The 70,245-nt window shown below is 35.0% G+C and overlaps 6 protein-coding genes and 2 long non-coding RNA genes across 22 annotated transcripts in view; 6 read left to right on the plus strand and 2 right to left on the minus strand.

Moving 5' to 3' along the window:
* The first annotated feature begins 3,163 nt into the window (after window positions 1-3,163).
* LOC110812567 (putative leucine-rich repeat receptor-like serine/threonine-protein kinase At3g14840) lies at window positions 3,164-27,317 on the plus strand. Of its 10 annotated transcripts, none has more exons than XM_088218489.1 (25): window positions 3,166-3,477; window positions 3,684-3,858; window positions 10,419-10,490; window positions 10,600-10,668; window positions 10,871-10,942; window positions 11,057-11,128; window positions 11,256-11,327; window positions 11,437-11,508; window positions 11,595-11,666; window positions 12,143-12,214; window positions 12,313-12,384; window positions 12,620-12,691; window positions 12,923-12,988; window positions 16,807-16,860; window positions 23,706-23,774; window positions 23,894-23,929; window positions 24,027-24,067; window positions 24,225-24,601; window positions 24,750-24,945; window positions 25,120-25,275; window positions 25,468-25,586; window positions 25,709-25,919; window positions 26,035-26,272; window positions 26,546-26,696; window positions 26,789-27,317. In XM_088218489.1, exons 1-25 carry the CDS (start codon window positions 3,369-3,371, stop codon window positions 27,062-27,064), a joined length of 2,991 nt encoding a protein of 996 aa, XP_088074615.1. In that variant the 5' UTR covers window positions 3,166-3,368; the 3' UTR covers window positions 27,065-27,317. The 10 variants fall into 10 exon arrangements, with proteins under 10 accessions (XP_088074620.1, XP_088074617.1, XP_088074615.1 ...); XM_088218490.1 differs by having other exon boundaries at window positions 25,120-25,272; XM_022039377.2 differs by lacking the exon at window positions 16,807-16,860.
* Window positions 27,318-28,282: 965 nt separating this feature from the next.
* Window positions 28,283-31,045, plus strand: TBL41 (TRICHOME BIREFRINGENCE-LIKE 41). Its single transcript, XM_088218497.1, has 5 exons — window positions 28,283-28,731; window positions 29,690-29,861; window positions 29,950-30,125; window positions 30,230-30,388; window positions 30,666-31,045. The coding sequence occupies exons 1-5, from the start codon at window positions 28,448-28,450 to the stop codon at window positions 30,976-30,978; spliced, it is 1,104 nt and encodes a 367-aa protein (XP_088074623.1). The 5' UTR covers window positions 28,283-28,447; the 3' UTR covers window positions 30,979-31,045.
* Window positions 31,046-31,578: 533 nt separating this feature from the next.
* On the plus strand, window positions 31,579-33,360 carry LOC110812517 (protein trichome birefringence-like 38). 2 transcript variants are annotated; one of them, XM_022039309.2, is made up of 5 exons: window positions 31,579-31,928; window positions 32,109-32,220; window positions 32,378-32,553; window positions 32,663-32,821; window positions 32,952-33,360. In XM_022039309.2, the coding sequence occupies exons 1-5, from the start codon at window positions 31,660-31,662 to the stop codon at window positions 33,265-33,267; spliced, it is 1,032 nt and encodes a 343-aa protein (XP_021895001.1). In that variant the 5' UTR covers window positions 31,579-31,659; the 3' UTR covers window positions 33,268-33,360. The 2 variants fall into 2 exon arrangements, with proteins under 2 accessions (XP_021895001.1, XP_021895000.1); XM_022039308.2 differs by having other exon boundaries at window positions 31,580-31,928; window positions 32,109-32,280.
* A 6-nt stretch (window positions 33,361-33,366) lies between these two features.
* Window positions 33,367-39,259, minus strand: LOC110812518 (uncharacterized). The gene is made up of 4 exons (XM_088218498.1): window positions 38,920-39,259; window positions 36,311-36,433; window positions 34,015-34,134; window positions 33,367-33,739 (listed from the first exon to the last, which is right to left on the minus strand). The coding sequence occupies exons 1-4, from the start codon at window positions 38,954-38,956 to the stop codon at window positions 33,675-33,677; spliced, it is 345 nt and encodes a 114-aa protein (XP_088074624.1). The 5' UTR covers window positions 38,957-39,259; the 3' UTR covers window positions 33,367-33,674.
* A 1,803-nt stretch (window positions 39,260-41,062) lies between these two features.
* Window positions 41,063-45,406, minus strand: LOC110812560 (NHL domain-containing protein). Of its 3 annotated transcripts, XM_088218500.1 has the most exons (8): window positions 45,033-45,406; window positions 44,655-44,726; window positions 44,385-44,552; window positions 43,965-44,135; window positions 43,495-43,704; window positions 42,241-42,329; window positions 41,479-42,101; window positions 41,063-41,396 (listed from the first exon to the last, which is right to left on the minus strand). In XM_088218500.1, the coding sequence occupies exons 1-8, from the start codon at window positions 45,115-45,117 to the stop codon at window positions 41,393-41,395; spliced, it is 1,422 nt and encodes a 473-aa protein (XP_088074626.1). In that variant the 5' UTR covers window positions 45,118-45,406; the 3' UTR covers window positions 41,063-41,392. The 3 variants fall into 3 exon arrangements, with proteins under 3 accessions (XP_088074626.1, XP_021895060.2, XP_088074625.1); XM_022039368.2 differs by having other exon boundaries at window positions 41,063-42,098; XM_088218499.1 differs by having other exon boundaries at window positions 41,063-42,101.
* Window positions 45,407-49,155: 3,749 nt separating this feature from the next.
* On the plus strand, window positions 49,156-54,945 carry LOC110825048 (SecY protein transport family protein). Of its 2 annotated transcripts, none has more exons than XM_088218502.1 (7): window positions 49,156-49,339; window positions 52,091-52,464; window positions 52,768-52,995; window positions 53,107-53,461; window positions 53,570-53,697; window positions 53,839-53,974; window positions 54,488-54,945. In XM_088218502.1, exons 2-7 carry the CDS (start codon window positions 52,121-52,123, stop codon window positions 54,725-54,727), a joined length of 1,431 nt encoding a protein of 476 aa, XP_088074628.1. In that variant the 5' UTR covers window positions 49,156-49,339; window positions 52,091-52,120; the 3' UTR covers window positions 54,728-54,945. The 2 variants fall into 2 exon arrangements, with proteins under 2 accessions (XP_088074628.1, XP_088074627.1); XM_088218501.1 differs by lacking the exon at window positions 49,156-49,339 and adding an exon at window positions 49,843-50,000.
* Window positions 54,946-57,871: 2,926 nt separating this feature from the next.
* On the plus strand, window positions 57,872-60,158 carry LOC148266496 (uncharacterized). 2 transcript variants are annotated; one of them, XR_015818607.1, is made up of 2 exons: window positions 57,872-58,281; window positions 58,356-60,158. It is a non-coding gene; the product is annotated as an uncharacterized LOC148266496 (long non-coding RNA). The 2 variants fall into 2 exon arrangements; XR_015818608.1 differs by having other exon boundaries at window positions 57,872-58,275.
* A 6,661-nt stretch (window positions 60,159-66,819) lies between these two features.
* LOC148266497 (uncharacterized) overlaps window positions 66,820-70,245 on the plus strand; it is a 6,876-nt gene continuing 3,450 nt past the window's right edge. Inside the window, exon 1 of the long non-coding RNA XR_015818609.1 lies at window positions 66,820-66,895. This is a non-coding gene — a long non-coding RNA (uncharacterized LOC148266497). The remainder of the gene's footprint in view (window positions 66,896-70,245) is intronic.

The raw sequence follows: 70,245 nt of genomic DNA on the forward strand, positions 1-70,245 counted from the left end.
TTAAATAAGGAGTGAGCTACACTAGCCCAGTAAGAACATCACGATATCTCACCGTCACGGAGGTAAAGGTGGGTAGAAAAACACAAAAAGACCAATGGAGCATAATTTACAATAAACTCGTTTATTAACATGAAAACCTTTACCATCCACTTACCTCGGTGGAATTTATGAAAACAATATAAGAAAAATAATAACATTATCACAATCATGGAATAATATAAGCTGTAAAACATAGCACTTATCACGCCTTTTGTAATTCAATCATTATACAACATATCCTTTTCTCATTTACCAGCCTACTAGTATCTATGGGGGTCCCTAGGGGTCCCGCTACCCGTTAACCTTTAACATTCATAATCAGTTTCCAGGGCCGTCCCCATACCCCGTCCGGTATGGACGCCAAAACCATAAACCTCAATACCCCGTCCGGTATGAGGGTGAAACGGGCCGTCCCCATACCCCGTCCGGTATGGGCGCCAAAACCATAAGATTTCCATACCCCGTCCGGCATGTGAGACCACAATCCCGGTAGGGTTCCCTACGGACCCGGTCCGTCCACCATCTCCCAGGATATCTAGTCAGGCTGACCCCATCATACAATTATCAGTCTATACAATGTTTCATTTTCCTTTTCCTCAATAAGCATCATCAATTCACATTTAAACAAGCAAGTCGTAATTCATGCCGAACAGACAACATACAGTATCAGTTCTTCAGTCATTCAACCCATAATTAATAAAACAGTAATATATGCATTCGAAACTATAAAATGAACACATCAAACCCCATAATGCATTTAAAGCTGTAAAACAGTGTAAAACAGGCCAAATAACAGTAAATCATCAATCACACTAGACTCGGTCTCCATTAGCAACCTTAAGCAATTTCACACATGCGTTAATTCAAGAAATACCGTTTTATCATTTTGAACTTTAATACCGTGATAGGAAATAGGGTGAGGGGTCCTTACTTGTTTTCGGGATCCGAATACAATTCACAGTGCGCCTGCAGGCCGTCCCTAATTTTCCCTAAATTTTTCCCGGGGAACTGAAACACACTAACAGTACCTGCACGTGTTCCAAAAAAAATCCAAATTAGGCCCAGGGCCCTTTTCGGACCAAATCGCAACTCCGGCACGGCGGCTCCGCCGTGCTCCGGCGACGGCACCGCCGCTGGCGGCGGCGAGTCGCCTCGGGTTGGCTGTTTTCGGCCGAATTCGGCCACACTCGCATTGGTCCTTGTCAGAAAACAACCCTAGGGCCCTCGGGGGGGCCAAAAATCACGGAAAAGCGGAGCTTACCGGCGGCGGCGCTCTCGGGTACGGCGGCTCTCCGGCGAGGTTCGTGTTTTGGTGATTCGGCTTCGGTCAACCTGTAGAGAAAAGAATGGTGATCACGGTGATATAAAAATTGCATCGAACGGAGGCCGGGAAGGACCTCGTCGGAGGCAAAAACCGAGAGGGGCGCGGCGGCGCCGCTGGGTTTCGGCCGCGTATTCCGGCCGTTTAGCCGGGATTTCGGCCTCAATTTGGCCATAGGAGGAATCAGCGGAGAAAAACAAGTCGGGGGTATGAAATTTACCTCGATCGGCGGTCGGAAATTTCCCCGGTGCGGCGGCGGGTGGCGGCGGTCGGCCTCTGGTTCGTCTTCTCCGGCGAGCGGCGGGCGGCTAGGGTTTGTGGTCTGGTGTGGGGGTTCTATTTATAACCCCTTGCCTTTTGATCACAGCCGTTCATTTCGTTTTAATCTGGGCCGTTCATTTTTGATTGAATCTGGGCCGTCCGTGCGATTGAATCTGGGCCGTCCGATCGCGCGATTGATCTGGGCCGTCGGATCGCACCCACGCGGATCGCCAACGTGGCTCCTTTCGGAGTGACGCGGTCTTGCCATGTGGCAGGCCCCGGTTGGCCGGGACTACTGACCGGGCCTGCTGACGTGGCTGCTGACGTGGCCCCTTTTTTTTTTTTTTTTTTTTTTTTTCCTCCTTTCCGGGTGCTACATTCATGGTTTTGGTGCCCATACCGGACGGGGTATGGGGACGGCTCTGGAATCAGGTTATAAATGTTAAGGGTTCACGGGTAGCGGGACCCCTATGGATCCCCATGGATACTAGTAGACTGATAAATGAGGAAAATGTATTGTTTAATGATTGAGATGCAAAGACGTGGTAAGTATTTTGTTATACATTTCATATGATTTCATGATGATGATAATGTTATTGCTTTCATGTGTTGTTTTATGAACCTCACCGAGGTAAGTAGATAGTAAAAGTTTTTATGTTAATAAACGAGTTTACTATAAATTATGCTCAATTGGTCTTTTGAGTTTTCTACTCACCTTTACTTCCGTGCCGGTGAGATAGTGTGATGTTTTTACTGTGCTGATGTAGCTCACTCCTTATTTAACCATTTCAGATCAGGAAGACGTTGTTCCCGAGCTTGTTCCGCAGAAAGACGGCGAAAAGGACGCCTAAGGACTCCGTAGTTATATTTACAGTTCTTATTTTCGATTATCTCTTTTAGTTAGTTTGTTCTTTTATACTTTAAACACGTTTTTAGTTTTACTGTAAAGGATGTTAATCAAAATTTTTATTACGTTTTCGCATTTGACATTTTTAATACACATATTTCATTCTAAATTTTCGGAACTGTTACAATGACCGTATTATTTTTAAATAATATGTAACTATAATTTTTTAATTTTTTTAAAAATATATTAAATTCAATAAAATAATTTTATCTTTGCAGGCATCACATCCACATGCATGCATGCATGGTAAGTCTCTATTTTTCGGTCTTTGTCAGGTGAATAATTGATTTTTCTACAAGCATTAATTTCAAATCAAATTAAAAAATTAGTTTATTTCTTTGGTACCTATAAGTTTCTACAAATTAATTAAAAAGAAAAAAGAAAAACTTTTAGCCTTTCTTTTTTGACTTCCAACTTTAATCAAATATTAAAAAATTAAATTGAAAAGAAAAATATGAAAATGATTGAGACAGTAAATTTGATTATTGAGACGCACATATTATTTAATTCAAGAAAAAAAAAATTATAAAAGAGAGGAATGTTTCTTGTAAAAAAGAAATTATTTTTTAAAATTTTTGAAAATCTGTGCAAGTCGCAGTCAGTAGACGTTTAAAGTGGGTGTACGTTGGCTCAAATCATGTACGCCTCTGTTCTTTCTATCTTTTCTTCTCTCTCCCTCCCAGATCTGTCCGCCATTTCCTCTCTCTCTCTCTCAGTAAACAAAGATCTTTCTAGGGATTTTTGTTTCCTTTGTCAGTCTCATCTGTTTCACACAACTTTCAACTTTTCACTCTCGAGAATCGAAGAAATCCCTTACCACTTTTGTCCCTTTTTCTGTAAATGTTGAAGAGAAGGAAGACGATGAACTTCTCTCGATGTCTGTTTTTCTCCTTGCTTGCATTTTGCTTCTTCAATTTCGTCTCTGCAGCCACTCTCGTAGAAGATGAAGGTAAGAGAAACATTGGAAGAACAGAGCATAATTTCTAGTTTTCACTCTTTCTCTGCATCTGGACTTCGTTTTAAATTACTTGTGAAGAAAATCAAGGTTTTGTGAATAGGTTGCGAAAAGTTTATGCATATATATAGTCGATACTCCAGACTCCAGACAGATGAAAGTAATCATTAATGGTGCTTTTTGTTTTCCGAAATATACAGTTCAAGCTTTAAAAGACATAGCGAGGACGATGGGGAAGACGGATTGGAATTTTGGCGTAGACCCTTGCAGTCGGCAGGCGGGTTGGGTCACTCCGAACCCGATCAACGGACAAGAGAATGCGGTCACATGTAACTGCAGTGACGCCAATAGTACTCTGTGCCACGTTGTCAGTATGTAAGTCTCTGTTTATTATTCTTTCCCATTTTACACCAAAATAATAAGTTAGAAAAATTAAAGTGATGGAAATGAATTTGAAGAATTTCTTCTTAAGTTCATGAAATTGTTCAAGTAATACAATAATAAAAAGAGTATCATCCCACACAAATTATATATTAAGTATTAAAATTATATTATTATTTAAAAATTAAAATTATTTAAAGAACTTAATTAAAATAAAGTAAATAAATTAATAAAAACTATAAATGTAAATATTCCAGAGTAATTGATTTCACATGAATTTTGAATACACTTGAGTTTTGATTTTGCAGTCAATTTAATTTATTTTATAATAGTTGAAATTATCCAAATATATTTTTGGCCGTTCTTCTAGTGTTCTTTAAGTCTATCAAATAATAATTATTAATATTTTATAATAATTATTAATTTAATTTAATTAAATCTTTGATGAATGATCAAATTTTATTTATGTTATTTTAGAACTATCAATCATAAATTCAATATTGTTAAATTGCAACGAAAAAAAAAGTAAAAAATCAAACTAAAAATGTATATATATAATTCAAGATATATCAATTACTCTAGTAAGAAAAATTTAGATGCAGATTGTCCAAATAATTATAATTGAGAAACAGCTAATCATATAATAATTGAAAATAAATGTTTGAAAAATTCCAGTCCTGAAGATTTCTACCTAAAAATATGCAAATCAAAAGCTAAAAATAATAAACTACGGGATTACTTTTCTCAGCTTCTCCCTCCACCAACTCTCTGCTTTCCCGCTTCTGCTCTTCACCAGCTCTGCGGGTTTGCTTCTGCTCTCTGTTTCGGCTTTTTCTCCAACAGCTAGGTGTTGAGAATAGAAACAACTGGCAACAGTCGCTACTTGAAGACAAGTGTCCCAACTTGTCCAGCTCAGCGGAAAGCTCCAATGGGCATGCCAACTCATCTCACAGATCACCGACAAATACGCATGGCTGACAACTGAAATGCAATCGTCCTCCGCTTAAGTGCCAAATCGTCCCTATCTGAAAACCGTTAAAGTTGCATGTACCACCCAGCTTTGCTCCTGATGTTTTGGTCCTCTATGACTTTTGCATTACTGTTATTTCCAATCTTTTAAGAGCCAAAGAGCTCTATAAATGTATTTATCTTCCAACCTTTTTATCCACGAATGAATATACTCTATTAGTGCTGAGAATTGTCCAGCTTCATAAATAATTCTAAAACAACTAGCTTTCTTAACTTGGTATCAAAGCCACAAGGCATCATGGCAAGAGAGAACAACAACTACTCTACTTTCAATCCATCACCTCAAAGAGTTCAAACCCTGTCTAACAGCTCAATGAGCTCAGTGTGTGCTCTAAAACTCAATCACGATAACTATCTTTTTTAAAAAAACTTGGTTCTCCTAATTATAAGAGGTAACAAACTTGAAGGTTACTTCACCGGCGCCAAATCAAGCCCACTTGAGTACACAGAAAGAACCATAGAAGGAAGTGCTGAAGTTGAAATCTTTGTAAACCCGGAGTTCAAAGACTGGTTTGCACAAGACCAAATGCTGCTAGGTTGGCTTTACAGCTCCATTGAGACCAACTTAGCCTCCCAATTAATGGGGCACTCAACATTAAAACTCCTATGGGAAGGAATTTGTGATCTTTTCGCAGTTAAATCACGAGCAAACATAATCTACTACAAAAGGGAATTCGTTAAAATGTAAAAGGGCAACCTGAAGATGGAAGAATATCTCAAAACCATCAAAGAAATTGCTAATAATCTTGCCCTGGCAGGACATCCTATTACCCAGGAGGATCTCACCTCACAAGTCCTTGCTGGTTTAGATTCTTCTGAATATAACCCACTCGTGTGTCAAATCACGGAGAAAGAAAATGTAAGTTGGATGGAATTGCAGTCTCGACTGCTCAACTATGAAAGACGACTGGAACAACTCAATTTGACCACGGCCACTCCAAATCTCGGACGACCATCAGCACTTTTCTCTAGCATCAAAAATACCAGAATTCATCAGAACTCACCTTTTCAATCAATCAATAGAGGAGGTGGACACAACAACTCCTTTAACAGAGGAGGTCTTCACCACAACAAAAGATGAGCAAAGGCTGGCAGTAACTCCAGACCAATCTGCCAGGTGTGCGGCAAAATTAGCCACACTGCTACTTACTGCTATTACCGATATGATAACAGCTACGTGGGAACCATTCCAGAAAACTCTCCCAAAACTTATCAAAGTTCAACTCTTTCAGCATCCCCTGAAGACCCTCTTGAAGACCCACTTTGGTATATTGATAGTGGTGCTAATAACCATGTAACAGGAGATATCAACATGCTGTAGTCCAAACAACAATCTGAAAGAAGTGAAAGTTTCATGATTGGAAATGGTGAGAAAATGACTATAAAAAATGTTGGTAAGATGAACATTCATACTCTCAAAAACAGAAAATTAACCTCAAACAGAGTTCTGCATGTACCAAAGATCAATAAAAATTTGCTGAGTATCTCTAAACTTACCTCTACTAACAATGTTAAGGTTACTTTTGACTCATCTTCCTGTTTTGTGCAGGGCAAAGCCACAGGCAAGGTGCTGCTGGTAGGGAAGCTTAAAAACGGCTTATATTGCTTGGGCTCATCAGGATCAATTCCTGCTCTTCATCCTTACTGTCAAGCCCTCTTCACTAACAAACATTATCAAACCCCTGAATCAAGAATCCTAATGTGGCATAGAAGATTAGGACACCCATCTTCAAAAACCTTTTATGTCATTCTTAAATCATGTAATGAATCTTTTAAACTTAATGAGAACTTATTTTGTGATGCATGTCAACTGGGCAAGTCTCATTTTCTTCCCTACACTCCATCTGTATCAAATGCAAAAGCCCCATTTGAAATTGTTCACACTGATGTTTGGGGACCTTTTGCACTCCCTTCTCTCTCTGGCCATCGGTACTATGTAATTTTCATTATTGATTGTAGTCGGTTCACCTGGCTTTATCTACCAAAACAAAAATTAGAAGTCATTCAAGCCTTTACTCTGTTCAAACACCAAACAGAAACTCAATTTGGAAGGAAAATAAAATGTCTTCAATCAGACATGGGAAAAGAATTCATTGGCCTAGTCCAGACCCTTCAAAATAATGGGATTAAGATTAGATACTCGTGCCCATACTTTTCAGCTCCAAATGGACGTGACGAAAGAAAACATCGGCATATAACCGAAACCAGCCTCACTCTTCTTGCCGAGTCGGGTGTGCCACTGAAATACTGGCTGGATGCCTTTGAAACAGTCGTATTCCTGATCAATAGAATGCCCACACCTACCTTGAATCAATCTTCACCACTCGAAAAGCTTTACCACAAAAAGTCTAACTACAAACAGCTGAAGATTTTTGGGTGTGCCTGTTTCCCGTGCCTTCGACCGTATCACAATCATAAACTCTCCTTCCACTCAACAAAATGTGTTTTTCTTGATTACAGTCCATTGCACAAGGGATACAAATGTCTCAGTCCTACTGGCAAAATATATGTTTCCAGAAACGTTGTCTTTAATGAACTTGAATTCCCTTATCACAATGGATTCGTCAAAACACAGCAACCTAACACTGTCTCTACAATCACACTCCCATTTTGGCTGAACATATCTTCCAAATCTACATCTCTCATCCTGGAAAGTCCAAGCAGATAAGTCGTTGAAGAACCCCTAGCACCAGCATCCTCACCTGTGGCAGAGTCCTCACCACAACTCTCACCAAGAAATGAAGAACCAGTGCCTACTTCGATTCAAAGCACAACACCATCAAAACAAGAAGAAAGGAGGACACAAACCGCAACACATTGATAGAAGCACCAAGACACCAAATGATGACCAGAGCTCAAGTAGGGATCTTTAAACCAAGAAGTATGCCACAAGACTTCCAATTGTTTAAAGCAGTACTGGTAAACAACCTTACAACTCCTACCTCCATCGCCGAAACACTCAAAATCCCTCACTGGAAATCAGCTATGGAAGAAGAACTATCAGCACTTAGAAATAATAAAAAATGGAAGGTGGTTCCTCATCAACTTGAAATGAATCTGGTTGGCAACAAATGGGTTTACAAAATCAAGACCAATGCTGATGATAGCTTCCAACAGTGCAAAGCGAGGTTAGTAGCAAAGGGGTTTCACCAAACACCTGGACTAGATTTCCATCAAACTTTTAGCCCAGTAATTAAGGTATCAACATTTCGAGTGATCCTGGTGTTAGCCGTAACAAACAGTTGGAATATCAAACAACTGGATGTGAACAATGCTTTCCTGAATGGAGAATTGAAAGAGACTGCCTTTATGGAACAAGCAGAAGGTTTCGAAGATCCCAAACACTCCAACCAAGTTTGTCAACTCAACAAAGCGCTCTATGATCTGAAACAAGCTCCAAGAGCGTGGTTTGACAAGCTCAAATCCTCACTGATTAAATGAGGCTTCAGAAACTTACAAGCAGACACATCTCTCTTTCTCTTCCTCGTAGGGACAACTCAAATCTTCATCCTAATCTATGTTGATAACATAATAGTTGCAGGAAATCAACCAGAAATGATGCAAAATGTCGTCAACCGACTACACAACTCTTTTGCTCTCAAAGACCTTAGAGACATCCATCTTTTCCTCGGCATTGAGGCAATACGTGATGACACTGTTCTCATTCTCACCTAAACGAAATATATAGAAGACCTCCTCAAAAGAAGTAACATGTCATCTGCTAAAGCTTGTCCGACACCAGCTATTCTTGGGAACAAGTTGTCCACTGGAGAAGGGAACGAACTGAAAGATCCAACTCTCTATCGGAAAATAATAGGGTCTCTCCAATATCTAACTCATACAAGGCCTGACATATCATTCGTTGTCAACAGACTTAAGCCAATTCATGCAAAAACCCACTAATCTTCACATAAAGACCTTGAAAAGAGTCATTTGTTACTTGAAAGGAACAACTGATGTCGGTCTTCATATCAAACCTAGTGATAGACTAAACATTGTTGGGTTTCCAGATGCCGACTGGGCCTGCTCAAGGGATGACAGGCGGTTGACTTCAGGCTACTGCGTCTACCTTGGAGAAACTTTGATCTCTTGGAGCTCTAAAAAGCAAAGTGTTGTGTCAAGGTCAAGTGCGGAATTCGAATACAGGGCCCTGGCTCTTCTTGCCTATGAAATCATCTGGCTGGAGTCCCTACTCAAAGAGATAAATATAACTTCTTCACAAACTCCAATAGCCTAGTGTGATAATATGAGTGCCACGACCCTTGCAAGCAATCCCGTTTTCCATTCACGAACCAAACATATTGAAGTGGACATTCATTTTGTTCGCGATCAAGTGACAAAAAGAGCTTTGGACGTTAGGTGCGTGCCCTCATGTGATCAGACTGCTGATTGCTTCACCAAGACTCTGTCACAAACACAGATTAAGTATTTCAAGGAAAAACTTGGATTAGTTCACCGACCGTTTCCCTTGACAAGTTTGAGGGGGAATGTTGAGAATAGAAATAACTGGCAACAGTCCCTGCTTGAAGACAAGTGTCCCAACTTGTCCAGCTCAGCCAAAAGCTCTAGTGGGCATGCCAACTCATCTCACAGATCATCGACAAATATGCATGGCCGACAACTGGAATGCAATCGTCCTCCGCTTAAGTGCCAAATCATCTCTGTCTGAAAACCGTTAAAACTACATGTACCACCCGCCTTTGCTCCTGATGTTTTGGTCCTCTGTGTCTTTTGCATTATTGTTATTTCCTATATTTTAAGAGCCAAAGAGCTCTACAAATGTATTTATCTTCCAACCTTTTTATCCATGAATGAATCTATTCTATCACTGCAGAATTGTCCAGCTTCATAAACAATTCTAAAACAACTATCTTTCTTAACTCTAGGGTGCGTTCCACTTCACCAGCTTGCTTCAGTGCCGTTGATCAAATGCTGCTTCTGGTGCCCAGCTTCTAACGGTGTCGTTTTGAAGCAGACGGGCAGAGGTTCAGCTGCCGCCAGATTGGGCGTGAGTCTGTTGGGCTGTTTCCTCTTTTCTTCTTCCATCTTCAGCCTCTTTTTTTTCTTTTCTTTGCCTATGCAACCTGCATTAAAATTCTACTCATTAATTGATTTTTAACTTCAAATTTATTCGAAAGTTTTTCAAAATTTAGGTATAATTAGCATGCATAAAAATGAGAAGAGAACTAGATAATGTTTTTGTATATGAAAAGCGGTGTCATTTTTCATTTATTGTTATTATTATTATTTCATATTTATTGAAATATAATCTTACCTTTAAAATTTTATTTACATTTAGGTAACTGTTTTGGAATGTTATTACGGGAGTAATTAATCAATCAAGAATGGAAAAATAAACAATACAAGATATAATTTTAGCATGTTTTGTAAAATATAATTTGCTAATTTTACATTAGCTTAACCTAATTATTTATTGGACAATGTCTATTGCATTGACAAATGTATATGTATAATCTTATCATATACTATTAAGCACTAAAAGCTCATTCTCTGTTGAAGCACAGAATTCTCAAGGCACAAAGTCTTCCGGGTACTCTTCCACCAGAACTAGTCAGGCTCCCTTTTCTCCAAGAAATGTGGGTAGAAGTTTCTATTTTCTTCATTTCTCAAATTATTAGTTTCTACATTCACTCTTCAATCCTTTGTGTTTTAGACATCACCTAACTTAACTGTCATTTGACATAGTGATCTCCAGCGAAACTTTCTCAGTGGTAGCATTCCTAAGGAATTGGGTGCATTGCCACTGGTTAACATGTATGCTTTCGCATTCTGTCTCCTTATATATTTACATATCATGTTTATCAATTCACTCGGACACATTTATATCCATGAATCTACATATGTCCTTATTCGATTATTTAAAAGTGCTGGTTTATGTGTGAAAAAAAAAAATAATATCCCATATTGACTAGAGTTGATTGAGGAACTGCTTATCAAGGGCTGTTAAATACTGCAGATCTCTTCTTGGAAACCGGCTAACGGGTCCGATTCCTAAAGAGATAGGCAATATTACTACTCTTGCCACTTTGTGAGTATTTTTGATAAACCAACTAATTACTTTTCCTTAATTACAAATTGTAGAGAGATCTTTTAAAAAATTTTCTCTGAGCTTACTAAAATTTGTGACTTGACTTTTATTTAGAGTTGTAGAGTATAATCATCTATCAGGAGAGTTGCCTCCGGAGCTTGGACATCTGCCCAATCTTCAAAGAGTGTAAAGACCATTTATTAAAGTTTTTGAGAAAACAGACTCTCTTTTGTTATGTTTTAAGTTAGAGGTTTTTGAGATTTACATTTATGTATCACTTAGATGAATTTATTTTGTTCCATTGATGTTATAGATTGCTAAGCTCAAATAACTTCAGCGGGGAAATCCCAGAAGCATTTGCTAACCTGATATCACTGAATGACTTGTAAGCTTCTTATTTTAGACTAAGATCAAGTTAATTAATGTCTATACCTTGTTGCACTTGAAAATGATAGAGTTTTCTTTTTTCTTTTTTTTTTTTGAATGCAATGCAGCCGTATCAGTGACAATCGATTTACGGGAAAGATTCCAAATTTTATTCAGAACTGGACTAATATACAAAAAATGTGAGAGATCTGTCAAATGTGATACTCTTTATATGATCGAATTATTACTGTGTAATTCCTATTACTAACGTATTTCGCGACATCAGAGCCATGCAGGCAACTGGTTTGGTTGGGCCAATTCCTGATACTATTGTCGCTCTTGAAAAGTTAACTGATTTGTAAGTACTCTTACATTTATATTTGGGTAAAATATATTATATTCCTACGCAGCTCTTCAATTTAATAATTTAATTACGTAAAAGTTATTCACAACTTACATACTTGATACATAATTAAATTTTTTTTTTCTGAAATAAAAAGTATGTATATGTATTAATATTGATACCACGGGGTTCCACCCATTTATAATTGATATATAATTAAATCAAGTTTATTGATATCATTAATTACACAAGGATATATTTGTATTTCACTTGTTAAGAGAGAAATCAGAAAATCATCTAACTTGAATCCGACATGGAATTGACTTAGAATTAAAATACTATTTTGATCAAACTTCTACGCTTTTTGTACTCCATTATCATTCTTATTCCATGGAAATGAAATCTGAACCGAATTCAACCTTATTACCAAGTTTTAGTTCTATTTGTGCAATTTCAGTTAATATTTAGCTTTAAGTTCATCAAATATACAGGAGGATTACTGACTTAAGTGGACCTGCAGCCCCTTTTCCACCACTTCAGAACATGACCAAGATGAAGATACTGTGAGTTGAACACTTAAAACTGATCATTTCTATGGAGTTCAAACAATTCCTTTTGAGAGGGCAATTTAACTGATATTTCATGCTGTGTTGTATTTCAGGATTCTCAGGAGTTGCAATATAAGTGGATCAATACCTGGATATCTGGGAGACATGACAAACTTAAAGCTTTTGTTAGTATAGATTCTCTCTCACCTCTTTATCAGGAGAATCTATTGTCTCTTCTTAGTTGCAGATACTGTTTTTATTTTGGTGACTGTGATTCATACTCCATATTCTGTTGATTTTCTATGAGTGTTGCCGAACTTGTTGGTAGTGGTCTACCATTCATCATAAAATAAACAGGCTGCAAAATTACTGCCATGCATTGTATGTTTTTAATGTTTTGTTTTGTAAATACACTTGCAGAGATCTCAGCTTTAACCAATTGAGTGGGGAAATTCCAGCCAGTGCTTCTCGTCTGGTACGCGTGGATAATTTGTAAGCATCTCAATTTCTTTACTATAAATTATTCGGTATGCTTTCTGTTCTTAACTTTAAAAAAAGCTGAAAATTGTAACATTGTATAAACATTTAGTTGTCATTTATTTCGTGTCAAGTTCTTTCCGTTTATTTAATTACCATGCTAGACTAACATAGGAAAAGAGAGATTCTTGTCATAGGTCATGCTACTGAAAACAAAAATTGAACTCTTAATGTCGACTATTTCAGATTTTTAACTGGAAATATGCTTAGTGGATTGATACCTGATTGGCTGCTAGACAAAGGAGAAAACGTGTAAGTTCTCGAATTGATTTATGTAAAATGGGAAAGTAATGATGAAAAGTGTTTTCGTCCTGTTACCTACATATCTATATTGCAGTTCTTTAGTATTGATGCATTTTGAATTTTAGTGATATCTATCTATATTATGAGAAATAATTTATACGAGTTTTCTTTGTATTTATCATGAGAAATATTTGATGTATATCCTATTTTTTTTAAAAAAAACTATAGTAGTTTATCTATAAATAACTTTGTTAATTTATTAGTGATGTACTATCAGATTACAAAATAGAATACTTTCTTACTTTTCTTACTCATGAATGTAGGCATACTGCTGAACTACATAAAATCCTTATGTTCTTTTCTTTCTACTTTTACTTTTGTGTGATTATGTATGGTTTAGAGATTAATTTTTCCGAATAAGTGGTATTAGAGCTCAGGTTTTGAGTTGGGTTAAAGAGAGAAAACATATCATTGAGTGAAAAAAAAAAGTGAAACCGAAGAAAAACAATCACAGTTGCTGTGTTCTTCCCCTTCAAGATTAGAGGCGGTGTTGGGCAGCGGAAGACAAACTAGCCTCACGTGCGGCTTAGAACCAGAAGGTCTGCAGGCGGTGGTGGTGGACAAGGGACTCCAAAAGCTTGTCGGATATGCAACGGGAAGGAGCCGCAGACGGTTCCATCTCGACCAGAAATAAGAGAAAAGGCCCGCGATCTGACCGGGTCTACGGTGGTGCGCGACAAACAGACGTAGAGAAGCCAGATGAAGTCGTCTATGCGTGAAACCAGAGCCGGAGAGGGAGAACGCGAGTTGGAGAAGACGAACCAGTACGGCAGCACGCGGTTCCCGTGAGGCCCGATCGGCAGCATTCTCCGCAATTTTTTGGCACATTTACAAGAGATCCATGTCGAATCTGACTAGTTGCGCAGTTCTGTGAAGTTTTTTGTGTTTTTAGCAGCAGTGAGCGGCAGCCAGTGGCGGGCATGATAAATCTAGTGGCTGCACGTGTGATGGCACGTAGAGGAGTGTGTGACGGCTCGTGGTGCACATGGAGGCACGTGCAGTACTCCGGTGATTGCGTGCGGTGGTTTTCTGTGCAATGGTGCCTCCCTGTGAGTGGTTTTTTATTTTCTGACAGTGTTATTTCTCTCTGTTTGGTTTTTGGTGCACAGTTTAAAGATTCGAGATGACATTCACAAAATATAAGATAGAAAAGTTTGATAGTAGTACAAATATTAGAATGAGATTGTTCCTAGTTCTATAAGGTTTATGAAGAGCAATTGAAGAAATATATCTTGAGGGTATGAGAGAGTAAAGGCAAATTTGTAGGAGATTATTGAAGAGATTTTAGCTTTAGTTGCATGAAAGAAACTTGAAGAGTTTTACTCTGTAAAATCGTTGACAAACCGCTTTTATATGAAGAAAATGTTGTACAATTTCAAAATGAGTGAATGTATGTCCATTAAATAATATCTTAATGAGTTTAATTCTTTAATTATGGATCTGAATAGCATAGATATTAAGATTGAAAATGAGGATCAAACATTGATTGTTCTGTGTTCACTATCCTCTTATGAGACTTTTTTTCATATTCTATTGTATGAGAAAGTTAGTATTTTACTAGATGATATTAGCAATGCACTAAAATAAAACGAGTTGTAAAAGAACTTTATATAGAGTATAGAACATAAAGGAAATGTTTGGTAAGCAGGGAAAGAACACAGAGAAGAGACAAATCAAAATTTAGAAGTAAAAAGGAAAATTGTTTTGAGTGTGGGAAGAGAGGTCACTTTAGGAGAGATTGTTTTGTGCTGAAGAGAGGAAAAGAGAAGGAGAGTTCTGATAATATTATTGATAGGGATAATTCTGGTGGTAGTGATAGTAGTGTTGGGGTAGTTTTATATGTGAATTCGGATCATAGAAAGAATTCTTAAATTCTTGATTTTGATATACATTTCACATATGTCCACATAGGTATTGGTTTGCTACTTACATGTAGATGAGTGGTACTCTGTATATGGGAGACGATAGTTGGTTATATGCAGTTGGGATTGGTAATATCAGATTAAGAATGTTTGATAGTGTCATCAAAATTATTGAGTGTTGGTATGTTTCTTAGATGAAAAGGAATCTAATTTTTTCTTTTACATTGGCAATTCAAGGTTATAAATATCATGTAGAGAATGGTATTCTTAAAACGGTAAAGGCTCTAAGGTACTCATAAAAGGTTGGAATCTAGATTGTAAGTTCTTCAAAAAAATGTAGTTTCAGGGGAAGCTGTTGTAGCATCAGGAAGCAGTAATTAGAATCAGTTGTGGCATATGCATTTGAGTTATATGAGTGACAAGGAGTTATCTGTTTTGAGCATGCAGATTTGTTGAACGGATATAAAGAAGAAGTTATGGATTTATGTGAACACTGTGTATTTGGCAAGCAGATCAGAGTGAAGTTCAACAAAAAGATAGTGCACAAGACAAAAAATAAGTTGGATTATGTTTATTTTGACTTATGGGTTCCATACAGAGTTCCCTTCAAGAGTGGTGATGGGTATTTCATGACATTGATTACTCTAAAAAGTTATGAGTGTATTTTATGAAATCTAAAGAAGAGATATTTTCAACATTTGTCATATGGAAGACTATGATTGAGAAACAGACACAGAGGAAGATCAAATGTTTTAGGACTGATAATGAGTTGGAATTTTGCAATCATGAGTTTTGATGATTTTTGCAGTATGCAAGGTATAGTGAGACACTGTACTTATGTTAGGACACTATATCAGAATGATATTACAGAACGCATGAATATGACGTTTTGTGATAGGACATAAAGCATGTTGTCTCATTCAGATGTGGGACAGGAATTTTGGACTGAGACTGTGAATACTGTTAGTTTCTTGGTGAATAGATCTTCATCTATAACTATTGAGAGTAAAACTCTTTTTAAAGTATGGTCTGAGTCACTTACTGAGTACTCTCAGTTGAGAGGGTTTGGTTGTCTTGCTCATGCCTATGTTAGAGATGGTAAGCTTGAGTCGATGGTAAAAAAGTGCATATTTCTGGAGTATACATATGGAGTGAAAGGATTCAGGTTGTGGTGTAGTGATTCTAAGTTTCCAAGGTTGATTATCAACAAAGATGTGATATCTAATGAATCTTTTTCACTAGACAATCAGAAGAGAAAAATAATAGCAGAATCAAATCACGATATCAGATAACAAATAGAGTTAAAAGTTCAGTCCACTGATCTAGGAAATGAAGTGCATGATTTTAATCAAGAAAATGATAATGCACATGATCAACAACAACCATATAATATTGCAACAAGAAGGAAGAGAATACAAATTAAATGATTACAGATATATGAAAATCTAGTTACATATAACTTGTCAGTTGCAGGGCTAGTTGATTTGTAGGAATCAGAGAGTTCATATGCATATCAGATAATTGGTGTTGTGTCTGAAGAGCTTGATGGCAGATGTCATTTTGTTCAGGAATTAGATAGTAAGTTTAGGTGCGGTTTAGATTTAGCTAGATTATGTGATACTTAATAACGCCCTAGTAGGAGTATATTAGCAAGATGCATCGAGAAGACGGTTAATTGCTTTGACGATAGAGGGAATTCAAGTCAAGAAGAAGAATTGTTGATGTATCTTGAATTTTGGTGAGATTTATCTATATTTTAAGAGATAATTTATATATATTTTCTTTGTATTTATCCTTGAGAATATTTGATATATATTCTAATTTTTTTTTTTTGTAAAAAACTCTGCTAATCTCTTTATAAATAGATTTGCTAACCTATTGATGATATACTCTTAAATTACATAGGGAAATGCTTTTTTTCCGGTCTTATCCGTGGATGTCTGCACATTGTCGAATCACGTAAAATCCTTATGTTCTTTTCTTTCTGTTTTTACTTTAATGTGTTTGAATAAAAATATTTTTTAAATCTGTAAATCTTTAAAAATTAAGCGCACAATTTCGTACTAAATTAATAAGAAATGTAAACAGAAGCATACCTGAATCCATTGCGGATGAATTTTTCGTTTTTGACAGTATAATCTTCCGAATCAACACAATGCTTAAAAACTAATTTTTTATAGTAACAGAATTTTAGAAATATTCGGGGACCATAACCGCTTTTTATATTGAAATTTTTTTTCAATTCTCATTTTGTTTATCATAAAATGAAAATATTACAAAAATGGTATCTGTACATTATAATGTCATACTTAAATACGATGCATTAAGGGACAATACTGTTTAACCGTATTTGATCACTTTTAAGCGAGTCTATTAAATTGATAACCTGATACGCATATCAATGCCTACATTAAGTTCACATGTTAGAAAAAATCTAACAATCTCCTACTTGAATTTAATATGGCATCTTAACCATGCATTAAATAACTGTAGGAGTACTTAAAACTGTGTTATCTATATCTGAATGCATCACCAAACAATCCCGTTCGTCGATCATAAAGACATATGATTAAAATGATTTTCGCTATAGCTAATGTAACTAAACTCATCAATGGTCACGTATATTAGTATAATCGAACGACATGCTTGGATATGAAGCATGGAAATTACATGCTATGTGATCTAAGCATGATTATTTTCAACTGGTCTTGCCTTAACTTTAGTGAGATCAACTGTAAGAAAATTCAGAAATAATATATATAAATAAATCCAAAACACAAAAAATGAAATTAAATCATATATGTGTATAAACAAAACTAAAGAACAAGGTTTATGACATGTCTTACAAAATAAATGCAACTAAGGGACAACTCTCACTGAAACTACAGATCTTCTAGGGATATAATACCCATATGAACAGTGTGCTCATGAAAGAACTTAGGTGGTAATCCTTTAGTGAGCGGATCTGCAATCATGGAGTTTGTTCCAATATACTCTATTGATATCTGTTTACTCTGAATTTTCTTTAACAACGAAAAACTTGTTATCTATATGTTTTGACTTCATTGAGCTCATGTTATTGTTGGAATACATAACTATAAATTTATTATCACATAATAACTTTAATAATCTTTTTATGCCATCAACAATATACAGACCAGTGACAAAATTTCGTAACCATATTTCATGATTGGATGCCTCATAATAAGTTACAAACTCTGCTGTTATAGTAGAAGAGGTTACAAGTGTTTGCTTAACACTGTTTTAAGAAATAGCTCGTCCAGTAAGTAAGTAAATATAGCCTGACGTAGATTTTCTACTGACTTGACATTCGACGAAATCAAAATCAGAATAACCAATGATCTCCAACTGATCTGACCTCCTGTATGTAAGCATATTTTATTTTATTTTTTGTAGATACCGCATAACACGTTTGACTATTTTTTAATGATCTATTTCTGGATTACTTAAATATTTACCTAACATTCTAACAATGTATGCAATATTCTAACGTGTACAAACGTGTGCATACTTAAAACACCTTCCAGCTGAAGTATAATGAATCTTTTGCATCTCCGTAGTCTCTATGTCATTCTTGGAGCACTGACTTAGAGTAAACTTATTTCCTTTAAATACAGAGGAGTCACCTAGTTTACAATCCTACATGTCAAATCTTTTAAGAATCTTTCGATATAACTCTTTTGTGATAATTCAAGAATACCCCAAGAGTGATCCCCGTATATCTAGATCTCTAATAAAAAAAGAAGTGTCCCCAAAATCTTTCATCTCAAATTTTTGTCAAAAATCTCTTGGTTTCGTGCAATAAGATTATATCACTACTGACAAACAGTATGTTATCGACATATAAAAGCAGAAAAATATATTTATTCCCACTAAACTTGTGGTATATATAATCTTTCACTAAATTCATATTAAAACCAAACGAGATGACGACTTGATGAAATTTATGATACCATTGACGGGAAGCTCGCTTAAGTCCATAGATAGATTTCTTTAGTTTGCAAACCATTTGCTGGCATTGTCGGATACAAAGTTCTCTGGTTGCACCATATAAATCGTCTCATTGATGTCACCATTGAGAAACGATATCTTAACATCCATCTGATGTAACTCAAGATCAAAATGTGCTACTAAAGCCATTATAATTATGAAAGTGTCTTTTGACAAAACCGGAGAGAAAGTCTCTTTATAATTGATGCATTGTTTCTGTGTAAAACCATAAGCGATAAGATAGGTCTTGTACCAATAAGTTTCGCATCCTTAAGCAATGTGACAAGATCCTAAACGTCATTGTCATTCATTGATTTTATCTCTTCATTCATGGCATCAATCTACTTTTGAGAGTTAGAACTTTCTATGCTTTGACAAAAGTTGATAAGATCATCTTCCATTGAACTAATGTCAAACTCATGTTCTTGAAGATATACAATATAATCATCTGGAATTGCATTTTTCCTCTCTCTAATGGATCTCCTTAATTATATAAGTTCTTGAAGGTGTGAAGTTTGTGCTTCAAGAACAGTTTACTGAACAGGAACGGGAGATACTATGACATCGTCTCGATCTAAAATTACTTCTTAAACAATGCTAGGTATAATAATATAATACTGATCATTGTTAAGAGCAACTTAAGGAATAGGAATATCAATTCATTCCTCTTCAGAGATAAGGTCTCAGATTTTTTCTCCCCCCGTCAACTCAATATTTTCAAAGAACTAAGTATTTTCCGTCTTAAAAATTATTTTAGTATTGAGATCATAAAACTTGTAACCCTTGGATTATTCAGAATAACCAACAAAGTAGCAACTAACAATTTTGAAATCCAATTTCTTTTCCTGTGGCCTATAAGGTCTGGCTTTAGCTGGACATTTTTATATGTGCAAATGTCTCAAACTTTGCTTCTTGCCCGTCCAAAGCTCATAAAGGGTCTTTATAGTTGCTTTAATTAGAACTCCGTTGAGTAAATATGTTGCAGTTTTTAATGTTTCTCCCCAGAGTGATTCAGGTAAAATAGAATGACTAATCATACTCCTTATCATATCTTTAAGTGTTCTGTTTCACTTTTCAGCAACACCATTCATGTTAGGAGAATCTGACATGGTTTATTGTGGGACGATACTGCATTCTTCTAAGAATCGAGCAAACGGCCCTGGACATTGTTTATATTATCCGTCAAATCTACCATAGTATTCACCATCACGGTCAGATCTAACAGTCTTAATTATTTTGTTGAGTTGGTTCTCAATTTCTGTTTTAAAATTCTTGAACACATTCAGAGACTGAGACTTCTCATGAATGAGATATGGACAGCCATATATGAAATAATCATTTATGAATGTTATGAAATATTGTTGATCATTCTAAAAAGCTGTAGGGAATTGTTCATAAATATTTGTATGAATGAGTTCTAATATGTTCATAACCCTGGTAGCACCCAATCTCTTAATATTTGTCTGTTTTCTCTTGATACAATAAACATATGTGTCAAAATCTATAAAATTAAGGGGATCTAAAATTTCATCTGACACAAGTCTCTCAATTCTCTTTTGGGAGATGTGATCTAATCTCTTGTGCCATAATGTACCAAAATTTTCATTGGTTAATTTTTTTTTACACTTCGTGTACCAACATGTAAGAATTCATTATAATAAGTAATTGTATCAAGCAAATAAAAATTATAATGCGCTAATAAAGAACTAGAAACAACTAGATTTAAATTAAAAAAAAGACTAAATTTTCTATTTTCAAATGAATATGAATAACCAAATTTGTTTAATACAGAAATAGAACACATTCTCTCTAAATGACGATACAATAAAAGTCTATTCTAAATCCAAATAAAATCAAGTTCATAACAACAATCTAAATTTGCCAATTGCTTCCACCTCGACTCGTTTGCCATCGCCCACACAAATGAATCTGACACCATCACTTGACTTATGACAATGGAAGCAACTCTGCATAGACACATTGATGTGAGTTGTGACACTAGAATCTATCCATTAGGTGTGTGTAGGTATAGAAGTTAAATTAACATCAGAACAAACAAAATTACGCCACGCATAATAATTAGCGCATTGCTTCTTCTGGTGTCCCAGAGCTTTACAAAAGAAACAAACGTTTTCAGTCTGAACCTTCTGTTACTTCTTCTGTTGTAATGGAACTGCAATAGATTTATCTGTTTTCTTTTTCTTATTTTTCTTATCCTTTGAGATCACTGCAAAATGAGCACTGTCTGTCCTCTTAAATTTGAGTCTTTTCTCATATTGAATATAATGTGAAATGAGCTTATTCAGATTTCAGAATTCTTTCTGACAGTTGTATGTCACCTTAAAATAATTGAACTGTAGTGGAAGAGAAATCAAAACAAAGTACACAAGTACTTCTGATAATTCCACTTTAAGTGCCTTGAGCTTTGCATGCACATATAACATTTCCATTATGTACTCTCTAATGTTTCGTTTTCCTTATATCTCATGAAAATAAGAGTCAGATAAAAGTGTACATGTCGCGGTCTTAACATTTCTGGTGAAATATTCTAGATAATAAAGAAAATCTCTAATTGTTGTGATCTCATTGGACATAGTGCTTCGAAAAACGTCTGAAATGGTCTGTTTCATAACCAACATACTCATACAGTTTAATCGATCCCATATTTTAAACTCCTTTTCCTCATGGGTACTGTAAAAAGTAATCGGATTGAGTTGATCAACCCGTAAAATCCAATCCATATCTATAACTTCAAGTAGAAGTCGAACACTATTCTTCTATTACTTGAAGTTTGTACTGTTTAACATTGGGATAAAAATAACATTTGCGGTGATACTTCTAATAAAAAAAAAAACTTAACAGAGAACATATAAAAAAATAAATTAATTAATACTCACATAAAACTGTAACTTATAAAATTTAATGATAAATTTTAAATAAAAGTATATTCTCATCTCAAGATACCGAGCGGTCCATTAACACTCTATCTTTGGACAGATATTAACTTGTAAGTGGTACTCTGTAACAGTAATTAAATATAGATAATAGAAACACATCAAATAATAAACCTTCTTTTGGGCCGATTTAAAGTTCACAAGTTATACTGAATAACTGCCACGTATTCGTCATCACAAAAATAAAATGTAATAATGTTAAAAATTAACTTTCATTTGGGTCAATTAACATTCACATAAATTACGCCCACACAATTATTTATATTAGAAAATAAATAAATTATCTACAGAAAATGTTACTTTGGTAATATGTTGTATAAATTAATTTATTTCAATATGTATATGCACATATCAATATTAAAATTTAAAATTAAAATCAAATTTAAACTGATTTAGGAAGAAAATCAATCGACCAAAAATACTTTTTAATTTTTTTTTTTCAAAAGTTTGATTGTTGACCGATCAAAGTCAACGTTAACCATTGATTGATCAACAGTTGACCAGGGCAGGTCAACACCCAGTCAGGTCCTGGGTCAGGTTGGCTCTAGGCCGGGTTGCCCAGCCCAAATGCATATGGGCTTTGGCCCAACTGAATGGGCCTCTCCCTTTCCTTCTTTTTGTCCTTTTCTTTCTTTTCTTCTTTTTCTTTTTTTCTTGTGGGCTAAGCCCACATAACTTAAATGAAAACAAAAAAATAAAAATAAAGAAATCCAATAAGCTCAAAAACTTCTTTTTTTCTCCTTCTTCCTCATGCAGCCTGTAACTATTGCTACAGTAGTTGCTGAAAATTTCTAGCCATTACGCGCGAGATTGAACAGTCACGTGATCACCGAACTTCTTCTTCATACAACAGCGGTTGGCCACTGCTTTTCTTTCTTGTTTTTTTACTTCATATAATACATGTATATACATCATTAATATATATATATATACATATACAATTCTAAACTTCTGTATATACATATATATTTCTTTTGCATATATTTCTTCATATATATATATATATGAATTCAGCTAAACAAAAACATAAAATTCAAAATCTAAAATTACAAAATAAAAAAAAAATTTCTCAAAAATTCAATACGAGAAATGCTCTTATACCAATTGAATAAAAATATTTTTCAAATTCGGAGATCTATAAAAACTAAGAACATAATCTAGTACTGAATTAATGAGAAATATAAGCGGAAGTATACCTAAATCCTTCGCGAAAGAATTTTTTGCGTCTGGCTGTAAAATCTTCTGAATCAATATGGTGTCTAAAAACTAATTTTTTCTGGTGACGGGATTTTAGAAAAATAAAGTGGTAATTCGGAAACCATAACCGTCTTTTATATTGACAAATTTTTACAATTTCTATTTCGCTCATCATAAAATGAGAATATTATAAAAATAGTATTTGCACATTATAAGGTCATAGTTAAACCCGATGCATTAAGATGTAATACTATTTAACGATATTTGATTACTTTGAAACGATCTCATTAAATTAATGACTTGATACGCATATCAAGGTTTACATTTAAACTCACATGTCAGAAAAAATCCAACATGATGTGATTGTGCGTGCTTTAGAAATTAATTTTTTCCAACATTTAACAATCTTTTTATAAAAATTTGCTCAACTTTCTTTAATAACGTATTTTCATGGTAGACTATATCTGCTTAACTGTATGTCTCCAATAATTTGATAGCTGCCAGAATTCTCTATTATTGCTTCTCCTCTTGAATTGGATCCATTTGTAATAAGGACCGTTAATGAAATGCAGCCTTGAACTTAAAAGCTTTGCAGTGGAAGTGGAAACTGTGACACATAAAAATTTGCAACTTTATGTGCAGGGATCTTTCGTTCAACAATTTTACAACTCCAAGCTCCGGGCCATCAAGCACTTGTCAACAGCAGAATGTGTAAGAATGCTGTATATAAACTTTCCTTTGCATGCCTTTGTGCAAAAGTGAATTACATGCCTTGCCAACATGATGGAACCTTTCTTTTCTTTTTTTTGGGCTTTGTTTCTCTTATGCAGGAACTTGTTTGCAAGCTCTTCGAACGGCAATACCTCGAAAGTTTTTGGCTTTGTCTTATGTTCTTTAATTGATACATAAATTGAATAATGATGTTTTTATGTTGAGTTGTTTGACATTTCGCATTGTTTTCAGTGGTATGGTCCAATGTTTGAGAGGTCTTCGCTGTCAAAGAAGTAAGTTCTCATGACAGCTATGGTTCCTAAGCTAATGCGCACAGAAATTCTTGAATTATACCATATTACTTTTTATGGGTTTCTTTCTTTCTGTGAAATTGCAATTCACCTACATTTTCTTGTTAAGTAATTACCAATTTTGTTTCTTCCATGCCAGCTAATTTTGGTCTCCATATCAATTGCGGTGGAAGAGCAGTGACTATTAATGGAAACACCACGTTCCTAGATGATATAGATGGAGCTGGACCTTCAAGATTTATTGAAAAAAGTAGCTGGGGACTTAGCAACACAGGGAACTTCGTGGATGACGATCGTTCATTAGACACAAATATTTGGTCAAATTCTGGTGTACTTTCTGTCAAAGAGCCACAGTTATACATGGAAGCACGCATTTCTGCCATCAGTTTGACTTACTACGGATTTTGTATGGGAAATGGAAACTACACAGTAAATCTCCATTTTGCTGAGATTGTGTTTACTGCTGATAAAACATTTAATAGCCTGGGAAGGCGCGTATTCGACATTTACATTCAGGTATTCAACACACAATATGTGACAAACTTGAAAAGTCTGAAAGTCCTAGTTTGCCTGTGTTAATTAAATTTATAGTAGGACAGAAATCTGATTCCTTAGTTGATCCTTGCCACTATATATATGATTTGACTGGATTAGATTATTGCAGGGGAAGCGTGTGCAGAAAGATTTCAATATTGCAGATGAAGCTGGAGGTATTGGTAAAGCGATTATAAAAAGTTTCATTGCAATTGTGATCAATGGTACCTTGGAGATCCGCTTGTATTGGGCCGGGAAGGGAACAACTGCCATCCCTTCTAGAGGAGTATATGGTCCTCTTATATCAGCTATTTCTGTCAATCCTAGTAAGTTGTATGCCACTATGAGCTTCTTTTATTCATTGAAATCAATCACTGATTTCTAGATTAACCAAAATTCTCTCATCTTCATAATGATAGAGTATAAGATACCATATCTGGTAATTCAATTAAGCATTGTCATCTCATCAGCCTTGGTTTTCTGTGCTTGCTTTTAAACAGACTTCGTACCTCCGGCAGAACCAGGCAGTGGAAGTGCTATCTCTGCAGGTGCAGTGGCTGGCATTGTAATGGCAGTGGTAGTTGTGGTTTTGCTAGTTTTGGGTATTCTTTGGTGGAAAGGCTGTTTCGGACGTAAAAACACAATGGAGCAAGGTAGTTGTACTGTACACAAATTGGATTTTTATTTCTTATAATTATCATTTCAATGATATATTATTTTGTTTGCTGCAAGGCATGCATCTTTCTGTAGTTTGACCAACAGAGAAATATAGTTAATGTCGATTGAGAAGCTTCTCTACCAGTTTGGAATTCATATGCAAAAGCTTCTTACAAAAGCTTCTTTTACAGATCTAATTGGTTTAGACCTCAAAACTAGTACATTTACACTGAGGCAAATTTGTGCTGCCACAAACAACTTTGATCCAGCCAACAAAATTGGGGAAGGTGGCTTTGGTCCTGTTTTTAAGGTATTCTATACAAGTGTCCAATGTTTCTCCTGTAGCATTTTAATCTAGCATGCTCATTGTTCATTCCTGCAAAAGTATAAACATCTTGTGCAACTGACACTGATGGCTTTTCACTAATGCAGGGTGAATTGGCAGATGGGACTGTTATTGCAGTTAAACAGCTATCTGCAAAATCAAAACAAGGAAATCGCGAATTCATCAATGAGATTGGCATGATTTCTGCTCTACAGCACTCTCATCTTGTAAAATTATATGGATGCTGCATTGAAGGAAATCAATTGTTGTTAGTCTATGAGTACCTGGAGAATAACAGCCTTGCTCGAGCATTATTTGGTAAATTTCTGTTGACTAGTTTACTTGCCTTTCAAATAAAATTTTGAAGGGTTACACAGTTTTCATGAATCAGCAGATTAATGTATCTAAAATTTTATTGGTTGGTAATCTGAAGGCCCAGAAGAATGTCAGCTGAAATTAGACTGGCCAACAAGACAGAAGATCTGTGTTGGAATAGCAAGAGGTTTGGCATATCTGCATGAAGAATCAAGATTGAAGATTGTGCACCGGGACATCAAGGCGACGAATGTGCTACTAGATAAGGATCTCAAAGCTAAGATATCTGACTTTGGATTGGCTAAACTTGATGAAGAGGAAAATACCCATATCAGCACCAGAGTTGCCGGAACTTTGTAAGTATCTGCATTGTAGTCCATCTTAAAAATTTTGCAAACTTTCTTTTATAGTTCAAAGTGCAAATGATCATGAAAAACCAAAAACTATTTGACTAGATATATTTAAGTTAAGTTAAAACAAACTCTCACTTATACCAGAACTTTTGACTTGGCCTACCCCAATCTGCAATTAAAGATAAGGGTGACAGCATGAAAGCCTTTTCTCTGGATTATTCTCTAGATTATAAAACATGGACTATGTTTCATATGTTTTTTTTTTTGGTTTTACAGTGGATATATGGCGCCTGAATACGCAATGAGAGGCCATTTAACTGATAAAGCGGATGTTTATAGTTTTGGAGTTGTTGCTTTGGAAATTGTTAGTGGGAGGAGCAACACTAGTCACCGGCAAAAGCAGGAAGCTTTTTATCTTCTTGATTGGGTAATTCTCAATCGTCGCTTTTCTTTATATCTGTTTTTACATATCCGTTTATACAAAGCAGAAGCAGCTGGCAATCCACTTCGTGTGTGCAGGCTCAAAGTTTGAAAGAAGAAGGGAAGTTAATGGAGCTAGTTGACCCCAGATTGGGAACAGACTTCAACAAAAAAGAGGTGACGGTGATGATCAATGTGGCTCTTGTATGCACTAGTCCTGTTGCAGCTGCCAGACCTTCCATGTCCCTGGTTGTCAGCATGCTAGAAGGGAAGGCTGCTGTCAACGAATTGGCTTCAGGTTCAAGTTTCCCTAAGAGTCAAGTGAGTGCTGAGGTTATGAAGAAGTACTACCAACAGCTTGATCTAACTGACTGACACTACATCGACAGGTGGTCCAATTGCAAATTGATCATGAATATAAAATTGAGTAATTAATTTTGTTTAGTTTGTGTTCCTTGAATTAGTAGATTGTACCATAGACAATTTATCATGCTCCTGATCACCAGCTGTTTGATTCAGTTCTGACACTGTTTGAGAAAGATTGTTTATGGCAAATTTGAAGAACAGTGGAAAATGAAATAGCCTTTGAGCTCTTGGTATAATATTATTATACCAACTGTTTGATTCAGTTGTTGATTTTTTTTTTACTCTGATAACACCAATAGCAGTTTAAGTTTCTCATGGGGATATGTAGTGTGTGGAGAAAAATGGTCCTTTTTTTTTATAAAGACTTTAATGGGGCTAAGTTCGTGTGTTCAGTTAGGCTCATAATGTCTTCTTTTTGGAAAAAAAAAAAAAAACATTTTTCTAAATTAAAATTATAATTTTAAAAAGTAAATATACTGATATTAATGTTAGGATTTATTAAAAATATATATATATATGTGTAGCATAATTGTTTAAATAGTTGAAATATAAAACATTAAGAAATTAAGTCTTAAAAAATTTAAATTTCAAAAGCTATTACTAGAAAAAAACAAAAAATTTGGTGCAATTTCTAATATACTTTAAAAAAATCTTTAGTTAAAAAAAATGAAAAAGATAAAATATTAATCTGCAAGTTCTTATAATAATGCTATAATTCCTATCAACAATCAACAACATGGTAATTCAGTGTTAAAATTTTTATTTTTATTTAAAAATTATAAAATTTAAATTTTATTAAAAATATAAAATTTTATATTTATTAAATATATTATAAATTAAAAATATCTAAATTTTTTATTTAATTAAGTAAATTGACGACTTAATTTATTAATATATTGATAAAATTACAGTAAAATAAATCTCAATTAAGATAAAAGGTTAAAAATTTAACCTTAAGATTTTGTTTTTTTTTAGAAAAAAAAAAAAATTTCCTCCACAAACAATAAAATCCAACTATAGATAAACAACTTTAGCAAGTCTGCGGATAAATGATTGTGATGGGAAAAATCAACAACAACGATGCCAAGGGATATGGGTCCCACAGTTGCATTAGCCAACATTTGATGCAGTCTCAATCATGAACCGGAATGTACCGAATCATTCCTCCGTCAGTAAATGGCAAAAAAATCCCCCTCATTTAAGAATTTCACTCCCCTCCCAAAAATCTTACCAAAACTGATAATAGGATATGCACAAGAGAGTTACATAACAAGACCGCCTCTCTCTCCCTCTCTCTCTCTCTCTCTCTCTCTCTCTCTCACCTATATATATATATGTATACATACATAAAAATATAGAGATAGGTGTATATATAGTGTTATATATATATATATGTTTAGGTGGGTTTGGAGAGAAAGGGAAATGGATTGGTGGGTTGATGGGAAGAAATTTTCTTTGCTGCTGGTTATTGGGATTCTTCATCTTGTTGTTGAGCAGGCAAATGCAGGTGAATGCGATGTGTTTACGGGTACGTGGGTATCCGACCCGACTTACCCTCTTTACAATGCTTCACTCTGTCCCTTCATAGAGCGAGAGTTTGCTTGTCAGAGAAATGGGCGCCCGGATCTGGATTATACCCGTTACAGATGGCAGCCCCTCGCCTGCAATTTACCCAGGTGATTTACCTTTTTCATCTCTTAGTCAATTTAATTAATTGCCACTCCTCTACCCATATGTGTATATATATGTATATACATCTTTTATTTTCTTCAATGTCTGTCTTAATATGAAGAAGCTAGCTAGTACTTCTAACAAAGGGGCCATTTATAAGCAACAAACAAAATTTTTTCTTTAAGTTACGGTAAATACTGGTCTTTGCGTTAAACGAAAATAATTAACAGACAATTAACGATGTTAATTATTATGGGTTTTATTTTGACCTTATATTTTTTACTTTTAACTAACAGTAAAAAAAAAAATTATTAAAAGTTTTATCTTTTTTTTATTTTTTACTTTTTTTTTTTTAATAAAAAAGTTGGGGGTTAAAAAAGCAGAGACAGATCTGGCGTTCACCAAGTGTTGGAGAGAGTTACGTGGGCCGTAACGAAATCATGTGAACTTTCATTTATTAATAATTGCACCGTCAGCGCGTGGTAAAACGAGAAATGGGGAATGTTATTTAATTGGTTGGATTTTCCACGCGCTTCCATCTGCAATTGGGATTTGAGTCAAAGTTTGAGCGTCCTGGTCTCGATCTGGTTGCATGACAGGGATTCTGGTGTCTGTTCTTTTGGTCTAGTGCGGTCAAGCCCACTGGATCTCCGGTGGAAGTTGTTGTTCTCAACATTTTTCCTGCTATTCCATTTCTGCCCCTACTATCTTGACATTATTTCTATTATATTCTTTAATTAGTAAAATAAATAAATTTTAGTAGCTTGACCATTTATGTTTTCAAGTCTTCTAATTAAGATTTTCTGTTTTTTTTTTTTTTAAATAATTAATTATTTCGTAGTTAGTCAAATTCATTGTTTGATTCTTTTTGACTCGATTAATGAATAGTGGGTTTGACTAATATTCAAATAATATTATAATAAATTATAAACATAAAAAGAGTTTTGATGTGTGGAGCTGCAGATTTAATGGGGTGGAGTTGTTTGAAAGATTGAGAGGGAAAAGAATAATGTTTGTGGGAGACTCTTTAAGCAGAAATCAATGGCAGTCTTTGACTTCCATGCTCCATTCCTCACAACCCACTGCCAAATACAACATTACCAGAGAAGGAGATGTCTCTACCTTTACATTCATGGTACTATACATACATACATATATATATATGAGTACTTCTAATGTGCTCACATTGGTAATTGATTAAAAGTTGTTGGTGGGAGTTGCAGGAGTATGGAGTGGAAGTGATGCTTGATAGGAATGTGTATCTAGTGGATGTAGTAAGAGAGTCAATCGGGAGAGTTTTGAAATTAGATTCAATCGAAGGAGGAAAACTATGGAGAGGAATTGATGTTCTCATCTTCAACACTTGGCACTGGTGGAACCGTAGAGGACCTTCTCAACCGTACGTTTATATATATGTATATATCTATATACGCACGTACATATATTGCTTACATCCCACTCCTATTCTTATAAAAATTTTACCTCATAATTATAATTGTGCAGATGGGATTTCATTCAAATAGGCAAAAAGGTTCAAAAGGACATGGATCGTATGCTTGCTTTTGAGATCGCACTCACAACATGGGGCAATTGGGTTGACACCAACATCGATCCCACCAAAACCCTCGTCGTTTTTCAAGGAATTTCGCCTTCTCATTACAAGTAAATTTTATCAATACATTCATTTTTTACTCTTGTTGGAATATTGTAAATTCTTATTTTATTTTATTCAATAAATTTTAAAAATTAATTTATTAATAAAATTATAATAATTAAATTGAGTTTTTCTGATTGAATCACGATGTTTTTGGATTAAAATTTTTTTTATAATAGAATTGTATAAGAAAATTCATTCTATATCAAAAAAATTACTTTAAACTAACTAGAGTGTGTGTGTATATATATATACATATGTAGCTAATGGAAATTTTGGTGGCAGTGGAAGCTTATGGGGAGAGCCAAGAGCCAAGAGTTGCGTGGGCCAGAAGCAACCAGTGCCGGGATCGACATATCCAGGAGGGTTGCCGGCTCCAGTGGAAGTGGTAAAGAAGGCAATAAGCAAAATTACCAAACCTGTGACATTGCTGGATGTCACCACCCTGGCGCTGCTGCGGAAGGATGGACATCCTTCCATTTATGGACTGGGAGGCTCAACCGGAATGGATTGCAGCCATTGGTGTCTTCCTGGAGTTCCTGATGCTTGGAATCAGATTCTTTATAGTTTCATCATTGACTCTCAAACTCAAAATTGACTTCTTCTTCCAACTTATTAATAATTCCATACCAGATCAATAATATATTGCCTCCGTTTGTTATTCATCCATGTATTACTATTATATATATATGCGGAAGAGACAAAGTAAAATCTGGTCCACAATTACACTGCACTTCTGGCCAAAGATCTCAACCTTAAATGCGCATTATATATATGTGTGGTACAAAATTGTCAGCACGTGAAAACTCCTCCATGGTTTGCCTTCCCTCAATGTTCTGCCGACAATTTTAGCAATTTTTCTAGCCTTGTTACTGTTAATTTTCTGTCATTTGTAAGTGTAAATACAACATGAAAAAATCCCATTAATATATAATTAAAAGGCTTGTATTAGAAGAATGGTATCTAATGAGAATTTTGGGTTTACGTCAGTATGCTGGCAACCAGAAGAAGATCAACGGGGCCAGTTCTCCCTAACCTAACATCAGTACTGGAAAAGAAAAGAGACACATTATGTCTTTTTCTAAAAGTGACAACTTGAAAACCCTTTCTTTAATCTCATCTATACATACATAATATATGTATATATATGTTCCAAGACAAGCCCATTTCTTTTTATGTGTATATATATAGTGTATATATTTCAAAACCATTATCACCTCATATTATCAAGCCTCTTCATTTCTGTCATACAAACACAAACAAAGAAATCTAGAAAGAAATGGAACATTGTTTTGGCAGCGTAGTAGTGGTGTTGATTTCAGCTCTGCTGGTTCATGTTCATGAATCAGATTCATATGTCAGAGCTGACATAGATTTGGACGACTGTGATTTGTTCCGGGGAAGTTGGATTCGTGATGAGGCCTACCCACTTTACAACACATCAAGCTGCTCGTTCATTGAGAAAGAGTTTGATTGTCAGGCAAATGGAAGGCCTGACACTCTCTACCTCAAGTACAAATGGAAGCCTGATGGTTGTCATCTCCCAAAGTGCGTATGTATATACATATATATATGTAATTCATCTTTTTCTTTCTATATTTCATTGTTAGTTGTCTCAATTAATCACTGCTTTAGTTAATTACTCTTACCCTTTTACTATATATACATATACAAGTACTTGAATATATATATTGGTTTTGTATATAATAATTAATTGTGGCTTGGCAGGTTTGATGGAGAGAGTATGTTGAGAAAGTTGAAGGGGAGGAAAATATTGTTTGTAGGGGATTCTCTGAGCCTGAATCAATGGCAATCTTTCACGTGCATGTTGCATGCTGCGGTTCGACAATCTAATTACACTATCAACAGAAACGGATTTGTCTCTGTTTTTACTTTTTCTGTTGAGTTTCTACTAATACTTTCTAATTATATATGTGTGTGTGTATATATGTGTATGTATATGTAAGATAATATTGATGGATTTAATTAATTTGCAGGAATATAATGTGTCGGTTATATTATCTCGGAATGGATTTCTGGTTGATGTAGTAAAAGAGAGAGTGGGAAGGGTTCTGAAGCTGGACTCTATTCAAAACGGCAATGCATGGAAAGGATACGACATTCTCATCTTCAATACCTGGCACTGGTGGCTCCATAAAGCCAGCAAACAGCCGTAATATCCTCTTGTTCATATTCTATATATATATATATATATATATATATATATGCATAGATGTAGTAATTAACTGGTTAATTAGCTAATTAATTTAATGGGTGGACAGATGGGATTACATTGAAGAAGGGGGTAAGATGGTGAAGGACATGGATCGTTTGATTGCCTTCAAGAAGGGAATTACGACATGGGCCAACTGGGTGGACTCCAACATTAATTCTGCAATCACCCAAGTTTTCTTTCAGGGGATTTCTCCAACCCACTACAAGTCAGTTCTTTAATTTAAATTACTACATATAGGATTAGGAAAATATTTTTGGCCCATCAGAGTGGTGGATCTGGGCCTGTTAACCCTCATTTTCTGTTGGTAATTGAATATGATAATTTGGATTAAACAGTGGTGAAGAGTGGAATGAGCTGGAGTCAACGACTTGCGCTGAGCAAACAGAGCCAGTAAGTGGATCGTCGTATCCGGGAGGGTCACCTCCAGCGGTGGCAGTTGTGAAGGAAGTGCTGAGAAAGATGAGAACGCCGGTGGGCCTGCTGGACGTGACGACTCTATCGCAGCTGAGAAGAGATGGGCATCCGTCTATTTATGGATTCCGCGGTGGCCGAGGGAATGATTGCAGCCACTGGTGCCTTCCCGGTGTTCCTGATACTTGGAATGAGCTTTTGTTTGCACTTATTGGATCACAAGTAACCAACAAAATTTAAGTAAATCAAGTTTGATAACGTAGATATATGTATATCTTATATACATGCTTTCATCAATATATATATTTCATCAATGTATGTTTTAGGATCAAAGCCACATTTCTAAAGCTCGCAACTTTCATTTATAATAGGTACACAACAAATACAAACCACATATGTTTTCATCAATAAACAGATTTAGTAAGAATTAGTCTCAAACATTTTCTTTCTCATCTACTTTTTCCACGTGTCCTAGCAAATATATCTATTTTGTCTTCCTCAAACAGAAGGTAACTAAAGAAAAACTTGTTTCAGTAGATTTAAATAGATGTTACACATTCATTTCCCAGTTAAGTGAGGAATGGAATCAATGAGAATGGGAGAACGATATACACGATTTACATGAAAACTCATATCCTCTTAGCTTTTCAACTATCGCGGATGAGATTGGTTGGCTCACTCAAAACATACCTGGGCAGTTCATATTTTGCACCTGCAACAACAATTAATCAAGCATAAAATGGGATAATATCCCAAGACACATGAATTTTTCAGGGGTCAAAATGAAAACACAACTTTTTAAGGCTGCAGGGTCAAACCCAGGCCACTTCTAACGGGTCCATGATCTCCAAGGAATAGCCCTGGTTGTGTAACCACCAATGCAGCTGCTTTTGGTGGTTCAGGAACTCAAGGTTGTGTCTTGTGAGTGATCAAATGGTTGACCCACATGGTGTAAAGACTATCAGATGAAGAGGACACAAAACATACCTCTCTCATCATAGCAGATTGTTAAATCAGCACTTTGAACAATCACCCCTGCACTCTCCACAATTGCTTGTGCAAGGCTTAAATCAGCTTCAGCAGCTGCTCGAAGAGCATCCCAGATCTCTGAATTCCAGAAAGACCATAATTTAGGTATATGAGAAAGAAATTCACACATATGGTACTATCCATATTAATGGACACTCAAAAAGCAATAGCCAAATAAAAAAGATCCAAAAAGAAATATTTTCAGTCCCTAGTCAGCAAGTACAATCTTCTCTAGGAAGCACCCAACCATATCAGATGGCAACAAATGTTAGAAGACTGGAATAGTTACAGAATGCCCTAAGAAATCATTGCACGTTTCATTATCTCCTCCACCGTCATGCTGCGTAAATTCCTTTAAAAAGAAAACCTTATGCATTCTAAAGTAATTTCATGCCGAACCAAGTCACTATAAGTCATAATTATTTTAAATAAATATCTGAGTAACTTGCTACAGTATCAAATCGCCTTAGAGTTTCCATCTCTATAATTGCTCTATTCTTAATACTGCCATGTGCGAACCAATGTCCACTCAGTGCTTTTCATCTGATCTAATCCTGTCTCCTTTAGATCCATTTTACTTCCATTCACAAATTTAGTCTTTACGAATTTTCCTAAGAAAGCCTGAGCTAGTTGTTCTTTTTTGCTAAATGCCAAATTTCATTAAAGCAGCACAAACAAAGTACAATTAACAAACCATTACAACTGGATCAAGATTGTGTATCCACCGATTACAGTTCTAATAGCTCACCAGGCCACTCTATGAGCACACACATTTTTGTCCCCACAAAGCCACTTTGAACCAGTAAAAGCACTGAATAAATCTTTAGCCTCTGCTATTACAGATTGAGAATCAGTTCTCACCACTACCTCCTTAATGTCCTGGGTAAAAAAGATAGTCTCAAAGTAAGCTTCAGCTCTCAGCCTTCAGCCTCAGCAATTAAACCCGTTCTTCCCCTTTCTTTGCTCCACATCCACTAGAATTGCAAAATCCAGTGCCAAAAGGACCAATAAAGTGGAACAACACAAACTTCATCCCGCTGCTTCCCCCAATAATACCAGCATTTTATATTTTTATCTTTTTCTTCCTATCTTTGCATTCTCATCAAGCAAATCATTAGGGAAATGTGGTTACAACCATGGGCCTAATATTCCTCAATGAACAGATGAAAAACAAGGAGATGAAACTCTAACAGCTGAATTTAACCTCTTTCTAGGTCAATCGATGTCCTGAGGTTTAGCAAATAGCTAAAACCAAGTACGCAGTTAAGAAAATTAGCAAAAGAAATAGAATCACATGATCTAGCAGAGACTCAATCATAAAATGGGTTACATGATTAATTCAGCTCTCTCTAGAAAGCCAGTGATGGTATATCAAGCATTGAAATTTAGAGTACAACATGGACTCTTAACTTGAAGACTGATAGCTAGCTTTTCTAGAGTTGGCTAAGCAGGCTCTTTATTTTCTTCCTTTCAATGCATTAGCCATTAGCCAGTTGTATCTAAAAGAAAAGCCAGTTCCTATAGACATTGCAATACATATATAGTCCAACAAAATGTCTTAATCTTGCGACGAGGTTCAGACAATGATCGTGATGAACCAAATTAAATATTTATCATACCTAACCTACAGACATTTCAAAGTTAGTGTCTCTAAATAAACTTTTGTAATAGAAAATATAGTGAATGCTCTAGCTCATAAATATAGTGAATGCACTAGCTCATAGTTCGCTGAGAATTCCCTTTTCCTAGACGACTTCATGAGCTCATTATTTGACTAACAACTTCATGAATGTTTTTCAAAGGATTACAAACCGTTGCTACAGAGCTAGCATTTTGGGGTGCTAAATCCATCAAAGGAATCAATTCGAGAAATCGCACTAACTTTTTCATGATGGCAAGAATAGACTACAAATTATGTTTAGCCAAAAATTATTGGAACAAATAAATTCATGCACATGATTTTTGTCAAAAAGATTTTGGCATATATCTTCCAGCGTTTCTCTTAATTAACTGAATATCTTATATCTGTGTATTCTTCATCACACATAAGCTAACAATAACATGAAATCTGCTCATGTAAGCAATAGAGGAAAAATAACAATTGTTATCTTATTATATAACTTTTTTGAGATATTTTTACAAAATTTTTTAGATATTATCTTATTGTATAACTAAAACCATTTTCATGATAACGTATTCTTTGACATTTTCCCATAAACTTGAGGTGAAAATCACACAGCTTATGCACCCTGACCTTTTCTGCCACCATAGTGAGGAGCAGTGTCCCAAAATTCATCACGCATCTGCAAAAGTTGAGACTTTGTTATTGGCTGGGGATGCTTCCAAGACTTTGGCTTTCGAATCTTTTTCACTTTTCCTGTAAGAAGCAGTAAGTTTCAAGTATCTTGTTCATAAATCATTAAGTTAAAACCAACTATGACAATCTAATAATATTGCTTAGACTTCAAGAAAGTGAATAAGAGCAAAGCTATTTAATGCACCCCTATTACAAAAGATGTCTACCGTACAGTATGGAAAGAAAAACTGGGAAATTTAACAGTTTCTCAATGGCTTATCCGGTAGGACAAAAGATGGTAAGGCCTGATGCAAGTAATGCCCAGTAGATACTTTGATAATAGGAGAGATGGCATTTCAATCCAAACTTGTCAATATGCAAAAAGCATACATGTTCACAAGCACAGGTTGAAGAGAGAAACAACCACATTGTAACTTCTAAAGTTCTTCATAGTGAATTCTGATTCATACCTCCAGCGGAGCAAGTCAATTTAATTGAACCATATAGTTCCATGTCACTTTACTTTTCTACTTTGATTTTCTTGTTTAATTTATCCCATTGCTGACAGTTCTTGTGCATGTACATACACAATCATCATAGATACACAGATACACACATACACTCCAATTATATCGTGCTATTCCAACCGAAAATTGTAATAGGTAAATTTCTTTTTTGAGATAAAAAATGTAGATAAATAGCAGAGACATTTCAGAAGCATGAACAGACTAAATATGCCTGTACATATGTATGTATATTATGTGAACGCACCTACATGTATATATATATATATGTCAATATATAAACATATTGCTAGTATTGAACCTTAACAGTCTAAGGTCAGATGAGTTTTAACAAAATAATTAATGAAATAGGGAATAGAAAAAATTCTTAACTTGTGCAGCCACTCTAATGAGAATAAAAGAGAGAATCAATAAACAAAGAGCAGCACCAAAAGGAAAGAAAAAAAAAAGAGCCTGGGTGCTAAAATTTTAGTGAATCAGTAAACATTACAAAAAAAAGTATCAGAATTCAAAAAGGTAACGGAAAAGAAGGGAGAAAATACTTCCAACGGAATACTTCAATTATCCAGCCAGAAGAGTCACTACCTTTCCACCTAAATGCACCAAAGCAAGATCATGTAATCGTAAACTAACATTGAAAGTGTACTTATTAGATCAGGACACATCAACTTCCAAGAGAAAAGTTGCAAATTCATCTCTTAAATTCACTATGACAGATAAACATAAAGTTGCATCAAAAACTGAAGCCAAAAATTGGTACTACAACACATTTGTATTTCTCATTCTTTCCCCCTTCTCCCATAACAACATGATAGCAAGCAGTAGCTAAAAGCTAAAAAATGAAAGAGAATGGTATTTTCATCTTTTTTATTTCAGCACTTTCCAAATGTTAATGAAATAGGCCCCTCACTATCACAAAAAAAATAACGTAGACTGCTCAAAGTCATACAGATAACATATTTGAATCACAAACAAACTTAAATAGGGGAAAGAAAAAAGGAAGAGAAATGCTTAAAGGCTAGAAGTACACAAGGAAAAAATAATAAACTCAAATCCGAACACATCATGCAAGCTCCGTCACATGAAATCATATATATGGTGATCTAACTAGCGATTCTTTACATCCATGGAAATTTAAGTCACTTGTATGGTTTTGTTTATTCAGGCAACGAAATGTTTCCCAAAACTGGCAGGAAGATGCCAATAATTAGACTAAGGTTATGTTACTGAACTTTTATGTCAGCATCTAAGTTGCTTGTTTTAACGTTTCAATTCATAAAATTATGTGCATCAATATGATATAAATCTATTAAGATAAACAAGCATCAGACAATGAAGTATTTTCAAATTTAGCTCAATTGAGAAAGTAGTAATCTTGATTTTAATGCAATAAAGAGGGCGAGGTGCCAAAATCCACGGAATTGATTCTCAGCCTAAATTTCACCTGATTTAAATTATGAGTAAATTCTTCACAGATTTCCATCATGAAGCTCAAGCAAGCAGTTTAACCTCAAATGAGTAAGAACCTCCATTGAAACAAAACACACAAGCAGCTCTGATTGAAAATTTACGCAGGTCAACAGGGACAGCAAGAAGAGGAGTTAAATTCTTATTTCTATTTATGGATGCTTTACACTTCATGATCATGGCTATTTATAGCCTAATTCTTGGATTCTTAACAGTTAAAATCATAACGGTTAACAACTGACTTACAACCGAATTTCTAAATGTTTAAAAAATCTAACCACTTAGGGTTCTTACCAACCAGCAACTCTGCTTAACTCTTGTAAACAAAATAGTATCAAATAATCACGCAAAAGGCCGAAGATGACCGAACCACACATCGAAGACGCCATAGAATTCTAACAATTTTGCATAAGAAATTAAATTAGATTAAATTTTAATTAATTGAAAGTAATAGTCTTAAATTCGGTGATTTCAATAAGCCAAACTTGACTTTTCCTCTTCACCACCTAAAGAAAGAGTAAACTAAAAGCTGCAAACAGAGAAAATCAGAGAGAGATAATGATAAAGTGACCTCACCATCTTTTTTCGTCTGTGACGATCCAGCGCAGCCCATTCTCTAGCTTATGATCTTTAGGAACAAGCAAAGGAAAGCTGAATTAGATAGAGAAAATTAATCAGAGCAAAAATGGAAGGTGTAGAAACTTCATTGAAACAAGTCAAAGGAGCTGAGGTTTATGTAATGGAAGGAGATTTTTCCGGTGGAGATCACTGCGGTTTCTCCGGTGAGTTACAAGGATGCATCGGTCAATTATTCTGAGATTGTCGATGGTTCATTACAGAATACATAAAGATTTCTTAGTATTGTGTACATACATATATATAATATGTATATATATATATTTGCTTGTAATAAATATATTTTTTTCTTTATTTAAGAAATTTAACATAGTTGAGAGATGAGACTTGGGAAGACGAGGTGGTTGGCTCTACGCTCCTTGCTCGTGTCGTTTCACTTTTTCTCGATCAGGTGCGGTAATCTCCATGTTATGTAGCCAACAGATCTCTGCCATGTCATCGCTTTTAGGTTCTTCCACGTGACAGGATAAATATATTTTTTTCTCAATTTTTTTTAAATATAATTATGAGTTTGATTTAAATTTTTATAAAATAAAAACATTATATAAAATAAAATAGAAGTTTGGTTTAAGTATTTTCGCAATTTATCAATTGATAAATAATGTGAATATAAGTTTATTATTATAAGATTAAATATATAAGAAAAATAGTCAAATTACGGATAAATTTATAAATTATAATTAATTTTTAATATTAAATAAATAAAATTTATATATATTTTTACTAACTATTAATTTGAATATTGTTGAATTATAATGAAGTGATTATTTTTTAATATATTTTAAAGTAAATAAATGATTAAACAAAATGAGTTAGATGAGATAAGGGCAGGTAGCATATTATGCACTAAATATAAAAAGTTACCCATCTGGTAGAGATAAATAATTAATTTAAATTTGTTCTGGACATGAACTAGTACAAATAAAAAATTATTTATGCTTATATGATCTGCTAATTTTTTTGAAGAATCAAGCTTTTAGTAAAATAATAATAATAATAAAAAAATGTACGAGTATATATTTCACATTTTATTATATTATTTAAATTCATTAATAAGAATCTCATTTTTAGCTTTAATTTCTAAACTTTTTTTATGATTTGATTGAAATTTTTAAAAATTAAAAAAAAAAAAAAAAAAAACAGTTTTAAAAAATGAAGATCGTGGACTCGTCTCTTTTTAAAATATGAGTACATTTAGTTTATTTCGTTTTTGATTTAATTTTTGAAAAATATTTTTTAAATAATTGTTGATTAAAAATATTTTAAATAAAAAAATTATTTAATATTTAATAAAAACAACGGTAAAAAATATTATCATTTACAAAAAAGTAAAAATTGTGTATTTGTTGAAGTTGACTTTAAAAATAAAATCATTCTCTAATTTACTTTAAGTTTATTAAAAATAAATTTAAACTTTACTTATTTAGTTATAAAAATATTTTTAAAATGTAAAATATTTAAGAGAAAAAAGTTTTTTTTTTTAATAGTCCAGAAAAGTTATATGTAGAGGACAACATTTCCCACGTGAGAAGGTACTTTTTCCTTTTAATGAACGAAATCCTATTTAATTACATTCATGTTTTTCACCTGAATAATGAACTGTCATTATGTTGAGTTGGCCTTCAAGAAAAAAAGTAAATAAATAAATAAGGAATAAATCTTCTTCTCTTAATATAATATAATATATATATATTTAAATTATAAACTCATACTTTAGTACTAAAATAATATTTACACTACAATAATAATATAATTAATTCTTTAACTAATAATTCAAAGTTATAATTTCATTAAAAAGAAAAATACTAACTATACAGCTTAGTAATGATTAATTTTTGTATTCATAAATTTAGATATTAGCAAGGACACATAATTGCATTTTATTTGATATTTAAGTACCACAGATTAAAAAAAATATAACATGATATCATATCTAAGTTTGTCCTTAATGAAGGATTGCAAGTATGAATATTTTAAATATTTTACATATTATTTTAAAATTTTTAAACTTAGTATGCCGTATATTTTCTTTAATAGCTTGTATTAATGTTGATTATGATATTATTAATATACAAAAGTCAACTAATAATGAAATGTATAAATTTTTACTTTTATATATATATATATATATAAACTAAAATCAATTGCAAATAGCAAAATCCCAAAAGCCCTTAGTCAACACCTAAAACTAAAATAATAATATGGGGTTTTAAGGGCTAAGCTACATAAAAAAAAAAACAGGTTCATAAATCAAAAGCAGTAACTATGGACATGGATGTGCCAAAATGATAATTTTCTTTCTGAGAAGAGAAGGCAGCAGCTAAATCAATTGATCTTCAACCCAAAACTCCTGGACCATAGTTTCTGATTGAATTTGATGTAACCTCTAAAGAAAAATATAGGGATGCATGATCTACCTGGAGAAAACAGGAAAAGAAAAAGAAGGAAAAACAGTCAGCATACGCTATTTAAAACCTGAATGAATCATCAGACCCATACTTGTTTCTGATATTGTAATGATCAAACTTTGAATTATCATAATCCCTTGGCTTCATTTCAGCTGGTTTTGGTTCCGTCCCACCAGGCCCGTAAACCACCTCTCCACTTTTATCTCTCTGGCGATGTCTTGTTCTCTCTTTCTGAGTCTTTGACCTGGTGTAAGGAGGAACCTCGCCAGACATGTATAATTCTGCAAACTCCTGTCTTTTTGAGGACCTATGCTTACTTGACAAAGAGGGGTCCTTAAAACTGTTTGACTTTAGCTTTGGAGGCTTCATGTCTGAATACTTTTCTGTTGCACTAGGATTATGGACCCGTCGTGTTTCAGAAAGGGGGACCGGAGTTGTCTGCCTTTGAACTACTGGAGGTTCAGGTTCAGATTCATCCTCAGGCATCTTCAGTCTATCTTTAAGTGGCGTGAGGTTTTTCTTGGATCCACCTCGTCTGAAATGTGAAGGAATGAAGTAGAGAAATGCATTAGCCAATGCTTCAAGTGCAAGCTTGGACAGATCGATAATGAGCTGCCCAAAAGATGGCCATCCCGGTTCTTCCTTCATGCTTTCCACAATAGGATTAGGTTTCTCCTTGCTAGGAGGTTCTGTCGATTCAGTCTCCAACAACTGCTGGTATATCAACACAAATATTATATTAAGACTGGACGAAAGGAAAGTTATGAACTGACACACAAGCATTAAGTTTTCAAAGAAGAAATTCTTGGTGATCATATAAGTCATAAGTGAAATTTCAAAGAAAAAATTTTACCATCCTCGAGAAGAAAGAAGATCCAAAACCCTGCCGAAGCAAGCATGTGACATATCCAACCAAGACAGCACCGACCACCATAAGGATATCTGCCAGCAGACCAGTGCGTTAGTATGGGGCACGTGGCAACCAACCAAAGATGAAACGTAATAAAAAGAGTGGCTGGTCCATTCATCTTGACATAACACTTAATGAACACATACATAAGGAAAATATTCCCGGAACAACATAAGGAACTAGGGATCAAGAAAGAAAGTTTCCAGAGACCAGTTTTTTTCCTAATCTTCTATCTTCTTGAAGATATATTCTGCAGCCAGTCAAGATAACTGATTTTGAAACCGAACTAAAATAAGGATTGTAGGAGATGGAGTAATCAATGACAACCATCCGAATCCATGATGAAAATGGATAGCCCACCAACAATTGCAAACCAAATACTAGACAAACTTGTCGTCATCTGGCTCAAAGTTTAGCCTCAATAGTAGTCCATTCTCAAATCTATACCCATGCAAAAGACAGTGCAAACATGAGCGAATATCAAAGACAAAACCAACTTACGTATAAACAGACTGCCTAACCTTAAAATAGACAGAACCTTTACTAGAGAAATACACTAATAGATAGTTCTACAGAGAAATAAGAACACTTGCATCTATTTCAGCCAGATGCATCCTAACAATTCCAAAAGGCTTCACTATTTTCATGTATCACATGACCATAGGATGAATTATTTCTGAAGTAATGTAAAAACAAAACTCCAGTAATGAGGCCCAGGTAAAGGATGTTAATCAATACAGCAGTTACTCCAACACCACCCACTGTCCTCCCAAAATAAGCATCTATAAGATGGCTGCTACTTACTTCAACGGCTTGGTTGATAAACTTTCTTAACAAGACAATCTACAACATTTGCAATGGAGTTATATGAGATTGGAAATACAGTTTCCACTTGTTCTGGAAAGATTTGAAGTACCCAGCTTTGGACACCACCCTGTATGCTTGGATCCTTCTCCAGTTTTGTTTCAGAGAGATTTCTTTCTTCGTGGTCAGCTTGTTAACATGATTTAACAGTGTCCTTTACGTACCAGCAAATTCAAGCAGACATGCCAAGAGAATTACATGTGTACAGCAAGATGTATGAACAAGTGTATATATGAACAAAAAAGTGGCTTGCATAACAAAGATTGTTCTCAAATAACCACAAATAAAACAAAACATGATCGTCTATATCAAGCAAATAACAAGAGATTGAACCTGTTGGAGAAATTGAACTGTATTGATAGTCACAATCATCTTGGTCGAGAGAAATTTGCCGAAGAGCAGCATTTCCTCTATCAACAACTAACAAGGAACAGGTTGGCCGGACATATAGAACATCGAAATCACTGGAGAACTTGGCATCCTCACTGGGCCCATCCCGGTATCCAGCCATATTTGACTTTCCTCCAGCTATGGTTGTTACACCTGCAAATAATCCAAGCTTAGGAATTCTGTTCTTAATGACCCCCATCATTTGTCCCTGACAGTAATAAATATTTCAGTCTTCAACTAAAGAAAAGCTCTACAGTCTAGTTGTGTTGTTTTAACCTAATTCCCAAAAGTTTCTAATCTTTATATAAGATTGTAACATCTGTACTGAGTCTCTGGGACCACAGTTCACAGAGAAAATCAAAACTGAATTCTTCCCTCTTTTGAACTCGTATTACATGATGAATTTGCCATACCTGCATCTCCAATCTTCCTGATGGCAAAATTAAGTGTGTCAGCAACATAAACATTCCCTTTGTCATCCATTGTTACACCTTTGGGATGATTAAAGCGAGCCTCATTCGGTTTTCCATCAACATGCCCCGTGTATCCTTGAAATGATCCAGCAACCAATCTTCCCCTGCTATCTGTAACAAGCGAATATTATAAACAAGAAACACAGCCCCCAATTAGCATACAGAAACCAATCTTCCCCAGTTAGCATACCACTAGCCAGCAACTATAGAGTTTCCATTTCATGAAGGAAAATCGCAATTAAAAAAAAGGAAGCAACATTAAAGATAAGATAAAAAGATTCAATTAGACAGCCATTGTTCTTACATTTGACAGAAATATAAACTGAATCCTACAGAGAGGGAATAGAAGGAACAAATTACATTGGGATAAAGGTGGAGTAATTTTAACAATTTTGCTGTTAACTTCATCAACAGCATATAGTTCTCCATCTTCGGACACACGGATTTTGTAAGGAACAACACCAATCTCATTTCCTTCAACAACAGTCTCTACCAAGTAACCATTCTCAAACTGGAGAACATTTCCATCTAGAAAAACAAACAGCCATGTCAAACGTACAGAGAATTGATCAGTTAAAGGTGGTGTAAATAAACAAGAAGTTTGCCATGATAGGGATTATGTCAAGCTACCTGATTGAGGCGATTTAGAGGGTGACCTGGTGGTCCATTTGAGTAGAGAAGACAAGTGTTTTATCAATGGACCTGAAATTAATCAGAGTTTACCCATGGCATTACTAGTGAAGCTAAAAGCAAATAACAAGCATACCCATTGGAGAATTAGATCTCAGCAATCAAAGTATCTTTCTGAAACAGTAATCACTCATGCAAAGTTACAGTAAAAGCAGGAAAATGTGACTATAAAGTTGAGTTTCATAAAGGGGTATTGATAATACCCAAACAAGAGAATCAACAAAAGTGTGAAGAAAAGAATTTAGTAAAAATCCGTTAAACAAACAGATCAAAAAGAACCCAAAAGAATAATAAAGAAAAATAGCTAAAAATCGTCACCTGCAGGAGCAGCATGGGCTTGAAATTGAAAACTATAAGCAACAAAAACCAACACCGAACTGAGCCAGAGAAGAGATTCTCTCATGGCTCCCTCCGAGGAAAACCAAACACTTGAAAAAGGGAGAGATCAGAAAGTGCCAGGTTGTGGGGGGTTTAAATTGTTTAACAGCATTTTAAGTAGAATATCTCAGAGTGAAAAGAAACCATGAGAGATGGGCAGTGGAGAAATTCGCAGATAACACAGAGACTGTTCTGGTAGAAGCTGGGATTTTACTGTTAGTTCTCCATAGCGGAGGTTGGAGACAGTAGCAACCAGACTCTTCCATTCTGCTTTAACTCAGCCTCTTCTTCCTGTACTTTAATTTTCAATTTTCAATTAAAATTGAATTACTTTTTCATATTATAAAAAAGGTGGAGGAGGAAAGTGTTTTTTTTTTTTTTTTCTAAACACCCAGCAAAGATAAAGATAAAGTTTAGATTTTCGAGGAGGAAAGGAGCGAAAAAGGGTGTGAGAGGAGAGATTAGCACATAATCATACTAGATCGAATCGAAATAAATCAGATTAAGTAATTTTGGAGAGTAGAAATTCAAATTTTTACTTGAAAAAGTTGGAATCATTTAATTAGACAGTACTATAATTATGAAATGATATTTGGTTTTCATTATAAATATAATTAAATCAGTTTTAATCTTAGTGTAATTTTTTACTTAGATAATTTTCATTGTAATATAAATTTAACCTTTATGGTTAGGATAATTTTCAACTATGGTTTAAATTAAAAGTAAAAATACAGTAATATAGCAGTAATACATCAATTAATTAAGTAAAATTTTAATTAAACATTTCATTAAAAGTTAAAAATAATGGAATTTATTTAAGGTTAATTAAAATATTATGTAAAAAGTAATAGTAACTAAAAGATATTGATAATTATGGAATTTATTTAAATTAATGAATTAACCTGTTAAACTAATTAATTTGATAATAAAAATAATGTATTTACATGTCTAAATTTATTGTATTAATCACTAATTAATTTATTATAAGTGAATTTAAATCCTTTACTACCTTAATAACTTTTATTATTTTTTTATAAATTACAAATAATATATTTATCTGAAATTCAATAAAATTCTTATATTTTATTAATTAAATTATAACAGAATAATTTTTATATTTTATTAATTAATTAAATTTTGAATATTGAATATTTATATTTTAGTAAACATATAAATCTTATATTTTATTAATTGAAAAATAGTAATCCGATTAGCGGTCCTCTTATTCTTTGTACCCACGTCCTCGTCGCTATATTAACATCATGTTTAGATAAATTTTATTGATGGTTAATTAATGTATGGTAATAATTATAATTAAATGACAATGACATAAGGTGTAAATGATAAAAAAATTTTATATTTAGATGATTGTATTTTAATATATATTAATGACATATTTTTGTTAAATGATTGGATGATATGGTTGTATTTTCAATCAAATTATTAATTTATCCTTATTTATTTATGTAATAGTAATTGATATATAAGAAATATATAATAAAAAAATTAAATTATTTAACAATATAATTAAATTTGTATTTAAATAAATAATTATTATAAATTAAATTTTGATATTTAATAAAATAAATAATAAATTGTGATAATAAAAATAAATTTAAGTATGTAACACCCCAAAATAAAATTGTATGTAATTTAAAATTAATAAATATAATTTCTTAATTTATTTTTTATTTAATTTATAGTAAAAATGAAGTAAAATTAGATGATGAAATTGAAAACAATTTTGGAAAAAAATAGGTAAAAATTTGAGTTCTGTGGATATTTTTGAAAGAAAAATTAAAAACTGGATGTCAAACTGTAATTTAGGAAAGTTCTGCCACGTGGGACGCTTGGTCAGCAGCTCCAATCAATCAGGACGCGCCACGTGACAGCAGACGCTGACACGGTGCCACGTGGGAGGCCACGCGGACGATCCGTGTACTTGCGATCAAACGGCCTAGATCAATTCCTGCGTGCACGGACGACCCATATGCGTTCCCTCCCCAAACGCGATCGAACAGCCAAATTTGAACGTTATCGGACGGTCCATATTAAATCGCGATGGACGGCTCAAATCAAAAGCGGACGAATATAAATAACCCTTATTCGCACCAAACCCTAACCCTAGCCCTACCCGCCAGAACCCCTCGCTGGAGAAGAAAACCCGGCCGCTGGGAAGAAGACTGCCGCCACACCAGAACCCTTTTCAACCACCAAAAAAAGGTAAAAACTTTCTATTTTGCTTGGAATTCAATTTTAAACACACACGTTGCCAAATCGGAGCAAAAAGACATGTCAATTGGCCGAAAAATGCAGGTGAAGCTTGACGGCGCTGCCACGGAGAATTTCACAAAACACCTCCGATGAGGCACTTTTCGATTCTCGTTTTGTGTAACTTTTCTACCATTGTGATCACCGTATCCTTTTCTACAGGTTGATCGGAGCAAAACACCCAACCACAATATGAGCTGGAGGAGCCACTGCACTGGAGAGTCATGCCACCGGTGAGTTTCAGTTTTTTGTGTTTTTTCGGCCAACCAAAGCCCTTTAATGTGTTTTCTCGCAGGGATCAATGCGGAAACGGCCAAAAACAGCCAACCCGAGGCAGACCGCCGCCGTGCCAGAATTCCGAAATTGGCCAAGTGGGGCATGGAACTGATTTTGGGTTTGTTTGGAACATTTGTAGGTACTATTAGCATGTTTTAATTTTCGAAGAAAAATTCAGGGAACTTAGGAATCGCCCGTAGGCGCAGTTGAACAATTTAACTTTTTGAGTATCAAATCGAGTAAGGATCTATCACCTTATTCCCTATCATAGAATTGAAGTATAAATAAATAATAATACGATATTTTGTGTGTGAATTTAAAAAATGTGCATAATCAATTACGGATTGCTAATGAAGACAGAGCCATAAATTATTTACAGCTGTTTGTTGATTGTTTTTACATTTTAAATGCATATTAGTACCTTATTAATTGATTTTATAGGTTTGAATGTATGTATGGTTTATTCTATGTGTTTACTGCTGAATCGAAAAAAATGAAGGTTAAACAGTAAAAATTGTGTGATGAAATGAATAGATGAAACGACAGCCTTACTGGATATTCTGGGAGATGGTGGACGGACCGGATATATAGGGAACTCTACCGTGAACGTTGTCTCATACCGGATGGGGTATGGAGACTTTATAATTTGGCACTCGTACTGGATGAGGTATGGGGACGGCCTGCTTCACCCTCATACCGAACGAGGTATTGAGGTTTGGTAAATTGGAGCTCATACCGGACATAGTATGAGGACGGCCTGTGATTGAGAACATTAAATGAAAGGATTCACATGTAGCGGGGACATCCCTATAAACTCCAACGGATACCAATAGACTGGTAAAAAGAGTGACAGTTATTGTTTGGTTTATTGATGATGGATATAAATTTATAATATGTACTATGATTGCTTATTATATGTGGAATCATTATCTGTATAATATTATTGTATATATAGATTGTTTTTATAAATTATACTACGGTAAGTGAACAGTAAATGATTTTTATAATTGATAAATGAATTTGCTAAATTTAGTACTCCATTAGTTGTTTTTTATTTTATACTAATTTTTACTTATGTGTCAGTGATATAGTGTGATATTCTTACTGAACTAGTATAACTCATCCCTTATTTAACCATTTCAACTTAAGAAGATCAGATTATAAAGCCCGATCTGTAAGAGAATTGCAAGTAGATGCTATATTTATTTATTTTCTGTTTATTTTCTTATTTCTCATATTTCTTTCAAAATAGTAAATTTCGTAACACTGTTTGGTATTTTAAGTTAATTATATAAGGAATATAAACGCTAAATATTTATTACGTTTTTATACTTTAATTATTTTTTATTTTTTTTAAATATTTTTAAATTATTACAAAATATATTATATAAAAAAGAATAATCTATCATTTATATATCACGGAATCAATATTTTTAAAATTTATTTTAAATTTACCAGTAAAATATCATTTATTATAATTAGAAGTTAAAATTCTCACCTAGGGTAAAACTCAATTCGCGATATAGCTGTGGTTGGTATTTTCTTCTCTGGATCTGCCATTTTTTCTGTCTTTTCGCATCTCCTTCAGCTCGATCTCTCGCTTTCTCTCTGTCCGGAACTTTCTAGACAAAGCGCAATTTCTCTCGATCATCATCATTATATTCTTCTTCTTCCAACATCGCAGGTTTCTTCTCTGCAAGGTGTGTTGTTCACAGAGGTGTTTCTTTTCCTTTTTCTATATGATACCAGTTTTGTATTGAAATTTACTCTGTTCCTATTTTCGGCCGGTTTTTCTATTTTCTCCATCGCCATTTCATATACCGGCGGTTCTTATAGCTTGCTTTTGCTTCATATAGTAAGAGTGCTTATATGTACTTTTGGGACTATATTGAGATTCCCTGGAGGTTCCATGCATAGATTTCTTTGTCAACCAAAAATTTTGTGGTTGTTCTCATTCGTTCTTTCGTGGAATTTTAAACTCATCTCTGTTGTTGTTGTTTTTTTTTTCTTTTTTTTATTATTTTTTTGAAATTCTTTTATATTTATTTATAAATTAAAAATAATATATTTATTTGAAACAAAATAATAGTATTTAGTAAATATTAAATGCTTTTATTTTACTAATTAAGTTACGACGGAACCTCCATGTGTTTTGCGGAGTCGGAGTCACGCTCCCACGTGTCGCCAGCCTATTGGGCAGTATGTACAAAGCCACGTCCTCATCGCTGTATATATGTATATAGTAGATATCAAAGCGTCTCTTCTTCAAATATCTGTTAGTGTAAAATTTAAGATCCATCGCTTGGGTTGCTTCACAATCCTTTGGCTAATTTGCTGATACCAATTCACGATATAGATCTGGTCAGTGTTTATTTTGATTTTTTTATTGGGATTTTGTACTCTTCCCGTTTGATTCTTATTTTGTTCGTGTATATATGTGTGTGTATATATATTTATATATATATATATATATCCAATTCACTAAATATGTTCGATTTTATAGATCTGGCGTTGTAATTGTTGTTTTAATTTCTCTGAAACGAAAGGATCTGTTTGCGTTACTATTTTTTTAGATCTGGTTTTTTAGGCGTATATAGGCATCTATGTTCGTACGTTTACATGTTGATGTGAATTTATCTGAATTGAGCTGGATTGCTGAGTGATTATTTTGTGAATATATCACGCCGCGAGTTGCATGTATTGCGCTATCTTTCTTTTTGTGTTTTCGGTGTATGGGGATTTTAGTGGATATTGTATATTCGCCTGTATTATGCGCGAAGGCAGTACACACATCTTATAGCTGCATGTGTTTTTCAATAAGGCTGTCTCAAAGCAAATCAGTTTTTTATGGTCGAATGGCAGTAATTGTTAATTAATTGCTGGTATTTTGTTTTCCTCTTTCTCTGTGTTTTTTTTTGGGGACTGATTACTGGTTCTTGACGAAGATGTGTATACACACATGCACCTGTCTTTCTCGGCGTGTAGTAGCAGCAGATATATACATATATATATCTAGCTAGTTTCATTATTGGAAATGTTCTTATATTGTTACTAATTAACCTTGCTGCCCTACAGATTATATAAGAACAATTCCAATAATGAAACTAGCTAGATATATATATGTATATATATGCTGCTACTACATGTCGAGTATATATCTACATATATATAGGAGGCGGCAACCATGAGGGCAGATTCATGGTTGCCTATAAATATGGCCTTAGGAAATCGTTTTTTAGAAACGTGAGGGAAAGAGCGCATCATGGCTGTGAGGTGAAAAAAAATATATTTTGCGTGAAATTTGTTAGCTTCAACAAGTTAACACATAACGAGTTTGGGATGTGAAATTTTATTTTGTGACTGTTCTAAAATTTGTGTTTTTTTGACAATAAAATTTCGAGTGTTGTTTGGTTATCAAATTCTTTTCTTTTGGCAATTACAACAAATTTAAATTGGCAACATATATTCATCTTCCTACATATACATACCCTTTAATCTTCTCCTCTAATCGTTTTGGAGAACTGTTCTCTTGGCAAGAACCATACTGCTTTTCTTTGTATTAGGACTTTCATTTTTGTGGTGAATGCTTTCCTGGCCTCATAACAGCTATATTGCAAATAAAAATGTTGGCTTGATAACGCAAATTTAAATATCTTTTAGCATTCCTTGGGAGGTAAATTAAGTAGTTCACGACAATGAATACAAGCATAATCATATCATCTGCATCCAGTATCTGCATATATAACATATACATATGTATATATATACATATATTAGGATTATCAGTTAGTCCATTCTCTGTGCAATGTAGGAGTAGCAGTCGAGTTAGGTAATAGTTTTCAATCTTTCATGATTATGTTCTAGTACTTTTTTTGTTATATATGTGACATACACACACACAAGTGTATATATATGTCTCATATATATGCCACATTCATGATTCATTAATTAGGAAATTTGAGAAGAAATAGAGTAAGAATTCAACCAAAATGGGGAGTGGTATTCATGAAAAAAGGATCTGTTAAATATTTCAAATACTACATATTCCATGTTCTTTCTTGAACATGATCATTCTCATGCTATAAAGTATTTTTAAGAGAAAAATATTCAGAATGACATGAAATGCAGTAGTTCAATACAATTGATGTTGCAGCATGAGCATGAGCTGCATGGAGTACTTGTCACTAATTTGTTCTGCTTGAGGTGCAATATGCATGAATGAGTCTGTGCATTTTTTTAAAAAAGAAAAAAAGAATGTATGTATGAGTGCATTCATACCAACGGGTTTTTCTTTTTTTTTTTTTTGGAAGCATGAATACATTTTTATGTGTTCTCTTGTTTGTTAAGTAGATTAAATTTTAGGGGATGAAGCAAGGTGTATTTAAAAATTTGGAAAACATTGAAAGCTGGATCTTTTCTCTTACTTATTTTTTTGTGCATGGCTGCTGCAGCTTTATTTGGATTAGCTTGTACAAAGCAAAATGGGAGGTGGATTTAGAGTGCTTCATCTTGTCAGACCATTTCTTTCGTTTCTGCCCGAAGTTCAAAGTGCTGACAGGAAAGTTCCATTCAGAGAGAAAGTCATATATACTGTAATTTCGCTTTTTATTTTCTTGGTGTGTAGTCAGCTCCCTCTTTATGGGATACACTCCACAACTGGTGCGGATCCATTCTATTGGATGCGTGTTATTCTTGCCTCAAACCGAGGGACTGTCATGGAGCTTGGTATCACACCAATTGTGACCTCCGGACTTGTTATGCAACTCCTTGCCGGGTCCAAAATTATTGAAGTTGACAATAATGTCCGTGAGGACCGTGCACTCTTGTAAGTTCCTTGATCTGCAGCTTGGTTTTTGGGCATTAGTTATTAAAGTGTACAAATTGTGGTCAATATGAATTGCTTTTTCTGCTATACTCCAAGTGGTTTAGCAGTTTTATGAGACTTGGGCTTTCTGTCACATAATGAATACCCTAAGAATATCCAAGATGTTCTATGATGTGTTATTATTATTACAATGAGGGAAAATTTATCTTCTTAAGGTTGGAATTTTTTTTTGGCAATTGTCTTGATGCACAACATCTTTTCCTACAACTTATATTTTTGTATTTGGCTTGGCTTTTCTCTCAGAAATGGTGCACAGAAGTTGTTAGGAATTTTGATAGCTGTTGGTGAAGCAGTTGCATATGTTCTCTCTGGAATGTATGGTAGTGTTGGTCAACTGGGAGTGGGGAATGCAATTCTTATCATTGTCCAGCTCTGCTTTGCCGGGATCATTGTTATATGTTTGGATGAACTTCTTCAAAAGGGATATGGTCTGGGATCTGGAATCTCCCTTTTCATTGCAACCAACATCTGGTGAGATTTTTTCCTATTTGCTTGATTCATTACTGTCTACTGTTGCACAGCTAACCACTGTTGCTATTACAGATTTTGAATGCTTAAAAATGTCTTGTAATTCTCTTGCAGTGAGAACATAATTTGGAAAGCATTTAGTCCAACAACCATTAATAGTGGCCGTGGAGCTGAATTTGAAGGTGCTGTTATTGCTTTGTTCCATCTGCTGATAACACGAACAGATAAAGTTCGTGCACTCCGGGAGGCTTTTTATCGGCAGAATCTTCCAAATGTTACAAATCTGCTGGCCACGGTCTTGATATTCCTGATTGTTATCTACTTCCAAGGGTTCCGTGTTGTTTTGCCTGTGAGGTCAAAGAATGCTCGTGGGCAGCAGGGCTCTTACCCTATCAAGCTGTTTTACACCTCTAACATGCCCATCATTTTGCAGTCTGCTCTTGTCTCCAACCTATACTTCATCTCTCAGGTAATGTGAAGTAGATAAATCTTGTACACAAGTTAATGTCGACAGAGAACAAAAATAAGCTCTCTCTGGTTATAAAAACTTAGTCAATTTAATATTCTGGCTTTGCAGTTGCTATACAGAAGGTATAGTGGTAATTTCTTTGTGAATCTTTTGGGCAAGTGGAAGGAGTCCGAATATTCTGGTGGTCAGTTTATCCCTGTTGGTGGTATTGCATATTATATCACTGCACCTTCCAGGTAACTAAAAGATATAAATTCTTTTTGTTTTCCCCATATACTATTTATGTCATATCATGTCAACAAATTTACTAATTTTTCTCCTGTTTCTACACCCGCTGTAACTGACTCTGCTTTATCATGTTGCCTGTTGTTTTTCAGCTTGGCCGATATGGGTGCCAATCCTTTCCATGCCTTGTTCTATCTCGTGTTCATGTTATCTGCATGTGCACTGTTCTCGAAGACTTGGATTGAAGTTTCTGGCTCATCTGCTAGAGATGTTGCCAAGCAACTCAAGGTATGTGCGACTGTTTGAATTGGATGTTAAGATAAATCTGATGCTCTTTACAAATTCTAGCATCTAAAATCTAGTCATGGCATGTGGAATATGGATTACCAAAGTTGGCCTAGCTGTCTTGGACTTGAGATCTCTTCTCCTTTCCAATCCTCAAACAAATTGTCAATGGAATATGTTTAGGTTTTGGTCTTTACAATCTCTTGACAATTACTGATTTGGCTTTGTGTTTCTCCTTAGCATTATCGTAGATTGTATTTCAATTACAACTATGGTTTGTCAATCTTTACACATTGCTAGTAACATGAAAATGTGGACCAGAGGAGCAGGCAAAGATGGCTATTTTTGTTGTGCAAGGGAATAATGTTCTGATATCTTAGCTTAATGCATAATACCATCTGTATGGCTTGTTTTTAATGGAAAAAGAGAATCATATGAATACGATGCCTGTTCTGTTGAATATTAACCTGAGTCGTGGTATTATTCCAATCATAACATGATCTGTATGTGCTTCAGGAACAACAAATGGTTATGCCTGGGCATCGGGAGTCAAACTTACAGAAGGAGCTTAACCGATACATACCAACAGCCGCAGCATTTGGCGGCATGTGCATTGGTGCATTGACAGTGTTGGCAGATTTTATGGGGGCTATTGGATCAGGGACTGGAATTCTTCTTGCAGTTACCATCATTTATCAGTACTTTGAAACTTTCGAGAAGGAAAAAGCTAGCGAACTTGGCTTCTTTGGTTTCTAAACTTGAAACTTCTTTCTTTTGGGTTTAAGGAATGGTTGGTAGTGCAGACGAGCTTCCAGGCAATTTTGGTGAAACTGAGAGATGTACTGTATGTAGAGTCCTCCTTTTACTACCAAAATTCGGGTTAAAACTAGGGTAGTTTGTTAGTGCTGTTTTTAAACATTGTGAGATGTCACAAATCATTGACACATTGAAGGATATACACACTTTTTTGGCTAGCTTTTGATTTTGCAATGTTGATACTGGATCTGCCTGATTCTTATTTAGATGGATTCTCATGACAAGTTCAAAGAGTACTGAAGTGAAGCAACATGGATCTCTTTGGTATCGTTGAAGGAAACCTACTGGGATTTCCTGTTGCAATTGCGCAATGTGATAGAAGTTATTCCCATCTGCAATATTCATGTTGCTATATGTTATAATGTCAAGGGTAGTTTAGTATCTTACACTTCAATCTGTTTTGATGATCTTGTGGAGTGCATTTTGTTTAATTCAATAGAGAATCAAGTGCATGTACATCACCTCCACTTTAATGTTCTGCTTAATTGTTCAAGGTTATTAAAAAAAATATTATTTGAAATGAAATACTCATAAAAAACATATCTTCGTATAGATTTAATATATATTTGATTATTTGAAATGTTAAATAAAAAATAAAAAATAAAAATAGAAATTTTAATAAAACTTAAAATTCACCCGACAGAATCCGTAATAATTTAAATACAAATTTAAAGTATAATAGATATAAAAACCAAAATTAAATAATTGATCAAGCACACCCTATAAAAAAAGAAGTCATTGTGCTTGTTTTTCCTGGGAGTCTCTGGTTCTACTCAAGTAGGAAGAAGAAAATTTTAGAAGACAGAAATGGGGAGTCCGTGGAAAATTTGGTATCACATCAGTTGTTCATTTTGTGTTTGAACTTGTGGAATATTCAGTTTTACCATATATATATATATGTGTGTGTGTGTGTGTGTATTTATGTATGTATATATGTATATATGTTGAATACTTTTTGAGTTTTCATGTGGGCAATCATGTTATTCTCTGCACCCACCTTGGATTGTATAACTTACTGGTCATTTTTTCACTCATTTACTCCTGGAGTGGATATATCAACTTCCCCTTCCATTTCTCCACTGCATGTGGAAGCTTGCTTTTCCTTTTTCTTTTTCTCTGGGTTAACCATTTTGCCTCTTATGCCTTAAAACAAGAAGAATAACGAAGAGCAAACAACATTTTAATCTTGTTGGAATGCATTTGATTAACTTTTAGTCCAAATTTTACTTCATTATTCAATAAAAAATTAAACAAAAACAATAATTCTAATCTCTTTCTGATGGACTTGTACTTTGAATTTTTTTTTTTTTTTATGTTTATAAAGAATTTTATAATGAAATTGTAATATATCTATAAATATTTGGAGTTCCTTGTAAATTTCATATCAATTTAACTATGACATATGATGAATTATATTACAATAACAAATAAAATTTAGTTCATATGCAATTTTATGTGAAATTGAGAAGGTATATTTTAAATTTTATTGAAATTGACAAATATTACCCAAATTCTACATAAAATTCTTATATATTAAATAACTAATATATAAAAGTTAAATAAAAATAAAATATAATTGAATCAAATCTAATGATAAAATTTAATTCTTTTTTGTAATACCATAGGTAAATTCTAATAATAAAAAAAGTTAAAGTGGGTAATTCGAAAAAATAATGTTGTGATATATGCATCAATAGTAATATAATATTCAAAAATTAAATTTAATGAGGAAATAGATAAAAAAAATTAACGAGACAAACAAATCAAGCATTTGGGTTTGAACGGTCGGGGTCAGTTCACGGGGCGCATGTAAGCATTTCCTGAATTTTGTGTCTCCTCTCAAAACTTGAAAGGCTATAATACAAAACACATAAAATATTTTATTCTCGACTTAAAACAAATTTCTTTCTTAATTCCTCGATTCACCATTAAAATTTAATATTTATTAAAACTAAAGATAGTAAAATAAAAATAAACTCAGAAAATATGAAAAATAGATTATTGATATAAATTTATGAATTTTCAGTTAATTAGTTAACCTTTAAATAGATAAATTACAGTAAAATATATATATATATATTTATATAAATTATGTTTAATATTTATTAATTTTTAGACAATAATAAAATTTATATATATCAGTCTCAATATTTAGCAAGTTCTTAAATAATAGGCAACTAAAATATCTAATAAACTTAAACAAAAGGATTAAAAATGTGTAAATCTATTCAACAATATTGACCCGAAATTATAAAGGTCCGGAACCTTAAAGAAAATTAATTTATAATTTAAATGCGGAAGCGAATAATAATGTTAGGATTTACATTCCTTACACATTAAATTAAATTATTCAATAGAGTTATAAAAATATTCATTCTACGTGTTTCATAAAAGACAAATGGTAATTAAAGAAAAACGAATAAATAAGTATCATATGACAACCTTCACTAGTAGTTGAAGAGAGTCCGAGAGATGGACTACTCACAACTTCTTTGTTGATCGGAACCTGGATCTTGGTCTTCTTGATCTAAAATAATTAATAAAATGGTGAACTATACTAACTCAGTAATATATCACACTAATAACTGATATGAAAAAATAAAGGTTGGAAAAAATTAGAAAATAATTAATGAAGCCTTTGCTTTAAGTAAATAAATTTAACTTTAAAACATTTTATTCGATACTTACCATCATAGTTTTTTTCCAAAATCAACTTATGAAGATAATTAACCAAACAATATTTTAATTTCATGTATAGGATCAACAATCGTTCCTTTTTAACCTATTTATTGCGACTACTGGGTCCATAGAGGTATCCTTTTACTCGTGAATCTAGTATCAAGATTTGACAATTAACCCAGTTGTCCCCATACCCCATCCGGTAATGGACGCCAAAAATACCATCGCCTCGATACCCGTGTAATATCCACCTAAAAAAAAGAAATGTAAATAAAATTTAGAGTTTAGATGTAAATAAAAGAAATTTTTAAAAATTAGGGCTTTAAAGTAAATTTAGGGACTTAAATGAAAGTAGATAAGAAACAATAGGGTAAAAACATAAATAAGGAGAAGCGAAAGGAGGCAAAAGAAATCAAGAGAATGGACGACCCAGATCGAGTTATGAAGATCTAACAGTTGAGGGAATGAGTATAAAAAGGGAAGAGATTAGGGTTTTCTCTTCATTTTGAAGAGTAGCCAAAAAAGAGATAGGGAGAAGAGAGAGGAGCAATCGAGAAGGGAAGGAAGAAGAGAGGGTCGCGTGGGGAAGCCGAGAGGAAGAAAAAAAGAGAGAAAAAGAAGGAAAGAGAAGAAAATAGAGGAAGGGTCGAGCGAGAAAGAGAAGGGGAGCCAAAGAGTGACTGTTGCAAGGGAGGAAGAAAATAAGAGAGGGGTGGAGGCGAGAGACTGTGGAAGCCGAACCAAAAGGAAGAAAGAGGAAGAAGGAACGATTGAGACACCGTATGACAGTGGAGACCAAGGCAAGTGAGGTAAAGGTTAGTCTTTTTTGTCTTTGCTTCCCCTATTTTCCTTTCAATATATTTTTATTTTGCATTAATCAATTTTTTAGGCATAAAAATCACCATTCCAATCGCAAACATATAAGGGAGTCATAGGGTGATCGAGAGGAGGCAAATGGGAGCCAAGCTGAGGTAAAATCACCCATGCCAGAAGGTAAAATCGTTCTGTTTTTGCATTTTGGCGGTGGTTGAGCGGCGGTGGGGCGGGGCTGGTGTCGGGCTGGCCACGCGGGCTTGGCCAGGCCACCCACCCGTGCCAGAACCGAGGAGGCTTCCTTGGGAATGGGGAAGTCGACCGATTGGGGAAGGCGAAGGCTCTTCGTCGAGCATGGGAACTCGATCCACCATTTTAGGTTTAAGCTGAAAAGTTTTTTCTCAAGAAACAAGAATTTGATTTGCTGTCTAAGAAGTTAAAAGGTCTTTCTCGAAAAATAAAAATCCGATTCGCCAAATGGGGAGCCAAAAAGTTTTCTGAGTATGAATTTTGATATATTCGAGTATTCCGTTGGGTAGCTGTTGGAACCCGTAATTTGATTAAATTAATTTTTAGTATGTTGAAGTATTTTAATTAATTATGTCGTGTATATAGAAAAATTTGGACATTTAAGAAGATTCGGGAATATGTCTAGGAGAGTAAGTATTTCTAAATCTCAACCGAGTTAAATTTTGAAAAGTACATATATTTTATAAAAATTATGAATTTAAAATTTGAAGGGACATTGACCTAATTTTGATGAAAAAATAGAACCTAAATTATGATCAGTAAACCTAAGCAATTGGAATCTTATGAGGAAATGAAACTAGAAAACAGTCCCAATGAACTGAGAGTTATTTGGACTGATAAAATATGAAATTGAAAAAGAAAATTTTCAATTAAGGAAAAATTGAAAAAGAAAAAGAAATAAAATAAAAATATGAAAATAGAAAGTAAAAGAAATAACTGAAGTTAAGAAATGATCATTTAAACAAATTGAGAATTTTGAAAAGAGAGGGTGGGAGTAATTAGGTAGGGACTGTGAATACTTTCTCGTTTAGTCTGAATCGAGGAGGGGAGTATATGTGTGTGGCTGAAAATCAGCGGGCATGGTAAACCTGCACATGGATAGAGTCTGAAATATAATCCAGACGTGGATAAACATTCGTGTGAGTGTGGGCCACCTAGCAAACGTACCTGCTGTGGCCATTGTGTGATTTGTGTGTGTGCTATCCATGTGATGGGGGGATCCATTTTTCCTTTCCTCGATGATGACATAAACGGCATCGCATGATGAAACCATAGAAATGACTGTTCGAGTGTATCTGTGATCTTTTGTATGTGTGTGATTATATTTCAAAATTATGAACGATATTCAAGTGTATCTATGATCTTTTGTGTGTGTGTGATTATGTTTCGAAATGATAATTGATATTCGAATGCATTTATAACTTTCGAGAGTATGAAAATATACATTTGAGGTTTGTATATGATATTTGAGAGAATTCATCAAATCGATCAGGAACATTTGAAATAGTGAAAATAAGAATATGAATTTGTACTAAAACATTTTTTTTACTTTTGTTTATTACCATGTGTTTTGCATAAGATTTTATCTGGATTGAAAGAACGGGAATACTTATTAAGTTGGTGAAGCTCATTAAATTTCACCCTGATATTTTTCAGAGGAGAATGAAGAGTCAGCACCGCTGCCAGACGAGTAAAACTTGTAAAAGGATTCTTATTTTTGTATATTTTGTACATATTCAAAAAGTTTTATTTTGTTTTGTTAGACTCTAAATTCTGACCTCATGTTTTGTGTATATAGTTACTATACATATCACATGGGATGCAAGGTTATATTATATTTTTTGATCTATGCATGTATATATTTTATGGCCCACTGCATGAAAATGACATGAGCAGGAATTGCGCCTCATATTAAGTATCAGGGTGTGACACCCTGTTCGGTATGAGGGTGAGCCATATTTCCCAAAATCCTTCCTGTATGGGACTTCTCAACTCCGTCCGACTAAGGTAATGTCCACGGTAGGGTTCCCTAAGTACTGGGTCCATTTACCATTTCTCAGGATGCCCAATAAGCATTTATTTATTTAGACTCTCATTATCTAAACAACCACTAAAGCATACAAACATCTCAATTCATATTCACAGATTAATTCAAATGGCACTTAAACAAGTGACATAGTTTAACATAACTAAATAACCAATAACCAGAATACCGAATAAACAATGCAGGAGGAACTAAATAACCAATAATCAAGAAGATCATAAAAACCATCAATTCAATTACACACAATATAATAACATGCAAATATAGGCAGTACAGAAAAATAAATAGAGAACAAGAACAAATGTGAACTGACTAGTTATGGCTCCACAAGTGACCTGTAATATTTTTAGTATTTTTCTAATTTTTTATCGATTATTAATACTCAATTTACTGTAACAGAGAATAAGATGAAGGATCCTTAACCAGATCAGTGTTTCGAAATGTCGTGCTATCTACTATGCCTCCTAACGGGTCTAAGGTTTTCTGAATTTTTTCTGCGGGAATCCAAAATACTCGTCACGTATATAAAAGTATCCTAAATATCCAAAATTGATGTTGAAAATCCTTTCCGACCCATTTTAGGATTTCGGCACAGCGCCGCCGCCGTGGTCTACCATTGGCTCCGCCGCTCACGGCGACAGTTCGCCTTGTCCTGGCTAGTTTTAGTTGGTTTTGATCAACTTTGGTCGCTAAGGGCCTCGGTTGGCCAAAAATCACAAGAAACTGAACCTACCAGTGGGGAGGGGGGTCTCTGGGTGTGGCGACTCTGCCGGTTTTCCTTCGCGGCTAGGATTTCTTCCTCGGCTAACCTCAACAGAAAAGGACGGTGAACACAATGACCGAAAAATTATGTGAAACGAAAAAACAGGAAGAGGCTCATCAGAGTTGTTTTAGGGTTTCAATTGCGGCGACTCCATCGGACTTTGCCCATGATTTTCGGCTCACCCGTCGTTTCTTTTGCTTCGATATGACCATAGAGAGACTCAGAATCAAATTCCGAGCGGGTATGAGAGAAGTTTACCTTTTTTAGCGGTCGACTATGGTTTCAGTGCAGCCGGGGGTCAATTTACTTCTCTAGTGGTTGGTCCTTCTTCTCCGGCGAGGGCAAGTGCAGCTAGGGTTTAGGTTCCCCTGTAACTCAATATTTATATACTTATCCTGCGTCGATCTGGACTGTTCATTGCAATTGATCTCTTCCATCCGATCGCATCTAAGGAGAGAATGCATATGAGCCGTTCATGCATGAGAGATTGAATTTAGACCGTCGGATCGCTGGGCACGCTGATTGCCTGTGTGGCCTCCTCTATGGTACCGATGTCAGCATGTTTTGCCATGCAGCATGCTTTGGTTCGTCGTGGTTGCTGATTGGGCCGTCCCATATGGCCAAATTTTTTATTTTTGTATTTTGACCGTCTGTTTCCAATTTTTCTTTTAAAAACATCCATTGAACTCAAAATTTCACCCCTCTTTCCCCAAATTGCTTTCATTTTCGTCCCTAACATATGTTTCTCAAATAATTTAATAAAATTAGATTAAAATAATATTTTTTAATTAATTATATTTTATAAGTTAAAAAATTTATCATGTACCAAATTCTGGGTCCGGGTATTACAATTCTCCCTCCTTAAGAAAAAATTTGGCCCCTCAAATTTGTTACCCTCTCACTTAGTCAAATAATTGGAGGTACGAGGCTTTGAAGTCCGATTCTAGCTCCCATATGGCCTCTTTCTGTATGTTATTCTGCCATAGAACTTTGACGAATGAGATTTCTTTGTTGCGAAGTACTCTGTTATTTCGGTTTACAATTCCTACTAGCACTTTCTTTTAAGATAGATCCTCATTGAGTGAAAGGGGCTCATGAGATAGGATATGCAAGAGGTTCGAGTTGTACTTACGTAGTATAGACCCGTAAAACACATAATGGACTCTGGATAGCTTTGGAGGTAGTGTTAGTCTATTGGCGGATGCACCAATCCTGTCTAAGATTTTAAATGGTCCAATGAACTTGAGATTTAATTTTCTCCTCTTACTAAACCTGTTGATTCCTTTGAAGGGGGTGACTTTAAAAAATACCTGATCACCTTTCTTAAATTCTAAATCTCTTCTCTGGATGTTCGCATAACTCTTCTGCCTATTTTGAACTATCTAAATGTTCTTCCTAATTTTAACTGTCATGGCTGTAGTCTCCCCTACAAGATCTAGGCCGAATAATTTTCTATCACCCACCTCTTTCCAACAGATTGGTGACTTACAGGGGCGGCCATACAACGCCTCGTACGAGGGGTCATGCCGATACTTGCGTGGTAGTTGTTATTGTAGTGAATTCTATCAAAGGTAGGAGATTATCCCAATGACCCCTGAAGTCAAAAACACAAGCTCAGAGCATATCTTCCAGTGTGCGAATCGTTCTCTCTAATTGTCCATCGGTTTGAGGGTGGAATGATATGCTAAGGGACAGTTTCGTCCCCACAACTTGCTCAAAACTAGATCAAAATCGAGAAGTGAACCTACAGTTTCTGTCGGATACCGCTGTCATTGGAACTCCATGTAACTTGAATATCTCTCAGATATATATTCTTGCTAATTTGTTCAATAGGTCGGTCATCCTGATAGCCAAGAAGTGATAAGACTTGGTGAGCCGATCGACAATTACCCATATAACATCATATTTTGACCGTGTCTTAGGCAACCTTGTCACGAAGTCCATTGTGATATGTTTCCACTTCCACTAAGGGATTAGAAATGACTAAAGTAGCCTGCTTGGACATTGATGTTTTGCCTTAACTTGTTGACATACCAGACACTTAGAGACAAAATCGGCTCTCTCTCTCTTTATTATGCTATATTAAAATCGGGGTATACTTTGATACATTTTAGTACTTCCAGGATGTATGTTGAACTTTAAGCTGTGAGTCACTGTCATGATGTCCATTTTCAGTTCACTATCATTTGAAACACATATCTTGTCCTGAAACCTAAACAACCTATCAACGGAGACTCAAAATTCTAGATTGACTCCTTGTTCTGCATCATTCTTGAAAGTTGCTATGGTGGAATCGGTTAATTGGGCTTCTTTTATCCTCTGGATCAATCGAGTTGGACAATCAAGTGGGCCAAGCATGTAACTCTCTTCAAGTCCTGAAATCATACCCATATTACCTTGTATTCAGAAATTATTAGGTGAGCAAACATACCTGTACTTTTTCTGCTGAGCGCGTAGGGTACCACATTATCCTTGTTTGAGTGATACAAAATATTACAATCGTAATCCTTGAGTAGTTCTATCCAACACCTATGACACATGTTGAGATCTTTTTAAGTGAATCTGTGTTTCAAGTTCTTATGGTTAGTATAAATCTCAAAAGTCTCTTCATACAAGTAATGACGACAGATTTTCAAGGCATGGATAATGGTGGCAAGTTCTAAGTTATAGGTGAGGTAATTTTTCTTATGACTCTTCAACTTCCTGGACCCATATGTTAGGACATTTCCATACTACATCAAAATACAACCAAATCCCATATTTGAAGCATCACTATACACTGTATATCCACTTGTCTCACTCGGTAAAGCCAACACAGGTGTAGTAGTCAACCGCTTTTTGAGTTCTGTAAAACTCCTTTTATAATCTTTGTTTCATTCAAGCTTAACTTTCTTCTCTATGAGTCAGGTCAAATGAGCAACTATGCTAGAAAATCCTTCCACAAACTTGCTGTAATAACCTATTCCTAGAAAGCTACGAATCTCCTTAACCGATGTCAATTTCTCCCAACTAAGTACTACTTTAACTTTTTTGGGGTTTACTAATACTCCATCCTTTGATATAATGTGTCTTAGAAAGGTAGTATGCTTGAGCCAAAAACCACACTTGCTTAATTTTGTATATAATTTCTTCTCCCTAAGAACCTACAAGACCTAAGTTAGGTGGTGAGTGTATTCCTCTCTGCTCTTTGAGTAGATCATGATATCATCGATGAACATAATGACAAACTGATTTAGGATTTATCTGAAAACTTTGTTCATCAAGTCCATAAAAATGGATGGTGCGTTGGCTAGTGCAAATGACATGACCAGAAATTCATAGTGTCTGTACTTGGTTCTGAAGGCTATCTTAGGAATGTCCTCTGCCCTTATCTGTACCTGATGGTAACTTGAACGCAAGTCTATTTTAGAGAAGATCTGGGCACCCTATAATTGGTAAAAAAGGTTGTCAATCCTAAAGATGGGGTACTTGTTTTTAATTGTGACTCTGTTCAATTCTCTATAGTTAATACATAATCTTTATCTTTCATCCTCTTTCCTTACAAATGTGATTCCAGCACCCCAATGGGACACATTGTGTCGGATGAACCTACTATCTTACAATTCATTAATTTATTTATTCAGCTTTTCCATCTCAACACGACTAATGCTGTAAGGGGCAATCGTGTCAGGCTAAAGATCTATGGTGAACTCAATTTCTCTGTCCACTAGCAATCAGGGTAGTTCATCTAGAAATACATCCAGGAAGTTTTGGACTACCAGGATCTCTTGAATGCAAACCTCTTTCTTAGGTTTGCCTAATGTAAAGAAGACAACCGAGTTAAAGCACTATGTAATAAGAAAATTGTCATAAGAAGATAATATTTAAAATTTTTATTAACTTGTAAATAACTCTTCGTTAGGAGGGTTGAATACAATTTTTTTATGGAAATAATCTACAATGGTGTGATACGCTGCTAACTAGTTCATTTCCAGAATTATATCAAAGTTTCCCGTGTCAATCTCTATCAAGTCCACACTCAATTTTTTATCTGCTATGTCTATGATACAAGCTTTGTATATAACCTCCCCTAGTGGTGTTCTACTTTTAGGAGTGGACACAATAATCAAGTTTCTCATATAATAAATTTAAGTTTTGTATAAAAGCATGTGAAACAAATGAATGTGAAGCACCAGTATCAATCAAAATATGTGTAAGATGATTACAGATAGTGTATATACCCTGTATCACGTCCGGGTTGGCTTCAGCATCCTGCTGAATGAGGTTGTAAGCTCTGCCCTAGATAAAAGGTGTAGCCTAATTCTGATTTTGCGGGCACTCTTTCGCACAGTGTTGGATACTCCCACATATACGACAGGTATTATTGAGATGATAGCAGGGTCGGTCTCCATGATCATTACCATAGTGTTGACAAGTTTTACCACGTCCTATTATGAGAGCTTGAGGAGGAGCCTGAGTCACTAGCTTAGTCCTCTTGTTCTGCTGAACCGGTGCAGTGGGTGCTGGTATGCGGTGTGAAACTGGGAGTCTAGGATTCCTCATTGCTAGAGGAAAGATGCGAAGGTTTCTCTCCACTATCTGTACCTTAGCCACAATGGCTGAGTAAGTACTGAGCTCAAATACGTACAGGTGCTGTTTGATCTCAGGACGGAGGCCCCACACAAATTTGTTTTCCTTTCTGCTTTCATCCATCATACTCTTAGGGGAATATCGGCCCAACCTTAGAAATTTGTAGGCATACTCTGACACAATCAAATCACCAAGAACTAAGTGTGCAAATTCCATTTTCTTCAAATGTTGGAGGTGCTCTAACAGGTACTCCAAATTGAAGACCATCATGAATTATTCCTAAGTGACTGGAACAGGCCAGGTGTAATGCCCAATTTTAATTTAATGTAAATTAAATTAATTTATGCAACTTTTTAATTTTTTTAATTTAGTGTAAAAATGAAGAAAATTTGATAGAGAATGAGGAGAAAAGGGGTGAAAATTTTAGTTCGGGGAGTATTTTTGAAAGAAAAATCAGAAAACGAGGGTTAAAATATAATTTAAAAAACTTGTGTCACGTAAGATGTCCTGTCAGGAGCCCCGCCGAACCAGAATGCGCTGCGTGGCAACGGACGCTGATGCGGTGCCATGCGGGAGGCCACGCAGGCGATCTGCATGCCTACGATCGAATGGTCCAGATTGTTCCCACACGCAAGGATGGTCTGGATGCGTTCCCTCCCCAAACGCGAGCGGACGGTTAGATTTAAACGCGATTGAACGACCTAAATTAGATCGCAATGAACGGTCCAAATTCACTCCCTATTTAATCGCAATCGGAGGTCTAGATCAAACGCGATAGACGGTCCAGATTAAATAAAAACGGATATAAATAACCTTCTACATATCAAAGCCTAACCCAAGCCGCCAGACACCCTCGCCGGAGAATACCCAGCCATCGGGAAGGAGAGCCGCCGCCACCGTGCCGGAGCTACTTTCGACTGCGAAAAGAGGTTAAAATTTTTTTATTTGCTCGGAATTCAATTTTAAACACCCCTATGGCCAAATCTGAGCAAAAAGACCGGCCGATTTTTTGAAAATCGCGGGCTAAATTCGGCGGCATCGCCGCAAAGAATTTCACAAAACACCTATGATAAAGCCATTTCTGATTCCCGTTCAGAATTATTTTTCCGCCATTGTGATCACTATTTCCTTCTCTACAGGTTGACCGGAGTAAAACACCCAACCGCAGTGTGAGCTGGAGGAGTCGCCGCACTGGAGAGCCCCGCTGCTGGTGAGTTTCCAATTTTTGTTTTTTTACCAACCGAGGCCCCTTAACGTATTTTCTCGCAGGGATTTATGTAAAATTGACCGAAAACAGCCGACCCGAGGCAAACCACCGTTATGCTGGAATTCTAAAATTAGCCAAAATTGGGTCTTGAGACTGGTTTTGGATTTTTTAGGATATTTATAGGTATTTATAGAGCATTTTAATTTTTTTTAAAAAAAATTCAGGGAACTTGGGGACCGCTAGTAGGCGCAGTCAATAGTTTAGCCTTTCGAGCATCAAATTGAGTAAGAATCTATCACCTTATTCCATGTTATAGAATTGAATTTTAATTAATAATAATACGGTATTTTGTATAAATTAAAAAATATTCTTAATTAATTACATGTTACTAATAGAGGCAGAACTGGTTACTTATTATTGTTTACTATGTTTAACTGATTACCTAATTTTACAGTTTGAATGCATAATAATATCTGATTTATTGATTTTATGGTCTGAATGCATGTATTGCTGCCTTACGTGACTATTGTTAAATTAAAAAATTGAGATATGATTGCATTCCTTAATGCATGTTTATTTGTTTATGTGATTACGATTGAACTGGAAAATAGAGACTAAGAAAAAAAAGGGAAATGGTGTGATTAAGTGAATGGATGAAACAACAGCCTTACTGGATATCTTGGAAAATGGTGGACAGACCGGGTACAATAGAGAACCCTACCGTGAACGTTGTCTCATACCAGACGGGGTACCGAGACTTGGTAATTTGACACTCATACCGGACGGGGTATGGGGACGGCCTGTTTCACCCTCATACTGGACGGGGTATTGAAGTTTAGTAATTTAGTGCTCATATCGGATATGGTATGTGGACGACCTTTTAATTGAGAATGTTAAAGGAAAGGGTTCACGTGTAACGGAGACATCCCTATGAACCCCCATGGATATCAGCAGGCTGATGGAAAAGGGACAGTAGTTGTTTGATTTATTGAATATGGATTTATAATGTGTGCATGTTACCAATTGCATATGAAATCATTGTAAATGCTATGTAATTATCTCTATAAGTTATTTTTATAAATCTTGCTGTGATAAGTGGACGGTAAATAATTTTATTATTTATAAATACATTGTTTAATTAAGTGCTCCATTAATTATTTTGATTTTCTATCAACCTTCATTTCTGTGTCGGTGAGTAGCGTGATATTCTTACTGGGCTAGTGTCATGCCATTTGGACTAACCAATGCTCCAGTCATCTTCATAGACTTGATAAACATGGTTTTTAGACAATTCTTGAATCAGTTTGTCATTGTATTCATCGATGATATATGGGTCTATTTAAAGAGCAAAGAGGAACACGCTCACAATCTGACTCAGGTTTTGCAGGTTCTCAGAGAAAAGAATCTGTATGCAAAATTGAATAAGTGTGGGTTTTAGCTTAAACAGACTACCTTCCTAGAACATATCATATCAAAGGATGGAGTGTTAGTGAACCCCGAAAAAGTTAAAGCAATCCTTGGATAGGAAAAATTGACCTCGATTAAGGAGATCTGTAGCTTTCTGGGGATGATAGGTTATGATTGCAGGTTTGTGGAAGGGTTTTCTAGTCTAGCTGCTCCTTTGACTCGACTCACAAAGAAGAACGTCAAGTTTGAGTGGAACGAGTACTGTGAGAGAAGTTTTTCAGAACTAAAGGGACTGTTAACTACTGCACCTGTGTTAGCCTTACCGAACGGATCGGGTGTATATACGATTTACAGTGATGCCTTCTACCTAGGGTTAGGTTGTGTTTTGATGGAGCATGGGAAGGTCATAGCCTATGGGTCCAGATAATTGAAGAGTCATGAGAAAAACTACCCCACCCATGACTTAAAACTTGCCGCAATTATCCATGCCTTGAAGACTTAGCGCCATTATTTGTATGGGGAGACTTTTCAGATCTATACCGATCATAAGAGCTTAAAATACATATTCACTCAAAAGGATCTCAACATGCATAAGAGAAGGTAGATAGAACTCCTCAAAGACTATGATTGTGACATCGTGTATCACCTGGGTAATAGCTGACACATTCAGTAGGAAAAGTGTAGGTACATTAGCTCATTTGATGGTTTCAGAATACAGGTAAATACGGGCAGCACAACAGGTACGACTTCAGGAACTGAAGAGAGTCACATGTTATGCCACTTGATTATTCAGCCGGAGTTAATCCAGAGAATAAAGGAAGGTCAGTCCACCAATTCCACCCTACCAGCCCTCAAGAAAGATGCAGAACATGGAGTTAACTTAGAATTCTAAGTTTCTGCCGATGAGTTGCTCAGATTTCAAGACAGAGTGCGTATTTCAGGTGACAGTGAGTTAAAAATAGACATCATGACAGAGGCCCATAGCTCAAATTTTTCCATATATTCTAGAAGCACTAAGATGTATCAAAGTATGCGACCCCGATTTTGATAGAACGGGATGAAAAGAGATATAGCTGACTTTATTTCCAAGTGTTTGGTATGTCAGCGGGTCAAGGCAGAGCATCAATGCTCAGGTAGGCTACTTCAGCCATTACCAATTCTAGAGTGGAAGTAGGAACATATCACCATAAATTTTGTGACATGATTGCCTAAGGTATGTTGAGAACATGATGTCATCTAGATAATTATTGACCGTCTTACCAAGTCTTTCCACTTCTTAGCAATCAGGATGAACGATCCCTTGAACAAGTTGGTAAGAATATACATCCGAAAAATAGTCAGATTACATGGAGTGCCAGTGACAGTAGTGTTCGACAGGGACCCGAAGTTCACTTCTCGGTTCTGTCTAGCTTCCAGCAAGACATGGAAACAAAATTGTCCCTTAGTATTATATTCCACCCTCAGACCGATGGACAGTCAGAAAGGACGATCCGCACACTTGAGGATATGCTTCGAGCTTGTGTTCTTGACTTTGGGGGCCATTGGGATGACCATCTACCCCTGATAGAGTTCGCCTACAACAACAGCTACCAAACGAGTATTGGCATGGCTTCGTATGAGGCATTATTTGGGCGCCCATGCAGATCACTAATTTGTTGGAAAGAAGTGGGCGATAGAAAATTGTTCGGCTCAGATCTGGTAGAGGATGCTACATCCAAAATAGTTCAGATTAGGAAGAACATTCAGACAGCTCAGAGCAGACAGAAGAGTTATGCGGACACCCGGAGAAGAGATTTGGAATTTGAGAAAGGCAATCGGGTGTTCCATAAGGTCACTCCTTTCAAGAGAATCAGTAGGTTTGGTAGGAGGGGAAAACTGAACCCTCGATTTATTGGACAATTTGAAGTCTTAGACAGAATTGGTACCGCTGCCTACAGACTAGTACT

Source organism: Carica papaya, chromosome 4 (genome assembly GCF_054855325.1).
Source record: "Carica papaya isolate Zhongbai chromosome 4, ASM5485532v1, whole genome shotgun sequence".
NCBI classification, from domain to species: Eukaryota; Viridiplantae; Streptophyta; class Magnoliopsida; order Brassicales; family Caricaceae; genus Carica; species Carica papaya.

Bases quoted from the DNA above. Each gene is read 5' to 3' on its own strand.
- LOC110812567 (XM_088218489.1), top strand. From the start codon at position 3,369: ATGTTGAAGAGAAGGAAGACGATGAACTTCTCTCGATGTCTGTTTTTC. The intron at 12,385-12,619 runs GTTAGTATAGAT...ATACACTTGCAG, and splicing joins ATGACAAACTTAAAGCTTTT to AGATCTCAGCTTTAACCAAT. The intron at 25,587-25,708 runs GTATTCTATACA...TCACTAATGCAG, and splicing joins GCTTTGGTCCTGTTTTTAAG to GGTGAATTGGCAGATGGGAC.
- TBL41 (XM_088218497.1), top strand. From the start codon at position 28,448: ATGTTTAGGTGGGTTTGGAGAGAAAGGGAAATGGATTGGTGGGTTGAT. The intron at 29,862-29,949 runs GTACTATACATA...TGGGAGTTGCAG, and splicing joins TCTCTACCTTTACATTCATG to GAGTATGGAGTGGAAGTGAT. The intron at 30,126-30,229 runs GTACGTTTATAT...ATAATTGTGCAG, and splicing joins CGTAGAGGACCTTCTCAACC to ATGGGATTTCATTCAAATAG.
- LOC110812517 (XM_022039308.2), top strand. From the start codon at position 31,660: ATGGAACATTGTTTTGGCAGCGTAGTAGTGGTGTTGATTTCAGCTCTG. The intron at 32,281-32,377 runs GTTGAGTTTCTA...ATTAATTTGCAG, and splicing joins TCTCTGTTTTTACTTTTTCT to GAATATAATGTGTCGGTTAT. The intron at 32,822-32,951 runs GTCAGTTCTTTA...TGGATTAAACAG, and splicing joins ATTTCTCCAACCCACTACAA to TGGTGAAGAGTGGAATGAGC.
- LOC110812518 (XM_088218498.1), bottom strand. From the start codon at position 38,956: ATGGGCTGCGCTGGATCGTCACAGACGAAAAAAGATG. The intron at 36,434-38,919 runs GTGAGGTCACTT...TGCTTCTTACAG, and splicing joins GTCACAGACGAAAAAAGATG to GAAAAGTGAAAAAGATTCGA. The intron at 34,135-36,310 runs GTCAGGGTGCAT...TCTGGAATTCAG, and splicing joins TCACTATGGTGGCAGAAAAG to AGATCTGGGATGCTCTTCGA.
- LOC110812560 (XM_088218499.1), bottom strand. From the start codon at position 45,117: ATGAGAGAATCTCTTCTCTGGCTCAGTTCGGTGTTGGTTTTTGTTGCT. The intron at 44,136-44,384 runs GTAATTTGTTCC...CGCTTGTTACAG, and splicing joins TACTCCACCTTTATCCCAAT to ATAGCAGGGGAAGATTGGTT. The intron at 42,102-42,240 runs GTAAAATTTTTT...TTGATATACCAG, and splicing joins CTTCTTTCTTCTCGAGGATG to CAGTTGTTGGAGACTGAATC.
- LOC110825048 (XM_088218502.1), top strand. From the start codon at position 52,121: ATGGGAGGTGGATTTAGAGTGCTTCATCTTGTCAGACCATTTCTTTCG. The intron at 52,996-53,106 runs GTGAGATTTTTT...ATTCTCTTGCAG, and splicing joins TTCATTGCAACCAACATCTG to TGAGAACATAATTTGGAAAG. The intron at 53,975-54,487 runs GTATGTGCGACT...TATGTGCTTCAG, and splicing joins ATGTTGCCAAGCAACTCAAG to GAACAACAAATGGTTATGCC.